Raw genomic sequence first — 72,089 nt, 5'->3', positions numbered from 1 at the left:
ATCCACTTACACGCCTTTTCCACTCCACCACCCACTTACACGCCCTTTCAACTCCACCATCCACTTACACGCCCTTTCCACTCCACCACCCACTTACACGCCCTTTCCACATCACCACCCACTACCACGCCCTTCCCAAGTACCAGGGTTTCCGCACCAGTCAATACGAAATTTCAGAACTTTTCCAGGAGAAATTATAAAATTCCAGGACATAAAATTAACTCCACAAAATTACAACAGTAGTCAAAGTTGGTGTAATTTAGGTTTAATAATTAAATTAAATTATCACACTCATTGTATAGAAAATTCCTGTCATCACTGTCCAGAGTTTAGAAAATAGTGCCTGGTCGTGCGGTTTGCGCGCTGGACTGTCGTTCAGATTTATCGATGGTCCCGGGGTTCAAACCCTGCCGGCTCCCATCCCCCGTCGTCCTGCGGGAGGTTTGGACTAGGGTGTAAATTATCTTCAACTCTGAAGGAACATCCGAAACATTTTAAAACATTTTTGCAAACATACTGGCTAAAGAAAGTATCCAGTCTATCACTGAAGGACTGGAATGAACTTGAGGTCCTTACTACTAACTCTCCCTTCAAGCCTCCACTTCAAGCACTCATTCTTCTGTCACTCTCAGAGCGTTCTCGTTGTGCTTTCCTTTTCAACGCTCGCCACAGAATGATCTCACACCTTCAAATGTGATAGCCCAAAAGATATGTGCATGATTTGTGGCTCGACCCCAAAAACAACAACAAAAAAAAAAAGCACTCAACTGTAACGTTCGTTCCTGGTGAATGTCTGTTTCATTCCCGCTCCTTCCTTAAGGGACTTGAACATTTGGCGTCTCTGATCAAGGCGGAAAAAAAAAATTACCCCCTGCAATAAATCTGTTGGAAGTCTCAACTTTCCCATGGACACGACGTAACAACGCTCCTGAAGACGCTCCCTGTCTCTGATCACGGATCCAGATTCTCTCCCTCCGACACCGTCTCTTGGTGACGCGATCGTCATCAATCTATGACGTCTGCTGGCTCAGACCGTCGGCGTCGCCACATCACGCGCTAGACACCACGTGACAGCGAGATCAGCGGCCGCGTCACTCATCCGCGCGTTCTTCCGCCTGCGCGCGCAAGGAGATAGGGATCGGAAACGGGAGCAGAAATGTATCATAGCAGAAGTTTGAGGAGTCAAGTTCGGTCTTTGACAGGGCCGGGGGGGGGGGGGGTGGGAAAGCGGGAAGCGTGTAACGAGGGAGTGACGAGTTGCGAAAATATGAAACCAGCAGATGAGATTGTATGCCCGCTGTACAGAAATTGGTAGAGAGTTTTGTTATTTGAACATTTTGAAATGTTTGCTTAGTTAGTTGGGCAGCAAAATGTTTCCCCTTTTATTTAGACAGATCTTGTCTAAATAAACATTAGTTGTCTGTTTACACACCGATAGTTTCAATTAGAAATTCTTGTCATTACATAACATCTAAATTAAACGGCCGTATATAACTATTACACTTAGAAAAAAGATACTATGTTTCCATATCATATGAAATTACAGAGGTACATTAATAAAAAAGAAGATAACTTAATCCTACGCCTATCCTTGTATCTTGTATCCTTGTATCCTTGTATCTTGTATCCTTGTATCTGTATCCTTGCGTTAACAAAGTTGTGCATGCTAATTAAAGACTTCAACTCTACTAAGTCGTTGGTTTTCTTAACTGATCTACGCAACCATGCTCTCAGGGCCGGCCTTAGATAATTGGAGGCCCTAGGCGAAGTGAATTTGGTGGCCCTCGAATAAAATAGAAAAATAACAAATAAACAACGAAAAAATTAAAAATTACGCGATTAATTAAAACCCTTGTGTAGTCCAACCATAACACTGGGCGCATGTTTCGCTATTTCTTCTCTAAAAAATATTGTTTCAAATTGTTTCGACTCCCGTGGAAAGCCCTCACTAATCGGAGGCCTTAGGCGGCTGCCTAGTTTGCCTGTGTCTAAGGCAGGCCCTGTTACTCTAATGGCAAAGGAACAACAATAATTGTAGTTATAAGAATCTGTCCTATCATAAGGAATAAGAAAATTGACCCCAAGCTAGCAAGGGCAATGACTCTAAGCTAGCAAGGGAAATAAATACATAAATAAATAAATTATGGCTTTTATATAGCGCTACTTGACTGTAAGCGAGCAAGGGGTATGACTCTAAGCCAGCAAGGGAAATGACTCAAAGCGAGCAAGGGAGATGACTCTAAGCGAGCTAGGGAATTATGAATGTCTCAACTGAAAAGTAATGAACAGTTTTCCTGCGTTTTGTCGAGTGTCACGTGTGCAATGTCTTCTCGTAGCTTTAATGGGAAATAACTACACAAATTTGTATGATTCTCCAAGCATTAAGTTTCGGACGATGAATAGATGACAACGAGGCTAATGCTGAAAACGGAACCTCAAAACGTCTGCTTCCCAACAGTGGCGTAGCTAGGGTGGGGGGAGGAGGGGGAGAATTTGAAAATGAGTGTTTTTTACATTAAAAATTAAATATTACGCAAAATGCAGGGGCACCCAAAGAGGTCAATTCCTCCGGGCCCCCAAACGATGGAAAATTCCTAGCTACGCCCCTGATTCCCAATCCCTCCCTCCACACTCGCATAGTGATTGGTCAACGAGCTCTGACGTCCGGTAATGGCAGACAGGAGACAGAGAGAGACGTCTAGAGAAAGAGATAACACAGAAGACTTGTTAAAACCTGGAAATCTCCCTTGAAGGCCATTTCTCTAGACTCGTTAGATTGGCAAGGTGAGGACTGGCCCACCGCGAAACCCAGTAACCTCACTGAAACCCCCCGCCCGCTGACCTCATCAGTTTGAAGTGTGTACACTACACGGATTGAAAGAACAGGGCAATTATAGTTGTTTTCAGTAATTTAAGCAACGATTTGAACAATAATAAACTTATAATAATAATGCTTGTCTTCGAGTCCGAAGTTTGATGAGGAGTGCAGTATTTTCCGTGGCCACAGAATACACACCTATAAGGAATAAAAAAAATGTTCTTACTAATTAACAAACGCTATTTCCATAACTCCAAAATTTAAACATTTCTGACTTTTTCATCATCTGTCCTATAGATCGTAGAGTCTGAAGGGGGAACTTTACTGCACTTAGGAGAGGCACAGAGGTCTCTTAAAACGGGCATATCTCCGTTTTCAGACTTTGAGAGCTTGATTCTCTTCCTGTGCCGCTACTTTTAGTAAAATTTTGAAAAACGTTAAGAAACCGTCTGCATTAGTTTGTTTTAAGTTGCATATCCAAAAAGGTGCATATAGAATACAAACGTTATAACAAAGTTAAAAAAAAGCTCAACAATGAAACCAGATTGGGGAACAGAATGGAACAAAAAAGATTTCTTTTTATTATTAATAGTAGATAGTTATAAAAATGGTGTATTTTTTAAATTAAAAAAACTGCTTGCATAGTTGATTTAAAAAAAAAAAAATTTTCGCGTTCAGAAAAGAAAAAAAAACAACAAAACCGTTGCATCATAACTTTGAAAGATCTAAAATATCACGTTGTATGATTTTCAATATCTTTTCTAGTTTACGAGATCTAAACGAGACGGACGGACGGACGGACACACAAAATACGGCTATTCCCATTTCGGGACCGCTAAAAAAAAACCCATCGGAGTTTCCCTTTAGAAATAAAATGGGGGATGAAGCAAAAAAAAAAGCAGTTAAGTGGGAGAGGTCCCTGTCAACGGTGGTGGTCACTCACTGTGTATGAGATAGATAATACGCTGTGAACGTAGTCGTTAACTGGACCTCTCCACTCTAGGAGGTGTTAATGGTTTAGATATGATAGGCTTCGTTCTCACGCTTTAAATGCCGCTCAATTCCCTTCAGCTCCCATGTCAGCTGTCTTATCACAAGTGGTCATTTAAAAACAGTCCGTTTTTTTTTTTTTGTTGTAACTCTAGTGCTATCAGAACGTCGTATCAGAATGACTTGACGTAGGGAATAAGATGTAGACATGGCGTCAAATGTCATTGAAGTTCAGCCTTTTTTTTTTTTAATCATGGCTCTCTCTTTCTTTCTCTTATTTCTGTCTCTCATTCTCTACTGTCTCATTGTCTCTCTATTTCACTCCAACTTTCTCCCTCTCTCTTTCTCTCTCTCTCTGTATATATATATATCTGTTTCATTCTTTTGTTCTTTCTTACTCTTTTCTTTCTTTTTCTTTTTCTTTCTTTGTTCCTTTTCTTTTTTCTATTCACATCTTCTTTTTCTTCCTCTCTTTCTTTCTTACTTTCTCTTTCTCTTTGTTTCTCTTTCGTTTTCTCTCTTTCTTTCTTTCTTTCTCTCTCTTTCTTTCTTTCTCTTTCTTTTTGTTTCTCTTTCTTTCTTTCTCTTTCTCTTTGTTTCTCTGTCTTTCTCTCTTTCTTTCTCTCTCTTTCTTTTTTCTCTGTATTTCACTTTCTGTTTCTTTAAATCTCTTTTTCTCTCTGTCTCTCTTACTTTCTTTTTCTTAATATTTCTGACGCTCTCTTATTTTCTCTCTTTCACTCTCTCACATTCTCTCTCCTTTGCCATTTTTCTCTCTCTCTCTCTCTCTCACTTATGCTTTATTGTTAACCCCCCCCCCCCTATCTCATCGTAATGTCCCTCCGACTTGAATTCCTCCCAGACTTTACGCTTCCACGACAAGAACCAAAAACTGTCCCAAACGATGTTTCTGGTTTCCCTTCTTTTTATTTTTAGATGATGTAGCTTTCTAGAACAGTCAAACCATAATACAGTTACATCATTGCTATCTACATATCTTCATTGGGCTTGCCATCTATATCTCTTACGTAGTATGAATATCTCTCAAACTGTACACAGCGGAACCCTAGTTTTCCGCTAACGACTTTAATAATTCTCTAGTAGGCCGCCATGTGAATTAATCTCTCTAAAAAAAAAAATACCCATAATGTGCGCTGTCTTCCGTTAAGGAAAAAAGTTTGGGAAACACTGCAGTCTAATTCATTCTAATAATAAAGCTTGTCTTCGAGTCCTAAGGAAGACCGCAGTATCTCACGGGCATCACAGACCCATCTGTCACCTAAATATTTTGTCACTACCGACGCAGCCAAAGTTATTTTCTTTGCTCAAATTAGGTCCACCTTTCGCAGTCTTCGCAGCGTATCTTAAGGTCTCTTACGTGTGACCTTTGTAAGAGTTTTTTAGTTGTCTCTTATTTCGTTCGATTATAAGCTGAAAAGCCAAAGAATAGTCAGAGATTCCATGTATGACTATTCTCTAAGGTGTATGGTTGGGGATAATTATTTATTCATAATCTTTTTACCTTATCTTATAAAATACAGACGTTACTTCAAAAAATAAGACAACTACGTCCTACGCGTGTCCCTATGACAATCAAATCATGCATGTTAATCAGTGAGTTTAAATTCTGCCAAGTCATTGACTTTCCTGGCTGACTCAGGCAACCCAAAGCCATGCTCTAGTAACACTATGGAAGAAGGATCATTTGTCTGGTATACATAACCCGAGCTTGTAGTTTTATAACTGTTTAGAGTGCTGCGATTAACTTCCTTTTCGCTTTAAATTTGTTAAGATTACAAGAACTCGCTCTTTAATTTTTGAATATAAATTAATGAATATGTAATCATTTTTACAAAAGTTCTCTTTAGACATATATTAAATTAATTTAAAATTGATTCAATACAATTTCTATTTATTGGATTGGATTTTCTCAAATGTTTGAGAATACTTGACAAGAGAACTACCCTTGCACCCATCTTTTGTTAAGGAGAGAATGCTAACGTGCACCAAAGAGGCGCCCCCGTTGCCGCACTCCCAAACCTCCCCACCCCCTTAGTCCTGAGCTCCAGGAGTCAGTGTGTCAGCAGTCAATGTTGTTCATCCAGAAAGAGTTATCTTCCCTAACCCAACTTGAGTATGAATTGAATGCATCTTAAGAGTTATGTGACATGCTCTTACACACACCCAACTCACTCAAACACACACACACACACACAAAGAGAAAACAAACGAAGTTACTGCATGTGCATACTTAACATGCATACAAAACACATTCGAGCACACACTCTTAACACGCTTAACGTAACACAGAATCACTCCCCCCACGTGACGCTCTCTTTCACACACACACCGAGCACAAAACACACACACACAAGCAAGTCCTGAGTAATAAACACGCACCCGTCTAGAATACACACACACACACACACACACATGTAAGATAACAACACATTGTTTTAGTCACTAAAAAGTAGTACTCTATCAAGATTCCCGAACAAGACTCTGGCCCCAAAACACTTCTATAGAAGAAAAACTATACGGACAAACTGCCTGATCTGGCAACCACTGCGCGGTTCATCTCAGATATAAGATTACAGATCTGAACCCTCCGACATGTAAAATGAGAACGAAGAAGAAGAAAAAATGACTCCTTCAGGTCCGAGAGACAAGGGATCCTCCCCATATTGATAAAATTATTTTAAAAAATCAAATAAAGCTCTAGGGTTTATTAAAAGAAATTTCTACAAATCAAATAAGAACATAAAAACTAAAATGTTTTTTAAACCTTGGTTAGGCCAATAATAGAATATGCATCTTCTGTTTGGGACCCCTTCAACTCATTAGAGCGGAATGGAGAAAGACGGTTGACAGTTCTTGTCTGGTGCCCCAACGGCCAAACCAAACTAACGGAAAGGTGAAAGTCAGGTACCTCATAGTTACCGCTCCTGTCGACTCACCGGATTTCGAAATATTTCGAGATTTCGGCACCACGGAAAGAACAACGTTTCTAGAAGCCCTGATACGCCCCAGACTATACCATGCCTGTTTATCATGCGCCTCACTTTCTTTCTGTCCGGTAATTAGTCAACACCCGTACTCTCTCATATTTGTAAAAAAACAATTACGAAATGGGGTGGCACCCCACCTCTCTTACATCGCCACAGCAATGGTGAGGGGGGGAGGCGGAGGGGGGAGCATACATATTAAAGAAGAATTCGGCTATGAAAGATAGAGAGGGGGGCAGAGGGGAGCAACCATTTCCCCACAAAAAAAAAAAAAAAAAGACACTCATCAAGAGGAGCTCTATGGTTGGGAAGGCACAGAGGGCAGTCGTCTGTTTGGTGGAGGAATGCAGCTGACACTTCCGCCCCTGCCGGGTGCCCTGACATAGTGCACGTAACTCTGTGGGCTGATGCTGTCAGCACCACTCTGCGCTGACTAGTCGGTCTGCGTCTGCGCTGGCGCGTGAGTTGCATGGAGGAGCGGGTAAGGACGAAGGTGTCAGCGCGCTAAATGACAGGTCGACCTGGAAGAAGTCGGTTTGTCAACAGGACAAAGGCTGACGTCTGTATACGAAATGAACGAAAATACCCGAAATATTGATTATTGATTATATGCACACACATATATACCACATATACTCACGATTTCTTTGGAACTTATGCAACCTAGAAATTTATACTTCAGAAGACGCGCAACGGCACAGTCATCATTGCATCCAATTTAATGCCTTTCTATCTTAAGGAACTGATCAGTCTACCATGATCACCATGCAAGCAACGCTTCCAATCGTGCCACGTTTTCCACTCAAAAGTTACGGTTTTGCGGGAATTTTCAGTTCATGGACGAAAAGGTTCGGAACTCCCCAATGATCTCAGACAGAAAACATGCTTCACTACATACAAGAAGAGCATTGAGACCTATCTGTTTAAAACTTTTGTTCGATTAGTTTGTCCTTTCAACAGTTGTGTTTATGTTTGTGATGTTCTTATAGTCCACATTATGTTTGTTAACATCGCTTTTTACATTCATTTATAATTATTAATCTATTTAAACTAGAGAACACACACACACACACACATCTTCACGAATTAAATTCATAGTATAGTAAAGTAAAGTTCCCATTCAGACCTTGTGGTCTATAGGGCAGATGATGTAGTATAGGTCATCTTTTCTGTGGCCTACGGTTAACGAGGGTATCGTGTGGCTAGCACAACGACCTACCGCCTTTACTTTTGGCTTCCGAACCGGGGTCCCGGGTTCGAATCCTGGCGAAGACTGGGATTTTTAATTTCGGGATCTCGAGGCGCCTCCTCTGAGTCCACCCAGCTTCAACGGGTACCTGACATTAGCTGGGGAAAAGTAAATGCGGTTGGTCGTCGTATGTCTGTCTGGTAAAAACATGTTTTTTTCACCAATTTCCCATTCTTGGATCAAGTTTAAAATTTGCACAATTACTCATTTAACCTGACAGGATGTGGATCAATCAAACAAACATTAACCGATTAGTTAATTAATTGTCGGTGATTAATCATTTGTTTGATATCGACGAAACAAGGGGAATGAATAAATGCTATTCAATGAAAAAATGTGGATGTATATATGGCTTTAATCCCCTTATTTTGACACGTTTTTTCTCCCACTTCCCATACTTGGATCAAGTTGACATTTTGTATAATTATTCATAGTCGATAACAATACACAAATCAATTAAAAAAAAATATCAACCAATTAGTTAATCATTTAATACTAGTTTTTTTTTTTTGTATAGAGCAGCAAGGGAGCTAAACGCTGTAATTTTCAGACAAATGGCAGTAACTAGCGGTTCTTTCCCTTAAATAAGCTTTTTTTTTTTTTTTTTTTTCTTCTATTTTTCTCTATTGCTTGTTCCTTTCCTCTTTCTTGAAAATGATTGAAACCATCACTGGAAGCTAAAGCAAAAGTTGCCTAACGATTAATGATTGATTCATCTCTGCTTGTGGTTCAGTGTTTTATGTACACCCCTACTGTTTAGTCTTCTGTTAGGAAGTGTCTCTGTAATTTGTGAATTACGGACATATATCTCTTATATAATTAAAAAAAATGAGGTAACCAATAAATAGATTTTTATTACATTTACTATTTTTTTTGTTTCTGCCAGGGGAAGTAATAGATATCCTGAAAGAAAAAAAAATAACGAAGGGGGAATAATAAACAGCGATGATATTTACGAGGCTATAAGCCAAATAAACTGGGGAAAAAATATCAAGTGAATTCTCCCGAACCTTATCCCCGACTCTCCAACGTTACAAAAATATTTATGGAACATTTCCCAAACGGTGTCCCGTAGTTTGTTTAGTTGGGCCTGTCGTCATTGGTTACATTCTTCGCCTGTCTATCTGCACCGGCGCCGTGCTCATCTTTTCTCTCTTTTTTTTTTTAATGGATTCGTGTCTTGTTCTTGGTGACACGAAGATATTCGACGCTACTTCTGACCTCATGGGGAGTTTTTACTAGATCTAGGTTTCTGCTGGTAGAACTTATGCCTTTACGTACAGAAGAGTACATATATTAATAGCCGCATTCAGGAGATGTTTATTAGATAATTGTACTATTACTTTAATGCAGTATGAAAGATAGAGCGAATTCGGGATAAATACAAGACACGATCTGCCCTACCGTACCCATATATGTTATAGCTTTTATATAGCGCTACTTTCATGCTTATAGCATGCTCAGAGCGCTTTGGTCCAATCTCATCTGTGGACCAGTTGGGGGGGGGGGGGGGTAGGGGGTATCTAGGAGTTGGTTTTCCGTGCTGCCTTTAGGCGCTCAGTAAACACAACTCTGCCCGAGTCGGGTGTCGAACCTCGAGCCAAACCAAGTTCAAGCGCACTTAGCCGCTCGACCAGGGTTCCCACTCCTCAAGGGACCCATGGAATATGGGGCTAACGAGCCGTATTAGGGACTTAATGGTTGTCCTAATCGTTCTTGATATTACCACTTCAATAAGTCTACATCTTTTGGATCTATGACTGATATTGATGGTCGTTGACTTGTAGCACCATAGTGCTGGTTGACAACTAAACTGATTTAGGCGCATTATAGTTTAACTTATAAAACTTAAAAAAAATAACTCGAAGAACTTCTTTGTAAACAATGCTAAATATAACTTCAATCACAATTTAAAATCATTCAACTTGAGATGAAATGAAATAAATAAAGTAGACTTAAGTGATAATATAAAATTGGTATTGTGAACAAAATCTAACTCGCTACAAAAAAACACGTCTTTTCACTCTGGCAATCTGGAGTCGTCTCCCCTACACAAGAAAGATTACGACTATGACGCTTATCTTGCATCATGCACACGGCATAGACACCAACCAATCGCTAACTTCTTCTCATCGTGACCATAGAAACACACACACACACACAATGACTACTGACACGTTTAGGTTGCGATCTAAGACATAGTCTCACCTTACGTACTAGTCGAATGTACTTTACGATTGTTAGACACCTTATTTATAGGTTAGTTATTTAGCGACGCACCATACAAGACGCATATTGAACGGGACTAGTGACGTTTGGGATATTTTGGGTTAGAGACCGGAAAATCAGTGAGCGATATAATCCTCTAGGGTAACGACGTGTTTAGTTGACAGAGACTTTTACTGTGGCCTTTTCTTAGAATAAATATAGGATAAATTGTTCATCAGTGTTGACCACATCTCTTTACTTGTTAAATAGATGGTTTGTTTATTCTGTATTGTTGATCAACTACACTGAATACACCCGAACAATAAAACTCAAACGCTTGCAGAGTAATTGGTTGGAATCAACAGTCATCTATAGTTGACCTCAAGACAGCCTGAACAAGCAACATCACACGACCTAAGATATAGAGGTTCTCATCTTTTCTATTCTATTTGCATATCTTCCTTCACTGTCATGACCAGAGATATTCATGAACATAAACTCGTTACATTTACATCCCTTTGAGGCCTGAGTTGGACTGTGTTGCGAGCCATAACTCTAGAATAATTCAAAGGCTATTCATTATTTTGTTTGATATCAACAAGGGAAATTAATCCTTCAATATTCACAGATATGGCAAAATATGTTTTGTCCCCTTAGGTAATTGCACACGTTATTTCTCCCTCACGTGACACCCATTGTTGGATCAAACTGAAACTCTAAACAAAAATTTATTGTACCTAACAAAACAGGAAGCAATAAAAAAAAAAGTTAAGCGATTAGTCAATTAATTATTGGTAATTAAGTAATTATTTAATGTATTATAATTAGGGAAATATCTTCTACATTGTTGAGAGTTGTAAGTGTGGAGTTCTTCCCCCCGCCCTTTTTTTTTAAAGACTTTTTAAAAATACTTTGCTTGTTTTGAAATGCATTTCTTTGTTTTCACAAACTTTTTCTTAAAGAACCTGTGTACAAAATAAAGAGTCTATACCACTGGGTCAAATTACCACACTCAAAAAATCGTGTACAAAACTTCAGTTATCACTTAGCGATTTCCGAGCTCACTAATAGACCATTATCGCTTCTTACTCTTAACGATCATTCTTAAACATTGTTAAAAAAAAAGCGACTTCCAATAATCCATCTTCCCCAGAAAGCGACGAAGACAGAAAGAGCGATAATGAAAGTCGGCGCAAGAGGAAACAGAGACGCAATAGGACGACCTTCAACAGCACCCAACTGGCGGCCCTGGAACGAGTATTCGAAAGGACGCACTATCCTGACGCCTTCGTGAGGGAAGAGCTGGCCAGGAGGGTCAACCTGAGTGAGGCCAGAGTTCAGGTCAGTCAAGCTGCCTACTCACCTCAATCATTATTTACCTATTAGCGTGTAATTAAACACTTCCAGGTAGTCCCGCCCACAGCTGCCACGCGCTTTTTTTTTTTTTAAATTTAGACCACGCCCACACTATGACGTATGTTGTCACGTGCGCTCTTTTCAAACGATGGTCTGTTATGTTTTTTTTTAAGAAAGAAAAAAAAAGTCTACAAGCGCTGCCATTGTAATAGAGGGGAGTATGTTTCCCTTCTGTTCATTGGCCCCTTTATGTCACGGTGGTCCGGAGATGATAGAAACAACATGGCCCCTTCATTTCTCCATGTCATGTCTTCTTCTTTATGTTGTCCAGACTTTTCTTTAAGTGATCCTGAACTATCACGCACGCCATACTTCCCCCGTAGCTCTAGTTTAATATGCGTCCATATGTGGAGGGATTCTCATAAATGGAGTCATTGGTGTATCCGGTGTGAGGGATTCTCATAAATGGAGTCATTGGTGTATCCGGTGTGAGGGATTCTCATAAATGGAGTCATTGGTGTATCCTGTGTACATAATACAGAAAAAAAAGGTTGATACCATCTCTTGAAGGACTTTTTCATGAAAAATGCCTTTCCTAAACACACACAATTCTTAAAGACTATTTGCACCCATTACACCACAGTTACGTCAGATCTGGACAGACCTGTGATGTGGCAACGAGCTATTGGTTTTAACTGCCTGTAGGTTATGACGTTGCAGGGTAGTGTTCAGGACTTCTGTAACGATTGGTATCGCTCTCAGTCACACACCCCAGTTAAGTAAAACCCCCCCAATTAGTTCAACTTTCAGACCTTGGGATCTATAGGGCAGATGATGTAAATGTCATCCGTTTCTGTGGCCCACGGTTAGCGAGGGTGTCGTGGCCAGCATAAAGACTAACAGCCTTAACTTCCCCCCCCCCCCCAACTAATGTCAGGTACCCATCAGAGCTGGGTGGACTCAGAGGAGCCCTCTGTGGCATTTTACGTCTTGAGAGACAATCTTTTCCCTTTGCAACTTCTTGTGTGACTGAAGAGGCCAATCCTTGATACACAGCTGCTGTCACAGGTTTGGCATATGTAGCTATTGGTACTCTGAAAGACACAAAGATAAAGGCACATTCCTCGTCCCATATGCTAGGACAAATTTGTACAAATACTCCTTCTTCCCTAGTGCTATTAGAGCATGGAATGGGTTGCCTGAGCTAGCCAGGAATACCAGTGACTTGGCAGAATTTAAGTCATTGGTTAATATGCATGACTAAAAGCATGACGCGTGGGACGTAATCATCTTCTTTTTTGAAGTAACGTCTGTATTATATAAGATAAGATATGGAGACTTTTTCATTAGATATGGTGAATTTTTCATTAGATATGGAGACTTTTTCATTTGATATTGTAAATCCTTCTGCTCTTGAAGTAACGTCTGTATTATATAAGATAAGATATGTAATCACCAGGCGCCGTTGCCTTTTCACCTTTCTTTCTACTACTGTTAAGTATGGCATCAGCCATCCGGGACCCTTCCTTTATGCTCGCTCTCCATGTGGATCTATCCAGTGTCACTTTTTTCCCAGCTGCTAGTGTCGATTTTGAAGAGCTTCATGTCACGTTCGCATACATCCGTGTGCAGTAAAAAGTATACCCAGAGGCGCCCTAAAGATCAAGAATCTGGTACTCCCTGGTTTGGAACTCAAACGCTTTACTACTCACCCAACGCAGAAACCTCAATAAGATTAAATAATAGCATATACAGCCCATATATAGTCCATTCGTATATTTGTTTGGTCATTAATAACAAAGCACTTTCCATTTGTTCTCATCAGGTCTGGTTCCAAAACAGAAGAGCCAAGTTCCGCCGAAATGAGAGGAATTTGATGGCCCAACGGCAGACCATCTACGGAAGAGGCAGCGTGGAGGGAACCCCAATCGAACAGCCCATTACTCCTCGCGCTACGCCCATGTCGACGGATTATCTCCCGTGGGCAGGGTCAGGATACGGCGCCCAGCCTTCCTCGGGATCGCCAGGGTCGAGCTGCGCCATGGGGTCGCCACACTCCTTCGGAAGCTCGGCCTCCGTTGGATCCAGCTTGGCCTGCCTCAGATTGAAGGCTCACGAGTACAACTCCAGCCTCCAGACGTCTCCGTATTTGCATCATCAGATGCCTCAATGATGAAGTTAAAAACCTACACTGGGAAATATTTGTGTAATATGATCAAACAGTATTCCATACATTTTAAGTATTACAATTGGTGTGCCTTATAGGTTTATTCAATGTATTCGTTGGAGAATTCTACGGAAAACGAAATTGTCACGTACTATATTTATTCTTTGTTCAACATTTTATTTGTGATGTAATAATAAATGAAGCTTTATTAACCAACTGACTGCAAGAAATAAATGACATTTATGTAGCTTAGAGCTAAAAGAAATCAATAATGACATTGTCATCCTGGACATCAAGAACTTTTAAATAAATTTGAGAATTCGGGACATGAAATCACATGATCAAGTTCAGTCAAACACTTTTTATTCTGTAATATAAAAACAGGACTGCACAATCTCAAGTAAAACAAAAAACACGAATGGAAAGAAATGAAACTAAACAAAAAGAAGAAACAAATAATTGGAAGTTTTAGGACTGTGATGCTCGAACTACGACCCTGGGGCCATATTGAGCATGTAATGCGGTGATTTCCGGCCCTTCGAAAGTTCTGCCCACAAATTGAAGCAGCAGACGACAAGTTTCATTGAACTCTTTAACATTCTTTTGCATTGAGGGGGCACGTGGCATGTTTCTGAAATTGATATGAAATTGATAAGAAATTGATATGGCCACTAAATTGAAAAAGCAAACCGCTGTTTAAGGAGACTTCAGTGCTGCTTCCAGAGAGTTTTTGTGAATACATAGACAGTGTTGGATTTATCTGTAGGTAACATACGCTGCATCATGCCCCCCGCCCCCCCCCCCCCAAATTGCTTAGGAGACCCAAAAAGATGGTCCAGGGATATTTTCAGTCATTTTGAAGTAAGAACAAAGGAGAAATAGCCTTATGTTAATTATATCTCAAATAGCGTAGGGCCTTATAAAGACAAAATCCGTCCCTGAAAACAGGACTACATCTATTTCTTTAACCCGACGAATGACCCATTGTGATTTATTTGACCATTTCATGCCATTCAATTCATTCAACTGAGACGCCATTTTGCTCTCACAGGAATAGAGGAAAGTAGCTGGTAGCAGATGGACTCTGAAATAGACAGAGAGCTCTCACGAAGGCCTCGGGGCACACATTTGAGGCCAAAAGAAAGCCCTTGCAGAAGACAGGCGCAGAAGAAAATATGAAGAAGACCCCCACGATGCGGAAAAATACGCAGGTCGCAACTGGTAGCCATGTGGTAGCCATAGTCTTTGGAATCTAAGACATTGCCATTATTATTACTAAGCTCAACAAACTATCAATATTTGGAATTTGTAAATGTTTTGCCTGGCACTGCTAAATGAATTACTTTTTTAAACAAAAAAATTCTAAGATTAAAACACTTCTTCCAAATTTCACAATCTACCTTGAAGACATGCAATTTTAAGATTGACTGGCCAAGTGGTATGTGATTCGGATGGTCGGCGGAGTGGTTTTAGGTTCAGGTCTTGCTGGTCGTCATCCTCTACCACACTGCCTGTTATAACCACTGAAAAGTATAACATTAACAGCTAAAAGTGTCATAGCTGTTGCCCGTTCTAGTAGAATCGAACCAACGACGGAAACCAGAGGAAAGGGAGAATACCGCCGATTTATTTATTGTTCCTGAATTGGTAGTCCTAGATCATTATGCGTTGTGTCCCTTGTATTGTCAATGATATGAGCTTTTATTTTATATGTATTTATGGAGTTAACTTTTGTCTTATTTTTATATTTTATACACTTTGCTTTGTTCTACCCAATGTTCAAATGTTATTTTTTAAAACTATATGTATACGGTTAAACATTTTTATATATTGAAAGGACAAACTCTTATAGGACTCTTACAGTACTGTCCTCTACCATTGCACCATAAAGGAGGACTGTTCGCGTAACGCTTTCTCAAAAAATAGCCAGAATCTAGCTAGTAACCTCAACAATCTTTCCGTAAATGTTCCAAATACAATATGGCGTAGCTGGGAACTTCGGCTTAGATCACGTGATTTCATAATCAGACGACAGAATGCTATACTGCAGCTTGTAGACGCAAGGTCCTTCTCCTCGCTAGGACCGGCCCTGAAGAGGCAGTTTCCTCATTGACCTATTATGTGTTAGGTAGTTTAAGGAAATTGCGTACAACTCAACTTCAACAAATGTTGTCGTATTGAGGCGTGTGCCTCTGACATTAAAATATAATCCATCATATCCAGCGATGGAGGAAGTAATGTCAATCTTACACAGAGTGTATCGTGAAATTTTCATTTGGTTTTCTACAATGTGTCTTGTATATTGTGTCTTCCACTTAGTGTCTTTTATAGTGTGTCTTCCACTTAGTGTCTTTTATAGTGTGTCTTCCACTTAGTGTCTTTTATAGTGTGTCTTCCTCTTAGTGTCTTTTATAGTGTGTCTTCCTCTTATTGTCTTTTATAGTGTGTCTTCCACTTAGTGTCTTTTATAGTGTGTCTTCCACTTAGTGTCTTTTATAGTGTGTCTTCCACTTAGTGTCTTTTATAGTGTGTCTTCCACTTAGTGTCTTTTATAGTGTGTCTTCCACTTAGTGTCTTTTATAGTGTGTCTTCCACTTAGTGTCTTTTATAGTGTGTCTTCCACTTAGTTTCTTTTATAGTGTGTCTTCCATTTAGTGTCTTTTATAGTGTGTCTTCCACTTAGTGTCTTTTATAGTGTGTCTTCCACTTAGTGTCTTTTATAGTGTGTCTTCCACTTAGTGTCTTTTATAGTGTGTCTTCCACTTAGTGTCTTTTATAGTGTGTCTTCCACTTAGTTTCTTTTATAGTGTGTCTTCCACTTAGTGTTATTTATAGTGTGTCTTCCACTTAGTGTCTTTTATAGTGTGTCTTCCATTTAGTGTCTTTTATAGTGTGTCTTCCACTTAGTGTCTTTTATAGTGTGTCTTCCACTTAGTGTCTTTTATAGTGTGTCTTCCACTTAGTGTCTTTTATAGTGTGTCTTCCACTTAGTGTCTTTTATAGTGTGTCTTCCACTTAGTGTCTTTTATAGTGTGTCTTCCACTTAGTGTCTTTTATAGTGTGTCTTCCACTTTGTGCCTTTCATAGTGTGTCTTACACTTGGTGTCTTTTATAGTGTGTCTTCCACATTATGTATTTTATATTGTGTCTTCAACATTGTGTCTTTCACATTGTGTCCTTTATATCGTGTATTTTAAGGTGTGACTTTTCTAGTGTGTCTTTTCTAGTGTCTCTTTTATATTGTGTCTTATGCTGTGTCTTTTATAATGTGCCTATTATATTGTCTTTTACATTATAATTTATACATTGTGTCTTCAGCATTGTTTTTTCCTATTGTGTCTTTTACATTGAGTCTTCCCAATTGTGTCTTCCACATTTTACAATGCGTTGTCCACATTGTGTCTTAATGTCTTCTAAGACCTCTATCAAGATACAAAGTATCAACCAAAGGAAGTGATACTTTTTCTAACACTTTAACAAATTGAAACAAATTTGTGTCTGAATAATCAAAAGTAAGATGCTGTTCATTCATGATAGAAGTGGATTTTTTTTAAAAACCCACGTTAAAGCAAAAATCTATTCTCACTCTACGTTGATATAGTAGCCTATGGAACTATTTTATTCGTCATTAAAAAAAAAAAAAAAGAAAAATTTTAGTAGTATTGGGGATCGAACCCACGACAATCGTGTTAGTAGCGCGACGTTCTATTAACTTGGCCTTCCAGGAATACGTCTGCGTACGAAATATTCTATTGAAGGTTTATATTTATGTCTACGCCTGTCTTCGGTAACGGCTTTACTTTAAGCTTCAAAACCATGTCCAGTGGTCTTCGCGAGAGGTCACCAGCTTCTCTTTCAGAGGCCAAATACTGCCAGTTGCTCACCTCTAAGCCACTGATAGCCATTGTGGCGCTTGTAACGGCTTTACTTTAAGCTTCAAACCCATGTCCAGTGGCCTTCGCGAAGGGTCACCGGCTTCTCTTTCAGAGGCCAAATGCTGCCAGTTACTTACCTCTAAGCCATTGATAGCCATTGTGGCGTTTCAGTTGATTTTTAGTCTTAATAATGGTAATAATCATAATAATAATAATAAAAATAAAAAAATATCAATAATAATATACCAGAGAATGAAAATTAATTCATTTTCAAAGTAAAAATAATAGTGCAAAACAGTATGTAAGAAAAACACAAGTGTACATATATCATATAACCAGAGGCGTCACTTAGGGTGGTGTCGCCCGCCCGCCTACCACTAACCCTAGTGTGACGTCACCAAATTATGACTCAAATTATTTATCTCTAATATCTTTATGTTATTTGTGTTGAGGTTGCTGCCCTTACTTCACCGTCCTAAACGTCCGTCCTCGCAATAAATATCTTTTAAAAAATGTTTTATTTATTTTACAGTTACCAAAAATAAAATTATAATAAAATAAAATATAATACTTTGATGTCATTGTGTTTAGGGCCTCCGTTAATAGAGGCCTAAACATAATTGATTCGAATGAGCATGTCCTGTTGGTGCCCTTGTGTAAAGGGTTTTGAAAATGTCGTATCACGTGATAAAAAGTTGGACTAAATTATATATATCACGTGATAAACAGTGTCACGTGTGGTACTTCGTCTTTCTCTGACCCCCTTACAGTAAATGTGATTGAGTAGAAAGCTAGAATCTTTATACATACGAACTGTAGAGGTTTAGATTGAGACCTCAGCCCTATACAAAGTACATTAACAAGCATCAAAAGATGTAGTGAAAGTACATCTATCTATCTATCTATCTATCTATCTATCTATCTATCTATCTATCTATCTATCTATCTATCTATCTATCTATCTATCTATCTATCTATCTATCTATCTATCTATCTATCTATCTATCCATCCATCTATCTATCTATCTATCTATCTATCTATCTATCTATCTATCTATCTATCTATCTATCTATCTATCTATCTATCTATCCATCTATCTATCTATCTATCTATCTATCTATCTGCTTTTCTGTCTATCTGTCAAGCTAGTTTAGTCTCTTTCGATTCTTTACACGGAGAGTTCATTCCTCGACCAAAAAGCCCATTGCATATTTTAAATATTCGTTAGTGCCTAGAAGGAGCCATATAGTGCCTAGAGGAGCCATATAGTGCCTAGAGGAGCCATATAGTGCCTAGAGGAGCCATATAGTGCCTAGAGTTAACAATTATTTAAAATAGCGATAGTCTATTATCTTAACATGTCAAAACACACGTCTAAACAAATGTTTAATTCACATGTCTTAATATACTTGTCCAAATACATGTCTAAATACACTTGTCCAAATACATGTCTAAATACACATGTCTAAATACACTTGTCCAAATACATGTCTAAATACACATGTCTAAATACACTTGTCCAAATACATGTCTAAATACACATGCCTAAATACACTTGTCCAAATACATGTCTAAATTCACATGTCTAAATACACTTGTCTAAATACAAGTCAAATCTTACATGTCTAAATACACTTGTCCAAATACATGTCTAAATTCACAGGTCGAAATACTCTTGTCCAAATACATGTCTAAATACTCTTGTCCAAATACATGTCTAAATACACTTGTCCAAATACATGTCTAAATTCACAGGTCGAAATACTCTTGCCCAAATACATGTCTAAATACACTTGTCCAAATACATGTCTAAATACACTTGTCCAAATACATGTCTAAATTCACAGGTCTAAATACACTTGTCCAAATACATGTCTAAATACACTTGTCTAAATACATGTCTAAATACACTTGTCCAAATATATGTCTAAATACACATGTCTAAATTCACGTGTCTAAATACACATGTCTAAATACGCATGTCTAAATACACATGTCCAAATACATGTCTAAATACACATGTCCAATTACATGTCTAAATACACATGTCCAAATACATCTTATCATGTAATATGTTTATACTACTTTTGATCACGTGTCAATAAAAAAATGTCTAGTCATTAATATCATGTCGTTTTCGCTGGATGAGCTTTTTTGTTAAAATGAGAAAATGTGTCTCGTTGGAAATGTCATCGATAATGTCATTCATTTTTTTTTTTACAAATATTTACTGTGGAGAAAATAAAACCAAGCCGAGTAAAAGAAACATTACATACACAAATAAAAGTCTATCTTCAAAGCAAAGAGTGTTTATGTGTTGTTGAGTTCAAGTATTAACATTGTGTTATGATACGATTAGGAATAAATTATTTGTTTCGGAATTAGGTGAAGTTTTGACTTAGTGACAATGACGTAACTAGTCTAAACAAGGAATAGGTTTTAGAGACGGAACGAAATATCAGCAGACGTAAAACAGAGTATTTCCAGGACGATTAACCCTTAAATTGCTGAACTGTTTTACGAGTGCATACAAAATGGAATTACAATTCTGATGTTTAGAGGCTGAACTACCACAAGCGTTTTAAGGGTTAAGAGATAACATTTTATGGACGGAGAGAGTTAGCTGACATTCGATGGTTCCCTTCATTGTTATTAAACTTGTTCGACATTCAGTATCAGCGTCGGCTAACTTGTATTAATTGTTCGGCCTTTCGCCGGTGTTATTGGATTACGTTGAGTGTTACCTCCATACGGTTTATTTGCATTAGAGGTGCCTAACAATTGATCCAATTGATTCACGCCTCTCTAGAAACAACAGTAACCTATTACTAAAGCCCCCTTCAGTGGTGGAAAGATTTTGGATTCACGCCTCTCTAGAAACAATAGTAACCTATTACTAAATCCCCCTTCGGTGGTGGAAAGATTTTGGATTCACGCCTCTCTAGAAACAATAGTAACCTATTACTAAATCCCCCTTCGGTGGTGGAAAGATTTTGGATTCACGCCTCTCTAGAAACAATAGTAACCTATTACTAAAGCCCCCTTCAGTGGTGGAAAGACTTTAGATTCACGCCTCTCTAGAAACAATAGTAACCTATTACTAAAGCCCCCTTCGGTGGTGGAAAGATTTTGGATTCACGCCTCTCTAGAAACAATAGTAACCTATTACTAAATCCCCCTTCGGTGGTGGAAAGATTTTGGATTCACGCCTCTCTAGAAACAATAGTAACCTATTACTAAAGCCCCCTTCGGTGGTGGAAAGATTTTGGATTCACGCCTCTCTAGAAACAATAGTAACCTATTACTAAAGCCCCCTTTCAGTGGTGGAAAGACTTTAGATTCACGCCTCTCTAGAAACAACAGTAACCTATTACTAAAGCCCCCTTCGGTGGTGGAAAGACTTTAGATTCATGCCTCTCTAGAAACAATAGTAACCTATTACTAAAGCCCCCTCCGGTGGTGGAAAGACTTTAGATTCACGCCTCCCTAGAAACAACAGTAACCTATTACTAAAGCCCCCTTCGGTGGTGGAAAGACTTTAGATTCACGCCTCTCTAGAAACAATAGTAACCTATTACTAAAGCCCCCTTCGGTGGTGGAAAGATTTTGGATTCACACCTCTCTAGAAACAACAGTAACCTATTATTAAAGACCCCTTCGGTGGTGGAAGGACTTTGGATCATCTCATGAGACAAAAGCTTGGACATTAGATGTAATCGAAACAAGTCCCCCGCACAGCAGTTCCCCCCATCGCCACGCCGCTGGTAAGTCTAAGGGAAGGGTAAGTGTCGATACAGTTTGCTATAAGCTTTTTTGGAATTTGAATCATAGACACATAGACACATTACACGTATAAACACCTCCCTAGTTCCCCTACAGAATGGAACGGGTTGCCTGAATCAGACAGGAAAACCAACGACTTAGCAGAGTTTTATGTCATTGATTAACAAGCATACCTAGATTGACACATGAAATGCGTAGTACGTAATTATCTTCTTTTTTGAAGTAACGTCTGTTAATATATAAGATAAGATACACTCTAACCACAACCTTACACAAGAGTAAAAAACAAGGTTACAAAGACAGTTTGGAAACACAAACTCAGAATCAGCCCCCCGAAGTGACCCCAGCCCAGCCCCAGGCAAGTGAAAGAAAGTTTTCCCTGTTTTTAGCATGAATGTCAGACGCTATGATCTACAAGTCATCAGCAACTAGCCAACCACAACCGTTTCTCCGCCAATCAAGAATGAAGATTATACGTATCAAAGTGTTGCCAATATTATTCTATAGTTCGTCCATCATGGTTCGATGATGACCATTTTGGGGGGGGGGGGGGGGATGACAAGTGATTTGCGCTGGAATTTGGATTTAAGTGAGGAGGATTCGCGCAACACGTCGACCTCACTCTCTCGCCCTAAAGCTCATCCTTTTCCGGTAGCAAGATTTGGTCAAGACGACCGGGGACAAGTTTGGGTGCAGTGGATGACCAGAGACTTTCTGTGTGTCTTGTCCTGCTCTTGAGTGCTACACAGCACTGTGCTGGTAGTTGCCTTTCTGTCCGATTGGTCTAGTTTTGTGACGTTACGCACAGGCCGCCAAGTCCAGACTTCACATGCTAGGTTTGACAGAACCTCAGTGTACTGAGTGCCATGAACACGTCAGATACCCTCTACCTGGTTTAGCCGGCCAGTCAAAGCCGTTTCCGGGGTGTGGCCGCTGCGCATGCTACAGCGTCTGGGTGCCACAGGTGAGAGTTGGGTACCGAGTGGGGACCAAGAGTGAGCCAAGCTACCCTCAAAAAGAGGGTACGACTGCCTGTCCACTAGAGGGGCTACCCCTCCTAGATACCCCATACACTCCATAGTCTATAGTTAGACCGACTGACGACATGATACTACAAGGTACAGAGATATATGAGTCTTGTTGTTACTATTATTATTATTACATTACTAATATTTTTATGTATTCAAAAAGAATCAAAGAGCTGGTTATGAACCTGGCCTAACTGAAGTAAAACGGAGGATTTCGTAAATGACAAACTCTCATTCAATATCTTTCGTTTGATTTAATGTATAGGGGTAATAGTGTACATGAAAAGTTACTCTCCACATGTAATACGAAACAATGATTATGAAATGTTGTTTATAATATATTTAAATTATATATATATATTCTAACCCTATTAATTATCATTTAAATTAAAAGTAAACAGTTTACTTAAAATGTAGTAGGATAAAAAATACAACATATTTTAGTAATACAAATACCTTTATAGCATTATTTTATAAAAGAAAAACATATTTTGCACAAATATCTTAATATATAAAGCAAAAAGTGGAATTCCCTTTCAGACCTTGTGGTCTGTAGGGCATATGATGTAAAGGCCATCTGTTTCTGTGGCCTACGGTTAACAAGGGTGTCATGTACCCAGCACAACGAGCCAACCGCCATTACTTTCCCCCAACTAATGTCAGGTACCCATTAGAGCTGGCGCCCATAGATCCCGAAATTAAACTTTACAAATATATTGATATGTTTCATATATATTTGGCGCAGCTTCCCACTTTCTGTTTATTGATATTACAAGTAAGTAGTTATAAGTTGTAAATATGGTGTATTGTTATGAAAATAAATACTTACAAACAGTTCGCTTTCAGAAAACAAAAAAATGTAGCAATGGCACTAGAATTGCACCTAAAATATCATGCTATCAGATTTTCCATATCTTTTCAACTTTTAAACTGGACCGACGAACAAACGGACGGACGGACCACACAAAACTAATATATTTTATGCCCCTATCAGAGACCACAAAAAAATACATAATTAGAATAATAAATAAATAATAAAAAACGAACTTCTTTGATCTACACATATCTCACAATCTGTTGGACCGCTGGGGCACAACACAAGATCTGTCAACCGTCTTTCTCCATTCCGCTCTGTCTTTTGTCTCGGTTAAAGCCTCTTGCAATGACAGGCCCGTCCATTCATTTATTTTGTCTTCCCATCGCTTTCTCTGTCTGTCTCTTTTCTTCTTTTTCCTGGTACTGTTCCCTGAAGAACTTGTAATATGGCGATAGCGTTTTATAACGAAATTACACCTCTAATCAGTTGGGGAAAATAAAAGCGGTTGGCCGTTGTGCTGGTCACCTGACATCCTGCTCGTGGACCGTTGGCCAAAGAAACAGAGGACCAGAACATCATTTGTCCCATAGGTCTGAAAGGGACAACTATTTAGTATCAAGATAATAAAACTCTTCAAGAGGGGGTGGGGCTTGAATCTGGAGAGACAGGAAGAAAAAGGTGGGGTGTGTGGGGGGGGGGGTAAAGGAGAGAAAAATATAATTTGTAGGTTGGAATTCCAAGGATACCTTGGTTTGATGTATAACTTTAGATAGAAATCCTAATGTAATGTACCGTATTTTCGCATATATATAACCCGCGTGTTAAACAAGTTTTTATTGAACGAATTGCAGCAGTGCGGGGTATACGAAGGTGCGGGTTAGCCAAATGTACTTTACTCATAAAAATAGCGTAACGGATACTATGGACATACAGGTGGGTTTTTAAACCTCCTATAGTTCGCTGTGTGGTTGTGAAGTGTACATTTAAAAGTTTTAGGAACATCTTATTATAAACTACAAGAAAACAAATTGTGCCGATGTGGCGGAGAATCTTTAATATACCATTAACAAGTGACAAGTCAGTATACAACTAATTAGCTGTTACCGGTAATGTTAAGACGCATAGCTTACAATGCACCCAATCCATCCGCTATCCATCGCCAGTTTCACGAATCTCACTGTCCTCGCCATAGTTAGTGAAGCCATCGAAACTTGCATCATATTCACTTTCCTCTTCCGATAAGCGAAGCATCTTGGCAGCATGCGGGGAATATAAGGGTGCGGGTTGTACGACTTTGTGTTTTGCAATTTGTACGGGGCATACGCATGTGCGGGTTATACGTACATGCGGGGGTATATGCTCAAAAATACGGTTCGCTATTTTGGGATCAGTATCTAGAAAAGGGGAAGCAATCAATAAATTTTTTTAGCCTAGAATGCTTAGTGGGTTATGCGCGATATTCAGAATACAGCCGTTGTCAGTTAATGAACCTGATATTTCTTTCCTATTCAAATTTATTTGTCGATATAGATCAGCTATGTAATAATTTAATACCGTATAATATATTACAAATCTAAGTTATTTATTTTTTATTGTAATTATCTTTACCTTTACCCATCCCTTAGTCTGTTGGACCGTTGGGGCACCATGCAAGACTCGTCGACAGTCATTCTCCATTCCTCTCTGTCTTTTGCCTTAGTTAGAACCTCTCTCAATGGCAGACCCGTCCATTCTTTTATGTTGTCCTCCCATCGCTTTCTCTGTCTGCCTCTTCTTCTTTTATCTGGTTCTGTTCCCTGAAGGAAGTTCTATGCGAGCCCAGAAGATCTTGTAATATGACCAAGGCAATACATTTTAAGCTTGCGTTTTTTTTACCATCATAACTCCCTCGAATACTTGACTAACGATTTTGCATATGCTTATATATCACACGACCTGCAGAGGTATTATTATATATTCTCCCGTTATTATAGTCTCTGTTTTATATTTTCCAAACACAGACAAGGCATATATTGTAATAAAGAAATAAGATAATATTATTATGTTCCAACAACAGCAACAACAAATGTAAAAAGGACCATAGTCTAGATATAAATACTTGTTTACTTTCAAATACGTCATGGTATAGATCAGCGGTTCTCAACCTTTTAAGCTCGGCGACCCCTTTTTACATTCTCTCACTCCGCCTCGACACCCCCCCCCCCCAAACACACACATACAGCAATAGAAGAGTAGACAATAACAATTTATATTTTCGATGGTCTTAGGCGACCCCTGGCAAATCGTCAATCGACCCCCAAAGGGGTCGCGACCCACTGGTATAGATGGTAAGAGATATATTTTTATTATCAAACGATAACGCTATTATAAAATCACAAATAGTAAAAATCATAACAAATTAGTTTTTAAGTAAAATCATAAGTACAATATATTTCGCAGTTTTTGTGTCTCTGTCTCTCTCTCTTTATATATACATATATATATTATGTCATATATATATACATAAATCAGAATTTTCAATATATAAATGGTTTAATATGCAAATGTTGAACACCAACGTACAACTGTCAAAAGTGAATCATTCCTAACAACTGTCTCAAAGAACAGGATCTTGTGGTGGAAGCTAATTGCATCGTCTGGATTTCCAATAACCTGATTAGTCTCCATTTGTTTAGTAAGCAGGGTAGAATTTATGTATTATAGAGCTCTTTGAATTGACAATGTGCAAACACGATTCATGAGTCAGGATCAGATTTGTTACACTCGGCAATCTCGAAACACAAATCCATTTTTTATTCTGTAAAGCAGGGGTGGGCAAATTACGACCCGTGGGCCACATGCGGCCCGCCAGACTGCTTTATGCGGCCCCCGGACAACTACATAAATCAGGTGTGCCCACAGCTTATACATGTAAAAATGCAAATACATTAAAAATAACTTATTTTAAATATATATATATATATAAATTAATTAAATTTCTGATTCTTATCACTTATGATGAAGAGGCGAGAGAAACATTGTCTCTAGATCTACGTGTCATTCTAAAATGCTTAAAGTTAATTTAGGTTATTCCTATATTTCGTAAACATTCAGTTAAATATTCAAACGCAGGCCACTTTGCTTGGAAGGACTGTGTTGAAAGTCCTGGGTTAGCTTGGAACCAAATGGAAGGGTTAACAACTGAGAAGCCCGTGTTTTGGCTGAGAAAAACATTAAAAAAAAAAAAAAATTAAAGAACAATAAGAGTAAGCTGCAGTGAATATCAGACATATGAACTTAGTGATCAAACTTAACAGTGCTTGGGGTCTTAAACCACAGGCCGAGAAGTATTGAAGATTTGGAAACAAAACATTCCGATGTTTGGTACCACAGTAGTATCCTCTGGCTTAGCATGGGTAAGGTAAGGTATTGAGAAGAATATAGGATCTCAAGGAAGAAATTGTTATGTTCCTTGATGGACATTGACCGTGACAGTTGTTACTAATATTTCTTATGAAGAGTTGAAGACAGACTTCATGTTTTTCATGAAGAGTATTACACATGAAACGTATGTGCATGTTAAATCTTTGCAAACAAAGCTTTCCCATTTCTACAGGTAAGTAAGTAAAAACAGGTTTTGTCATTTTCCTTTGCTGAAAGGTGAAACTATTTCTAGATCAATGATTGAAAAGTACAAGACTTATTTGAATTCTTTGGTTTTGGAATTTGAAAACAGAAATTGAAGACGTCAAGAGCTGAGAATTAGTTGTCAATACCCTCAGCTCACCATTTAGTGCAGAAGCTGATTCAGCTCTAGAGGACATACCTCCAAGCAAATTATGACCTGAAAGAGAAGTTCCTGTCAGTTATTCCGATGGAGTTTTATGGGTGCCAGAATCTGTATTTCCACACTTTAAAAACCTTTGCTGCTAAACTTACACAATATTTGGGTCCACATGCATCTGTGAACAAGCGTTTTCTTGTTTGGAAATAAACAAGTGTAAGAACTGGATGGTGCTGACTGATTGTAATTTGACAGCAGTCACAAGGAATAACAACTAGTAAGCCGGTTTCACAGTTCCGGAACATTATGCACGAGTGCAAACAGTTAAATCACTTTAAATTAAGTACAACTGAACTTTTGTGGTCAATTGGTGTGATGTACACAGACGATAACAAAATTTTAAACAAATTCGTAAAATTAGTTTCAGAAATTGCTAACTTTTGTTGTAGTTACTCAACTGGGAGTGTTCCACAAATGAAGACTAAATGTATAGTACAGTATAAATGTGAATTAAAAGACAGTAGGCACACTTAGCTAGTTAGCTAGCGCATTTTTCTACGTTTTAAGTATATATATATGCGGCCCTCGATAGGAAAAGGTTGCCCACCCCTGCTGTAAAGCAAACAGCTCACTGGTAAGATGGTAGTTTACGCACCCATACACTTGGTCTCTCAAAACTACTAGTTTATAAACATTCAGTTTTATCCGACGCAATAGAAAAGCTCTTGTCTGACGTTAGCGAGAAGGCGACACCCACGTGATGTCATGGACTACTTTCTCGATGCACGGCAGATGTTGGCCAAAACCCCTTTTACTACATTGCTGTTGGATTAAAACGCTAAAGTATCGACGTGACATTGCATACAAAATTTGACTACGGAACTCCATTCTTTAAATTTGACAAGCATGGAACAATTGTTCAATGTATCATCATGCGTATTTTTTTCCAAGTGCATTTTCGGAACATATCTTTAAGTCATTATTGAAAAACAAATGGGATAAAAAATAATGGCGCTATTTTTTTTAAGGCGCTATATTGTCATCGCTATTTTGTTGCGCTATTTGGTCGGGTCACTATAAAGAAGTTGAAACACTGTAGTGCAATAAGTCCGCCGATCGGTCTGTTTGCTCTTTCTGATGGGGATGATGGCCTGCGACTCCTAGGGGTAAAGTCTTAGAGCCACAACGTGGTAAATATTTTGTTGGTATTATATAGGCACATAGACAGGCACAAGCAAAACGCAAAGCTTAATGATTTTGTGGGAGAACAAATATTTAATAAAGATTAATTAAGGAGAAATACAATCAGCGAGTAAGGGGGGAATGTACAGACTGATTTAGGATTTTATGATAACTTTTAAGATAGTATCATCACTGGGATTTCGCTCATAAAACTCGTGTATGGTTTGCTTATTCGGCTGTCTCTCACTTATCTGTATTCAAGGTTCTCCTTCGGGATGGGGTAAGTTGAAGCTCCGTTGCGCTGGCAGCCAGTTGCTGATGCCCTGCAGGTAGGCAGGCGCTAGTGTGAGGAATATGAGGATGCCACGCGGTGGGCTTACTCCTGCGGTAGGTGCAGACCGGTCCTGGGACTTCAGCCTGGAATGCCTTCAGTTCTGGTCGAGGGTGATGAGTGACTCACCCTCAACGGGAATGTGTGGAGAGCTGCTGAGGTCTACCTTCAGGCAACCAAAACACGCCAGCCCTGATGTAGGAGGCTATGAAATGACACATGAGAGGAGCCTGAATTATTTAACCATACAAGCTGGTTGGCGAGGGGTGCGTCCTTGATAGGAGCGTCTCCCTCAGGCTAACTAAGATACATGTTTACGATATTTTACTAGGTCTAATAATAATCGCTGTATAAATAATATAATAATAATATTGCGAATGCACATATAAATGTACAAGGCAGGGGCATAAATGAGGAGGGAAACAGGGGGACCGTATAACAGGGTTGTAGCCCCTGTGACCTCATTTACCCACAAGTAAACAAGTCCAGGGTCGCTCGTGACCAGAGGACCTTGACGAGAAGAAGGGAAAAAAAAGGGGGGGGGTAGAAAAGGGCACATAATTAGTGACAAGCCGAAAATAGTGGGGGTAGACACGCAAGACTGATTCTCGGGCCTAAGGATGCATGGTAACAGCACAGTATGTGCATAACAAAAACAAGCATAATTATAATGTATATATATGTGACTATGTGTGCACATGAACAGGTAGGCCTACCTATGCACAGGTAAGGAAATAATCTAGACGTGAGCAGGTCCAGATGAATATGGATATGAATGAATAACAAATGCATAAATAGACATTAGGATTAACTAAATTGTAGGGTGGATGTCCACCGTTGGGAGTACAGTCAACATTGACGAGTAAATGATGAACACATATTTATAGAGATTTACAAATATAATATTTGGAAGCAAACAAGTGTTAACGTGGCAATGATACATGAACGTAAATGTTACAGGCGAAGATACACTAAATAATAATGATAACGTTTGTCCAACTCACACAAGTTCCCAAACGAATCGCTGACTTGAGAGTCTTCTGACTTCTCAGTGATTCTGATCTAGAATGGCATTAACCTGAAACTTTCGCTTTTATAGGTTCCCGAGCGGTATGTTAAGAGTAGTGACGCTCCAATGGCCAGCGAGTCTTTCGAATTTAGAATTGTTAAATTGGACCAATCTTTTCATTTGCGGCTCACTCACCTGACTTCTTCAACCCGCACCCCCGGGGGGGGGGGGACGAAGGAGGATGAAAGCGGAACCATGCAACAATTATCAGGCTGAACCAGCGCTCGATGGCACAGCGGACGGGAACGCTTTGAATAGCTCTGGGCGTTAGGAGTGTCGACTCAAAGAAATGTACGTGGACACTAAATTTTAATGTCCCTGGACTTTACAGTTGCGTGCTTTTGTTTCGGCGTTTGGGGTGTAACTTGGGATGTATGTTTATGGCCTATAATTTAGTGGTTGGATCTAACCTTGGTGTAATAGGATGTTTGTGTTCTACACTGGTCAGTTTAGTGTTGAGAGTGGGCTATACAATGCTAACTAGTGGTAAAAAGGGGGGGGGTAGTTCCGCACTGGTCAGTTCTGTATTGAGAGGGACGTATTTCGTCACAAACACATTGCGTATGTGTGTGTGTAAGTGTGTGTATGTGTGTGTGTAAGTGTGTGTATGTGTGTGTATGTGTGTGTATGTGTGTGTAAGTGTGTGTATGTGTGTGTGTATGTGTGTGTATGTGTGTGTGTACGTGTGTGTGTGTATGTGTATGTGTGTGAGTGTGTGCATGACTGCGAATGGGACATGACAGTTGGGATACTGGTATAAACTAATCATATTTAATGAGTACTTAGAGATTCTAACTTATTATTAATTAACTCAATTAGAATACTAATGACGAAAGGTAAGAGTGAAACTATTGAGATTGATACCAGCGAAAGTTTGACTGACTGTTAATAGTAAGACTAGTGATAGCGAGACTAGCGATTGGCTAGGCTAGCGATATTAACACTAATGATAGTGAGACTAGTGATATCACACTAATGATAGTGAGACTAGCGATTGGCTAGGCTAGCGATATTAACACTAATGATAGTGAGACTAGTGATATCACACTAATGATAGTGAGACTAGTGGAATCAACACTAATGATAGTGAGACTAGTGGAATCAACACTAATGATAGTGAGACTAGAGGAATCAACACTAATGATAGTGAGACTAGTGGAATCAACACTAATGATAGTGAGACTAGTGGAATCAACACTAATGATAGTGAGACTAGTGGAATCAACACTAATGATAGTGAGACTAGTGGAATCAACACTAATAATAGTGAGAATAGTGAAACTAACACTCATTGTGACTAATGATAGTGAGACATGTGATATTAAAACAAGTGATGTTAAGACAAGAAACGCCGAGACAAGTGATAGTAAGGGATGAAGGAATTCGATTGACAGACCGACTTTGTCACATGTAAGGTATGAGTGAGTCTGGTGTGAAGGTACATTTTGGTTTCTTATAGTTATAATGTTGTTGTTTTTTTTTGGTGTAGTGCAGAAATTGTAAGAAATTGCTACCTTGTGTAACCTTTACACCCTGTGTCAAGCGTTTACGGCCTTATGTAACATTTACACCCTGTGTCAAGCGTCTACGGCCTTATGTAACATTTACACCCTGTTTCAAGCGTTTACGGTCTTATGTAACATTTACACCCTGTGTCAAGCGTCTACGGTCTTATGTAACATTTACACCCTGTGTCAAGCGTCTACGGCCTTATGTAACATTTACACCCTGTGTCAAGCGTCTACGGCCTTATGTAACATTTACGCCCTGTGTCAAGCGTCTACGGTCTTATGTAACATTTACACCCTGTGTCAAGCGTCTACGGCCTTATGTAACATTTACACCCTGTGTCAAGCGTCTACGGTCTTATGTAACATTTACACCCTGTGTCAAGCGTCTACGGCCTTATGTAACATTTACGCCCTGTGTCAAGCGTTTACGGCCTTATGTAACATTTACGCCCTGTGTCAAGCGTCTACGGCCTTATGTAACATTTACTTTCCCGGTGTAACATTTATTTCCCTGGTGCAGACTTGGCGTAAGGCGTAGTTGATGTAGGTGACCGCCGACGGCCTCGCGGTCCGAGGGGGCCCCGCGCGTGATAGCTTTATACCTTACCTAAAAGCTGGGAACAAAAAAATGAATGTATTCCTAAAACATCAAAAGTCAGATTATTTGCTGATGACGGCAAAAGATAATGGTGGCCTCCTTCGGTCACAAAGCGACTATGGATCATCTCATGGAAATTAGATGAAGGTCTTAGCTGTGGTCGGAACGATGTCGCCCACACATCATTTCCCCCCCCCCCCTCCACGCATCTGATGTATCTAAAGCAGGTTTTCTCAACCTGTGGGTCGCGACCCCCTTGGGGGTCGATTGACTATTTGCCAGGGGTCGCCAAAGACCATCGAAAAAAATGGATTGTTTTTGTCTATTCTTCTATTGCTGTGTATATTTGCGGGGGGGGGGGGGGGGGGGGCGCGGCAGAGTGGAGGATTGTAAAAAGGGGTCGCCGAGCATAAAAGGTTGAGAACCGCTGAATCTAAAGGATCGGGAAGTTTGGGACCAGTTGGGTCGCTGCAAACTGCCTAAGGGTCACCGAGTCCTTGTTTTTTCCCCTCGGGGTTAACTCCCGAAACATTTTCCATGATTGGGTATAGCTGCGAGACGGCAGAGTTTTGAATTCGGAGTTTTCCTTTTTCTAGGTGGATAGCCAGCAATGACTAACGAGCCCCTCATGCCCGAAGCTTAATGGTTTAGGCGCCAGTTACTCGCCTTTGCCCCTTCTCCTGTTAGTGAAAACAGCTACGCCTGACTCAATATCTGACCCACACCTGAAGGCCAGGAGTTGGACTGGTTGTCAGAAGCTTTTTGAGAACATGTCATTAATGGCATACTATATAGAACAATAAAAACAACACAAGATACTGACATTTTACAAAAAGAATAAAAAGAATTAAAGAAATGAGAATAAAATGGGTGCAAGTCTTGCTACCCCAGGAGGCGCAGTGGATGAGTGGTAAAGCGCTTGGCTTCCGAACCAAAGGGTCCCGGGTTCAAAACCTGGTGAAGACTGGGTTTTTTAATTTTGGGATTTTTAGGGCGCCTCTGAGTCCACCCAGCTCTGGTGGGTACCTGACATTAGTTGGTGAAAAGAAAGCCGGTTTGTCGTTGTGCTGTCCACATGGCATCCTCGTTGACCGTCGGCCAAAAATAATAGATGAGCCAAACATCATCTTCCCTTATAGATCGTAAGGTCTGACAGGCATAAATCATTGGTAAGAAACAATTTTTAAGCCAAGGGGCCAAATAATTTCCATGCGCATGTGTCACCAGGCACAAGGAATCTATGTCTAAACTCTAAAGGAACCGAGTCTCTGGATCTTTTGTGTGGATTGTGGGCAGATGTTTAGAAGTGCCGGATGTAACCCGCGGGTCGTAGTTAGGATATCAGTGGCGTAAATAATTTTTAAAAATCATGACAAAAACTTGAAGCTTAGATTTGGTTAGCTTTTTATTACGAAACACAATTGATGGCGATGTGGACTTTGCATAGAGTGTACATGTATTTCTTCTAAACTTGATTACTAACTTTCACGATGTTTGACTCTTAAAAAAAATGTGTACAACACTGATGTAAGATTTTCATGAACTAGTATGAATAATGTTTTTAAACGCAAATCTATAAAAATATTGTCAGATGAAAATGATGTCTGTTTTTTTATATTCAAAACTCAAAACATTGTTTATTGCGTCATATTATGAGAAAAAACATGAGAAAATTATATTCTTGATGATATTCAATTAATGAATATTTATACATTCCAATGGTTATTTATAAATGTTTGACCGCTGCGACCTACTGCAGCCTGGTAGGTGACAGTATGAAAGAATTTATTTAGTTTATAATACAAATAAAACTGGTACATTCTAAATGAATAATGGTCAATGTAACAGGGCGATGACGTTCTGTGTAAGATCTGAGTATTAGACTTTGTTCACCTTCTACATCATATAATATAATAGAATTCAATGATTGAAGACAATGTTCCCATTTTCCTATCAAACTTTCTTTCAACGGCAAGTACTTTTTGTCTGGGTGCATAGCCTCTTGGGAAGGGGCGAAAGCTTTAGTGCGAATGTAAAGCGTCAGCCTAGCAAATATTCAGACTATGGGGGAAATCCCGTTCCTAAGCCTCGATTCCACCACACATAATATGACCTTGTAGTACTGGGTCAATGAGAACACAATGATACAATGGAATGATAAGAGGAAGATAGCATTATAAGATAATGATAACATTATAAGAAAATTATAACGTTATGATAACATTGTGACAACTACCTTATTATTTGCTAGTGTTCGAAAATCAAACTGATGCGCTCCCTGGTCATGGCCACATTGTTATATGCTTGCAAGTCTTGGACGCTGACTGCAGAGCTAGAGAGGAGGATCCTAGCAATGGAGTTGAGATGATTGAGAAAGATCCTAGGTATCACATTTGAAGACCGCATCAGAAACCAAGAGATTAGAGACAAGGTTACAGCATGCGATTGAACCCCATGATGACCTGCTAACTATTGAAAAAAAAAACCCTCCTCAACTCTATGACCATAGTACAAGTTTCTTCGGCACTTGCAAAGACCTTCTTTCATGGAACGTACCAGGAAAAAAAGAAGAGGCAAACAGAGAAAGCGATGGGAAGACAACATAAAAGAATGGACGAACCTGCCATTGAAAGAGGTTCTATCCAAGACAAAAGAAAGAGAGGAATGGAGAAAGACGGTCGACAAATCTTGTGTGGTGCCCCAACGGATAGGTGAAGCTGAGCAAAGATTATCTTTAAAGATAAAGGTCGAACGTTGCGACTACGAGCATGGATACCTCCTATTGTCACATCTTCAAGTCTTGAGCGGACCAAGACTAATCAATAATTTCAAAAAAGATGACTTTTTACAAAAGTGCACGGAACGAAATTTGAGATGAAATCTTGAAACTCGGCCGTCAGAAGCTTTAACGAGGGGAAAACATTTTTCTGATAGTCATTGTCGTCTGGAAACATGCCACACAGAAACAGTACGCCTTTAAACAGCACAGCTCCCTTCAGCTCGGACCTTAAGCTCCAGAGTCGGTTAAGGAACGTGAACTGAATTGTTTCTAGCTGATTCATTGCGTAGAGACGTCCGCTGTCGTCTAGAATATAAGTACATTTCTCATCACGGAAACTGACCATGCCCTCAGCAGAGAAGTCCAGCTCAATGACATTTGATAAGGCATTACTGTCTGTGTCCCAGGCCGAGACTAGTGTCGCAGTCGACTCTTTCCTAGGAACTTTCTCAAATAAGAGAATTTTTGGGTAAAAGCTGATGGCGTAGTCTGGATTCCCAATGGCTTGTTTAATTTCAGAGTGTGATGATGGCAGAAGTGGGTTAAACTGAATGACAGTAGAGTCTTGTTCTGTAGAGCTTATAATAGAGTGTTGTAAATTGATGATGTAGATGAAGATGTCGTGAGAAATAATTAATTTTGTAACAGTTTCAATAGCCAACACGCTCACCCATTTACTGTTCTGAAAGGCAAACAGCTCACTGTCCGTATTGTAATTTAAGCAAGCGTACAGGACACTGTTGTGTACAAGAAGTGTACAGTTGGTAAGACTTTTATTGCTGGAGCAGCACAGCCATTTGTCTTTTTGAAAAGAAAAGGCGGCCAACGTGTTCTTGGCGATGCAGACGACGCCCAGGTGCTCAAAGCTGCTGCAGTCTCGGTGAAGAGCGGCAGGAGACCAAAACCCGCTCAAGGGACAAGAGCTCTCAAAGTATGTCTCAAAGAAGAACTCCTTGACATGCGCACTGCTTTGAGTCAATTTATTCCTGTAGAGATTTAGGACACAATGTCTGGAGAGCAGGAAATATCTGGTGGCTTTCAAGAGCGGAAGTAGATAAACACTTCTCGGGTTGCCTTGACATTGACTTGGTGCTGATGGGGCTCCGTCTTCTTGGCTTAAAGAAGAGATGGACTTAGTTTGAGTCAACGAATTGTTTGAGACATCATTTGATTGACTTTCTTCTGTAGCTTCCTTAAGTTCACTGACGATTTCTGATGAAACATCAATAGCTTCTATGTTTTTACCAGAATCATCGTATTTAGAAGAATGGACAATAATCTCTGTCAAAGATGTGTCTTTAGAAGATGTCTTTAATGTAGAATCCGCTTCGTTCTTGACTGTTACGAAGAATGATTCTCCAAAGTTGATCCATTCATAAACAGATTGTAAAACTAAATCTTCAGATGTAACAACCAGACTGTCACTTTCTATAAGTCTTAGAAGGTCCTCAAACTGTAATCGTAAAAATGCCTCAGTGCTTCTGAGAATCATAAAGTTTTCAAGCATGTATTTGAAAATTCCTTCCGAAACTCTCTCGGACTGAAGAAATTCTGCATGTTTCTTATAAGTTTCCAAAGTTTCCAAAGAAATATTTTCCAAGATGAAGTCCTCACAATGTTGAACCAAGAAATGAATTTGAAGCTGATGAACTGCAGACCAAACTTCCAAGACATTGTCTTTAGTCAACAGCTCACATCCGGTGTATAGAGTTTTGAGAATCAGCTGAAAAATCTTCATGGGAATGTTCTGTAAGTCAACTTTCATTTCCTGTTTCTCTTTCATATTTGACCTAATTAAACTTGAGAAGAACTCCGAACAAGAGGCTAGTATAAATAGGTGGCAACGGATTGTCTCCCCTTCAATATTGACTTGAAAGTCTTCATAGATGCTGCTGTTCCTAAACTTACCAATGCACTGAATAATAGCTAGGGAAATATTCTTATGAGGGATGTCTTCACAACTGTTCATTTATGGGCAGATCTGAAACAAGAAGCATATACAGTTTAACTCAACTTTTTTCTTATTATTCATTGTTATATACACCATTTGTATACAGGGAAATATTTTGACTGCCTGAAAGATCAGGAAAAGGTTTAATCAAATACATAGACGACTCTAACCTACGGAGGGGCCTTATCGGTGGATTAACTGATTAGGGTCTTGTTAGTTTTATGAAACCTTTAAAAAATGTTTTATATGTTTCGTATGTTTCTAGTCCAAACCTCCCGCATGACGACGGGGTTGGCAGCGGGCAAGGCATGAACCCGAAAACATCGAGATGACCAAACAACAGTCCAGCGCGCGCACCGCACGCTTTAAAAAAACGCTACCCCCCCCCCATTTCCCCGTTTCGCATTCGTCACTGGTCAAGCCATTAGAACTGGTGCTTTTGTAAAGCCTTGATAGTCGGAAGATTATCACCAACACGGAGTGGACCTATTTAACTCACGCAATAGATGCCATTACCAAAGTACACATTCCGTTGCGAAAAAAAAATTGACTGTTCTGATGTAAAGAAAGACGGGAGACTTTAGAATTGCATTGTCGTAGACGCATTGAAGTGTCATCTTTGAAAGAGCTTTCTGAAACGATGTTCCAGACGCCATTCTCGAAAACAGTATGAAAAGTCCTTTTAGAAAATGAAGCAACATCACTTTGACATCAAACAAACCTCACTTTGACATCAAACAAACCTCACTTTAAAACCTGGTCGAGAAAATATTATGAAGAAAGCCAAAAAATATTTCAACATAATAAAACACCCTATAGGTGAGGACTTAAACCTGATATCGCTCAGAGAGAAAATTCAAGATGTTGATCACACACACAAATACACGACATCTCTTTTGTTTCTTTAGAAATTACATCACAGAATCCAATCCGACTTTCTGATTCTCCCGTTCCAAGCCTGTTCGTTGGTTAAAAAGCATATCCAACGATCAAAGGGATAATGGCGCAATCGGCGCCGATTTCCCACCGGACTTTAGTGAAGATGGGGCCCTCACATGAAATGCTGCAGTGAAACTAATGTATAAACGTACATCTTGCGTAGTGCCGGGTATAAGACAGTGCAAGACTGTGTGGCTGCCTAGGGGCCACACCCTTAGAACGGGCCTCAATACTTTAAAAAAAAAATTCTACAACATATGCTTACTAAATAATGGCTTGTCTTGGATTCCCAAGATTAAGGGTGAGTGCAATGTGTCACATGACTACGCAAACTTAATAACAAAGGGCCTTAACTCTGTTGTGGGAAGCAGTTTTGGGGATTGAATAGCTGGCCCGTGAGGTGTTTCGAAGCAAAGAAAATATATTTTAAAAAGCAAAACAGAAAAATAAATTAACCAAACATATATACAAATAGTTTATTTACACCAAGAATAAGATTAATGTGTAAACAACTGGCCATGAACTCACAGGCCTTTTCAACACAAAATAAACAAAAGTTACACATTCAAAGTAGTATGGCAAACCGCACTAATCATATCTTATAACCAAACGCACAATCTATCGTCTCATTCGGGAACATCAGTTTATAAAAACACAATAACTAAAGTCACAGGCCTCAGGTCACCACACGACCACTTTTGGCCACTCTGGGGTCACAGGCTTCAGGCCTATACAGCCACTATTAGCCAAATAATGTCATAATGAACTATAAGCTCGAGGGAAACCTATAAGCTTAATGGAAACCCACTTATAGTCATCCGTTCGGTAAAGCCTATCTGATGATTCAAAACATATTTGAATCCATCAGAGACACGGCTAGATCTAGAAAAAAAAATGTCACGCTTTGGGAGTACCCCAGGATACATAACATCAGGGTAAAAATATACTGCCTGGAAATCACTTGAGGGCTATATCTATCTACTACAGACGTTACTTCAAAAAAAAAGAAGATAATTACGTCCTACGCATTTCATGTGTCAATCTAGTCACGCATGTAAATCAATGGCTTTAAATCTGCTTAGTCGTTGGTTTTCCTGGCTGATTCAAATTCAGGCAACCCACACATTTTGTGTAACATGTCTCCATTCAACGGAAATATTTTGTTTTTAAACCTACCTTGATTCTAATCCAGTCTAGTAATTAAAGATGAAACTTAAGTTGTTTCTTTCGACTAGAGTAACAAAGTGTTCTTCCAATCATGTATCCTCGTGTAAACTATCAAATGTTCTAATGTACACTGTCGTTCGAACCAAGACATTTCGTGATGAGACCAAAACCTCGGTGGAATTTTGTCACGCGTTTCTTATTTACAAAACAAACTTCCGTTCAAGTTTCAGATCTAGAAGCGACGTTCGGAATGGTGCACAGTTTTGTTTTCTTCTGAATGTATCATAAATCAGAGCGATGTCATATAGCTCCTCCTTCGTGGTTGAAGATGAGCACATTTCTCATTTCCAATGGACTCGAAGATGACTGTAAAGTCCAATCCTCGCTTTAAAAAATCCGGCCGCATACGTGGCATGGGTGGGTTAGGTCGGTTTCAGATAGGCCTGCTTCTTCTCTCAGCTTTTTGTTGGTTCGGCGCTCTTTCGCACTGGTCACTCTTCTTGCTTCAAATCTCGAGACTCCGAGGCTTACAGCTTCACGACATGAGGAGCGAGCGAGAGCTAGTGCTTCCCAGCCGTGAATGTCGATATCGCATTCCTTGAAGGAGCTCTTGAGAGTGTCTTCGTAGCACTTGTACTGGCCTCATAGACATGTCATAAACCATAGAAATATATAATTATAATATAGGTCTGTGGTAAAGATGCAAATCTACTTTCCCTTTGCGATTTTCCGATTACTGATCACGTGACATTGAAGTTCACCTTAAGGTGATTCAACAAATGTGTTTGTATATCGCCAAAACACAATCCAGGTATATTTGTTGAAAGGCTACACTTATCAATGCTTAGTAAAGCCTGTGCAAGTAAATTATTTAGATTTAGAATGTGGTCTAGATTTTATTAGAACTAGAAAGGACTTATCGACTCGTCTGAATGATATAGAGTTCATATACTACTTTAAAGGGAACCTTTAGATCTAGATCGTGTTAGATCCAAGTCTAGAGTTCCGTCTAATACTTTGATAAAATAATAATAATAATAAAAATAATCTTTATTGTCCGTATGGAAATTTGTAAACGCTTGACACAGGGTGTACATGTTAGGACACAGGGCGTAAGTGTTACACACAGGGCGTAAATGTTACACACAAGGCGTAAGTATTACACACAGGGTGTAAGTGTTACACACAAGGCGTAAGTATTACACACAGGGTGTAAGTGTTATACACAGGGCGTAAGTGTTACACACAGGGTGTAAGTGTTATACACAGGGTGTAAGTGTTATTCACAGGGTGTAAGTGTTATACACAGGGTGTAAGTGTTACACACAAGGCGTAAGTATTACACACAGGGTGTAAGTGTTATACACAGGGCGTAAGTGTTACACACAGGGTGTAAGTGTTATACACAGGGTGTAAGTGTTATACACAGGGTGTAAGTGTTACACACAAGGCGTAAGTATTACACACAGGGTGTAAATGTTACACACAAGGCGTAAGTATTACACACAGGGTGTAAGTGTTACACACAAGGCGTAAGTATTACACACAGGGTGTAAGTGTTATACACAGGGCGTAAGTGTTACACACAGGGTGTGTTATACACAGGGTGTAAGTGTTATACACAGGGTGTAAGTGTTATACACAGGGTGTAAGTGTTACACACAAGGCGTAAGTATTACACACAGGGTGTAAGTGTTATACACAGGGTGTAAGTGTTATACACAGGGTGTAAGTGTTACACACAAGGCGTAAGTATTACACACAGGGTGTAAGTGTTATACACAGGGTGTAAGTGTTACACACAGGGTGTAAGTGTTATACACAGGGTGTAAGTGTTACACACAAGGCGTAAGTATTACACACAGGGTGTAAGTGTTATACACAGGGTGTAAGTGTTATACACAGGGTGTAAGTGTTATACACAGGGTGTAAGTGTTACAGACAGGGCGTAAATGCTACACTCAGGGTGCAAATGTTACGCCAGAGACTTATGGGTTAATGCAGCACTAAATCCTTGACAAGCTGAAACACTTTTAGTATAGCATCTAAACACATTGGAAATATTTCAAGAACTCACTAGTTGTAGATTATATCGCCTGGACCTTCTCACCCTCGTATTAATGAAGTAATTGGTTAGTTAATATAGCTATACATACATTGTAACGTTGTAACGTAAGGAAATACAAACAACACATTATTTTTTTTTATTGGTCTCTTTATTTAGCTATCGGTTAAATGTGTATATTTTATTAGCGAAATATATTAATTCATATACGCGTAAGCGAATAAAATACACACAAAGTAAATGTATGTAAAAAATATATGTACAGATATTATTATGTCATGACATGTATAAAAACACAACCATGCGTCATAATATCATATAAACCAAAGCGCTAAAACCGAATATTTTAAAATTTAAATGAAAATAATGTATGATATCACAGTATGCCTAGATCCAATAAAATGGATTACTTTGATTGACTGTGTCCTAATGTAATATGGAAGTACCGGTATTAGAAAACAAAAAGTGATCCAAAGTTTAATAGCATGGCAAGAAAAGAAATGGAATAAACATATTGAATACACTGAATCTCTGATAAACTAGGACAAAGCTTGCAAATAGAATAAAAACTAAAAAAAATAAATACGCTTCTATCTCACGTCTGCGCCAAAAGGTGACGTCATTACCTTGACACTTATTCCGATATTGACACTTTTCTGGGTGGAAAGACGTTACTGCAATCTTAGTCCCATTGATGACATTCATCACTTAGTCAAAGTTCAGTATCCTGATGAAATTCATCCCTTAGTCAAAGTTCAGTATCCTGATGAAATTCATCACTTAGTCAAAGTTCAGTATCCTGATGACATTCATCACTTAGTCAAAGTTCAGTATCCTGATGACATTCATAGTCAAAGTTCAGTATCCTGATGAAATTCATCACTTAGTCAAAGTTCAGCATCCTGATGAAATTCATCACTTAGTCAAAGTTCAGCATCCTGTGTTCTTTTTGTTGTTCAAGTTATTAGGCTAGGGTAAGATAAGATCACTCTTCAAGATATCACAAGAGATAAAGTTTGAGGTGAATTCTACCTTTCCAGAACGGAGAAGAACAAACGATGAGTAGATGTCCTTGACCTTGACTTTATAATTAAACTTTTCGGGAAGCTTACCACAGAGGTAAAGAGTTTTTCGAAAAAGAACTGAGCCGTCCAACCTTTCAGGTCTTGAACTCCAGACGCTATCTATGAAGATGAAATGCACAGTGTCCAACTGTTTCACTTCGAACAGATGTCCGAGTGTGTCCAGAATGTAGGTAGATCTGTTATCTCTCAAACTTGTCATGCTGGCAGCAGAGAAGTCCTCAAGCTCAGCTAAATGTGACAACCTGTTCCTGTCTGTATCCCAGCAACGAACCTTTGTTTTGAGGTCCGAGGTCGTAAAGACAAGAATATTCTGGTTAAAACGTATTGCGTAATCGATTGCTCCGATATCAACGTCGATCTCATGACTTGATGAAATAGGCTTAAACCTATACACCTTAGAGTTCTCGGAAGTGATAATGTATATATGGGATTCGTGAGGCAAAAAAAGACACACAATTTCTTGTAGTTTCAAAACACTAACCCATTGCTGGTTTTGTGACGCAAACACCTCACTAGCACTCTCGTAATTAACGCATGCGTACAGTTGATTATTGAGCACGAGCAATTTAAATATATTCAGTTCCGTGCTTCTTGACAGACGTAGCCATTTGTTTTGAATGAAGGAATAGGCGCACATTCTGTTCTTACTGTGGCTGAGTAAACCCACATTTTCAAACTGACTACATCTTCGGTGATAAGCTGCGGGTGGCATATATCCGTTGACGTGAATGCAAGTCTTATAGGCTAAAGATTCGAAGAGAAATTCTATGCTTTGCGTGTTATTTTGGATCAACTTATTTCGGTAGAGATTCGCAACGCATGTTTCAGAGAGCAGGAAATATCTGGTAGATTTTAAAATCGGAAGTAGATAAACTCTTCTCGGGTTGTCTTGACATTGACTTGGTGCTGATGGGGCTCCGTCTTTTTGGCTTACAGAAGAGATTGCACTCGCCTGGGTCAAAGAACTGTTTGAGACACCATTTGATTGACTTTCTTCTGTAGACTCATTTTTATTAAAGTCTCCTGCTGAATCATTAACATTTTCCATTTCCTTATTAGATTCTTCCGTTTTAGAAGAATGGGAGATGACTTCTGTTGAAGATGTGTCTCTAGAGGACAATGGTAAAGTAGCATCATTCTCATTGACGGTAGGAATAGAGGAATTTCCAAAATTGATCCATTCAAAAACAGATTGAAGAACTAAATCTTCAGACGTAACAACCAGACTGTCACTTTCAATAAGTTTTAGAAGCTCTTCAAAATTTAATCGTAAGAACGCTTGAGTAGCTCTGATAGTCATAAAGTGCTCAAGCATGTATTTGAAAACTCCTTTAGATACTTTTTTGGACTGAAGAAAATCTGCCTGCGTTTTGTAAGTCTCCAAAGTTTCCAGAGAAAGATTCTCCAAGATCAAATCTTCACATTGCTGAATTAAGAAATCGATTTGAAGCTGATGAACTGCAGCCCAAACTTCCAAGACATTGTCTTTAGTTAACAAGTCGTTTCCGGTATAGAGCATTCTGAGAATCAGTTGAAAAATTTCCAAGCCAATATTCTGTAAATCAACTTTCATTTCTAGTTTCTCTTTCATATTAGATCTGAGCAAACTTGCAAAAAACTCCGAACAAGAAGCGAGAATAAAACTATGGCATCTGATCGTCTGACCGTCAATGTTGACCTGAAAGTCTTCATTCTCATGCCGATTCCAAAATTTCTCTATGGACTGAACAATACGTTGGGAAATATTTTTATGGCGACTAGCTTCACTATTGGTCATTGTGAGCCAATCTGAAACAAACATTTGATTAATAATTAATTGCTGTTAAATAGTATACTTTCGTGGTTATAACACGCCCAGTGCTCTATGGTCAAATCTCTTTTGTGGACCTATTTTTTTTTTGGGGTGGGGTATCTGGAAGAAGGTTCCCAAACTGCGTTTAGGTGCTCAGCGAACACAACTCGACTTGGGATTTGAACTCAAGCCGCCTTGTTAGTTGATGATTTTTGTGTCTTTCAGCAGCACATCTTGAATGTCATCCAAATACATTAAATGAAACTTTCGGTAAATGAACTATTCAATGTGTCGGTAAATGAACTATTCAATGTGTCGGTAAATGAACTATTCAATGTGTCGGTAAATGAACTATTCAATGTGTCGGTAAATGAACTATTAAATGTATTGGTAAATGAACTATTCAATGTGTCGGTATTACATCTCAGGTGCCTTCTCTGTTTCTTCAAGACTTTTACGACGTACAAATTTGGTTCAGGTGGGAAAAAAAATGAACAATCACATTTACGTTACAATTTGTTGGGAAATGGGGGAGGAGGTAAACTCCATGAGATTACTTTTTTTTTGTTTGTCTTATAAACTATAATTTATTGTGTGTAAAAAGGGCATGCAATCTGTCTCCGCCTCCTACAGAGGATACCCTATTTTGATGTGAGTGTAATTCCTAACTCTTGATTTTCTAATTGTTAACACTTTTAACCTTGAGTCAAGATACTTTGATAGCAGTCAGTAAGAAGAGACAATAAGAGCAGTCAGTAAGGAGCAGTCAATAAGAGCAGTCAGTAAGGAGCAGTCAATAAGAGCAGTCAGTAAGAAGAGACAATAAGAGCAGTCAGTAAGAGCAGTCAGTAAGAGCAGTCAGTAAGAACAGTCAATAAGAGCAGTCAATAAGAGCAGTCAATAAGAGCAGTCAGTAAGATCAGTCAATAAGAGCAGTCAATAAGAGCAGTCAGTAAGATCAGTCAATAAGAGCAGTCAATAAGAGCAGTCAGTAAGAGCAGTCAGTAAGATCAGTCAATAAGAGAAGTCAGTAAGATCAGTCAATAAGATCAGTCAATAAGAGAAGTCAGTAAGATCAGTCAATAAGAGAAGTCAGTAAGATCAGTCAATAAGAGCAGTCAGTAAGAGCAGTCAGTAAGATCAGTCAGTAAGAGCAGTCAGTAAGGAGCAGTCAATAAGAGCAGTCAGTAAGAAGAGACAATAAGAGCAGTCAGTAAGAGCAGTCAGTAAGAAGAGACAATAAGAGCAGTCAGTAAGAGCAGTCAGTAAGAGCAGTCAGTAAGAACAGTCAATAAGAGCAGTCAGTAAGATCAGTCAATAAGAGCAGTCAATAAGAGCAGTCAATAAGAGCAGTCAGTAAGATCAGTCAATAAGAGCAGTCAATAAGATCAGTCAATAAGAGCAGTCAGTAAGAGCAGTCAGTAAGATCAGTCAATAAGAGAAGTCAGTAAGATCAGTCAATAAGATCAGTCAATAAGAGAAGTCAGTAAGATCAGTCAATAAGAGCAGTCAGTAAGATCAGTCAATAAGAGCAGTCAATAAGAGCAGTCAGTAAGAGCAGTCAGTAAGATCAGTCAGTAAGAACAGTCAATAAGAGCAGTCAATAAGAGCAGTCAGTAAGAGCAGTCAATAAGAGCAGTCAGTAAGAACAGTCAATAAGAACAGTCAGTAAGATCAGTCAATAAGAGCAGTCAATAAGAGCAGTCAGTAAGAACAGTCAATAAGAGCAGTCAGTAAGATCAGTCAATAAGAGAAGTCAGTAAGATCAGTCAATAAGAGCAGTCAGTAAGAGCAGTCAGTAAGATCAGTCAATAAGAGCAGTCAGTAAGAGCAGTCAGTAAGATCAGTCAATAAGAGAAGTCAGTAAGATCAGTCAATAAGAGAAGTCAGTAAGATCAGTCAATAAGAGCAGTCAGTAAGAGCAGTCAGTAAGATCAGTCAATAAGAGCAGTCAGTAAGAGCAGTCAGTAAGATCAGTCAATAAGAGAAGTCAGTAAGATCAGTCAATAAGAGCAGTCAGTAAGAGCAGTCAGTAAGATCAGTCAGTAAGAGCAGTCAGTAAGATCAGTCAATAAGAGCAGTCAGTAAGAGCAGTCAGTAAGATCAGTCAATAAGAGCAGTCAGTAAGAGCAGTCAGTAAGATCAGTCAATAAGAGCAGTCAGTAAGAACAGTCAATAAGAGCAGTCAGTAAGAGCAGTCAGTAAGAACAGTCAATAAGAGCAGTCAGTAAGAACAGTCAATAAGAGCAGTTTGTAAGATCAGTCAATAAGAGCAGTCAGTAAGAGCAGTCAGTAAGATCAGTCAATAAGAGCAGTCAGTAAGATCAGTCAATAAGAGCAGTCAGTAAGAGCAGTCAATAAGAGCAGTCAATAAGAGCAGTCAGTAAGAGCAGTCAGTAAGATCAGTCAGTAAGAACAGTCAATAAGAGCAGTCAGTAAGATCAGTCAGTAAGATCAGTCAATAAGAGCAGTCAGTAAGAGCAGTCAATAAGAGCAGTCAATAAGAGCAGTCAGTAAGGGCAGTCAGTAAGAACAGTCAATAAGAGCAGTCAATAAGAGCAGTCAGTAAGATCAGTCAATAAGATCAGTCAGTAAGAACAGTCAATAAGAGCAGTCAATAAGAGCAGTCAGTAAGAGCAGTCAATAAGAGCAGTCAATAAGAGCAGTCAATAAGAGCAGTCAATAAGAACAGTCAGTAAGGAGCAGTCAATAAGAGCAGTCAGTAAGAAGCAGTCAATAAGAACAGTCAATAAGAGCAGTAAGTAAGAGCACTCAATAAGAACAGTAAGTAAGAACAGTCAATACGAGCAGTCAGTAAGAAACAGTCAATAAGAGCAGTCAGTAAAAACAGTCAATAAGTGCAGTCAGTAAGGAGCAGTCATTGTATGTAGTCACTTAAGAAAGTCATAGTAAGCAGCCACTATAGAATTATTATAAAGCAGTTGAGATTTGTACCAGTCAAAAAGTAGCATTGTCAAGTATTTCTATAAAGGATTATTACAGATTATTCTTGGATTGTCTATCCTATTTCCTAGGTGTTGTTATTATTATATATATATATATATATATTAAACCGTATTATTTGTGTCTGCTACATCAAGAGTTATTTCCTCATTTATGAGAGAGCTATGAACTGGAAAGAATGCATCCTGATAATGCCTACATGTAATATTATAATATGAACCCAATGTTACCCAACGACCATACAAAATAACATGGTGACACAATCCTATTTAATTTTATACCAGATCTAACATTTCTCTAATGACAAACAAAAAAAGTGATTAAAGTTTAACCCCTACAGGATAGTGAACTACAAAATGAGCAAATAGAATAATTCCATTGGATTGTGGAAAACGATTGCGGACTAAAAGAGTTAAACGGCCTTGGAAGTGAGTCAAATAAGCAATACGCTTAATCGTGATATTAACCGGATGAGCACAAACGGCTGAGCCGGCAGTCATTTTCGAAGCTCTAAACATACCTAAGCCAAGAAGGCCCGAACACTGACTTGCAACGTCACAACCTGTGGTCAGTTTAGACCAATAGCTCTTGGCCACGTTACAGGCTTACAGACGTGTAGCATGAGATACTTTCTAAGTGAAACTGTTTTCGTTTCCCTTAAATGAGCTTCGATCCTGGCAGTGCCAGAGAACTACAAATAGTTCATTTCATCATAACCAAAAACGATAATAATAATAATAATAATAATAATAATAATAATAATATTAATAGTTAAAATAATGACATAGGCTTGGAGATAATGGAAGTTATCCAAAATAACAATATACCCCAGAGTTATATCAACCGAGGGGATAATAACAACTGACCTCACAGATACCTTCAAAGCCCTTAACATTCCTAGGAACATTCTCGTTGCCTGTCAAAGGGCGGTACTGTTGCAGACCTGCCACATCACCAGAAAATTCCTCAGTGGAAACTGATAAGGGACTACGATGAATTTAGTTTCCCTTTAACGAAACTCGACCCTGGCAGCGCCAGAGAATGACTACTCGTTCGTTTCTAACATAATAATAATCATAAATCTTATATAAGAAAATGTATATATGTGTATGTATATCATGTATATGCGTCCCCTCATTCCCCAACATTTTTTAAATGCGGCCCTCGATGGAAAAAGTAGCCCTCCGCTGCCTTAGATGTACCTGTATCCGAATCCAGTAAAAACTCGATCTAGCAAGTAAGGTGGAATGTTAGTAAAAAGTAATGTTGGAATGGTTCTGAAGACTACAAGAAGCTATAGGCTACAGCTATACTATAGCTATAGTTATAGTATAGCTACAAATTTACTTTTTATGAATGACTTCTATGTGGGACCAACGATTACAGTCCAGTTTGCATTGGTACATTCCGAAATGAAACTAAATGTCTATCTGACTTTGTAACAAAACTGGACACACAGAAAACTGACAGAATCTTTATACACTGTGACCATTATATAGAAATAGAAATGAGTTTAGTTGTGTTGACAAAACTAACTTCCGTTCAAGTTGCAGATTTATGTGCCCATTAAAATGTAATCACAGTAATCTACCTTTGCTTACACTTAGATCTTACTAGTTGAGACCCTGCTTCACTCAGGTTGAAATAGTTGGTTTACGTTTTTTATGGATGAAACAATATCTATATTTATATATTTATTGTTTTTTTTTAAACGGTCTGATTTACAATCATTTGCTTTTGTAACTTTTAAATTCTCCCCCTCCCCTCTTTTTTTTTTCTCTTTTAATCTCTTTCACCCTCAATCTATTTTACCAGACAGACAGACAGACAGCGTTATTGGATAAAAGCTTTGTAAAAAAAGAAGGGAAAAAAAACATTCTCGAGTTTTCGACAATGTATTAAATCTATAAATCTTTAGCCAAATTGCCAAATATATTTAAGCATATATATTTATAGAAAATAGTCAAAAAAATCCTTTAGTTAAACTTAATTTATCAATAAAGCCATTCTATTTAAAGCACCGCTCAGCGATAAACTATTTATAAATTAATTATGATCTTTACATATATAAATTCTTGTTAACTATAATGCGTGAAAGAGATTCGTCAATTGAAGAGCCTGGCAGGCTAACCACTGGACCATTAGGCTAGATCTCGGACCATTTCTGTTCGACTTCATTAAAAACTTGCCTTGAACAGCTTATCTTTCGACCTGTCAGATCTGTCTTCGAAATGGCAGAATAAATGAAATTCGAGGTAAAATTCAAAGATCCTAACTTCATAAACCAAACGAAGGAGAAGACATCGTTCAATGTTTTGGTAAGGTTTGTTTTTTCAGGAAACTTGCCACACAGAAAGAGAAAGTTTCGAAACATGATTGCTCCTCTCAGCTCTTCAGCTCTGAAACTCCAGATTCTATCTATGAAAGTGAATTGAATGGTCTCTAACTGCTTCACGTGATAGAGGCATCCGTCTTCATCGAGAATGTAGGTCGACCTGTCGTCTGTGAAACTTGTCATATTGTTAGCTGAGAAGTCAAGCTCAGCTAAATCTGACAAAGTGTTATTGTCTGTATCCCAGCAACGAACTTTGGTTTTCAGATCTGATGTGGTAAAGAGAAGAATGTTCTGGTAAAAACTGATTGCAAAGTCAATGGCTCCAATGTCAACGTCAATCTTATTAAGCGGTGAAATAGGTTTATATCTATAGATATTTTGCACAGTGATGATAATTATAGAAGAGTCATGAGTCAAACAGAAACGAACTTGTTCTTCTAGTTTCAGAACACTGACCCATTTTACACTTTGTAAAACAAACATTTCACTGAAACCCTTTTTTTTAACGCAGGCATACAATTGATTATTGAGTGCCAGTAGTCTGTAGATATTCAGTTTTGTACTCTTTGGAAAATAATGCGTCGTTTTCTTAGCGAAACTATAGGCAAGAATTCTACTGTTACTGATGCAGACGACACCGACATTGTCAAGCTGACTACATTCACGGTGAATAGCAGCAGTTGGTAGATAGTTATTGACATTGATGCAAGTCTTGTATGCCAAAGCTTTAAAGAAAATGTCTATGTCCTCTATGTTATTTTGAATCTCTTTTGCTAGGTGGAGATTTGCAATGCAAGCTTCAGAGAGCAGGAAATATCTGGTAGCTTTCAAAAGCGGAAGAAGATATACACTTCTCCGATTGTCTTTACAATTATTTGATACTGAAGGGCTTCCGTCGTTTTGGTTTACAGAAGGGATTGCGATGATTTGACTAGAAGAACGGGCTGACTCGTACATCGATTTAGTTACCTGAGTAACTTTAAGTTCATTGACATGTGAAGCCGAGACTTTTGTAGTTTCTATGTCTTTTCCAGTAATAAACATTTTAGAGAATTTAGTGGTAACCCCTCTTGAAAATGTTTCTTTATAGGACATGGTTAATGTAGCCTTGTTGTAGTTATTCACTACTTCGCCAAAGTTGATCCATTCATAAACGGAGTGTAATACTAGATCTTCAGATGTAACCACCAGACTGTCACTTTCAATAAGTTTTAGAAGGTCCTCAAACTGTAATCGCAAAAATACCTCAGTGCTTCTGAGAGTCATAAAGTTTTCAAGCATGAATTTGAAAATTCCTTTAGAGACTCTCTCGGACTGAAGAAATTCTCCTTGCCTCTTGTAAGTCTCCAAAGTTTCCAGAGAAATATTTTTCAAAACATAATCTTCACAATGCAGAATTAAGAAATGAATTTGAAGTAGATGAACTGCTGACCAAACTTCCAAAACATTGTCTTTAGTCAACAGCTCACATCCGGTGTATAGAGTTTGGAGAATCAAGTTAAAAATATTCAAGGGAATGTTCTGTAAGTCAACTTTCATGTCTAGTTTCTCTTTCATATTAGATCGTAGTAAACTTCTGAAAAACTCCGAACAAGAGGCAAGAATAAAACTGTGGCACTTGACGCATTCACCTTCGATGTTGACCTGAAAGTCTTCATTCTCGTGCAGCTTCCAAAATGTCTCTATGGCCTGAAAAATACCTTGAGAAATATGCCCGTGACGAATTGTTTCACAGCTGGTCATTGTAAGTCAACCTGAAACAAATAGTGTACTAGTTTTTAAAATGAAAACAAAGTAAAGTTTCCCCTTTCAGACCTTGCGATCTATGGGGCAGATGATGTTAAGGTCATCTGAGTCTTAGGCCAATGGTTAACGAGCAGGGTGTTATGTGGCCAGCACAACGACCAACCGCCTTTTCTTTCCCCAACTAAAGTCAGAGTTTGGTGGACTCAGGGGCGTCTTAAAAATCCCGAAACTCAAAACCCAAGTCTTCATCGGGATTCGAACCCAGGACCTCAGGTTCGGAAGCCAAGCGCTTAACCACATGACCACCGCGCCCTTTTTTTTAAAATGAAGCTGAGGACAAATTAACTTTTCAATATATCAGTACTACATACAGATTTTCTTCTCTGGTTCATCAATGTTAAAATATCATTTATTACGTCCAAACAGGGCCGCCTTTATAAATTGTGGGGCCCAATTTAAGGCTCTCTTTTATCTTTTTTTTTTACAATAACAACTGTTACTATTAATTAGATTATTATATCAACATTAGTTATACATCATACATGGGACCTGAGCAGAGCTGTTTTTCCTGAGTGGCTAAAGGCAGAAATGAAAACCTTCTTCTAGATACCTCTCCCACCCCCACCCCCATGATCTATGTAAGACATTGGACCATAGCGCTCTGAGCATGCTATATGCTTGCAAGTTGCGCTATATAAAAAAAAAATAATAACTATAAGAACACTAGCCTGATATGACCCGCGGCCTGCGGGCCTTAGTTTGGGTAGATCTAAGTCAAACATAGCGAATGTTTCCTATCATTTTTTTCTAAATATTTTGCTGCGAAAGGGAAAGTAGAGTCTGAAAATTGGTTCAGCTGACGTATTCATATTCTAGTATAAAATACTGTGAAAACGGATTTACCCGATTTGTTAAAAAAAGATTTCTTCCTTTAATATAATAATAAGGCTTGTCTTCGAGTCCGAAGATCAGGGAGGAGTACAGTACCTCCCGTGGCTGCGCAGCCCCAGCTGTGACCTACATATTTTGCCACATCCAGGGCAAGCATAACGATTGTCCGCAGGTGGTCGATTTAGATTTTCTTTTCGTCGTCTGCGTTTGTCCTCGGCAGCAGATTTTCTTTTTGGTCTCAAATGTGTCTCCCGCGGCCTTCGTGAGTGACCTCCAGCTGTCTTTTTCCGACGCCGCATGCGGCCAGGTGCTCCCTTCTATGTCAGCCAAGGAAAGTTGACGCCTAAGCTGGTCTTTGAAGCGTTTCAGTGGGGCGCCTCTGTTACGTCGACCACCTTTTAACTCACGAAACGGGATACGTGCCCCCTGCCCAGCGTAGCTGTCGGACCATAAGAAGTCCAAGATATATTTGAGTATTTTAATTTTTTTTTACTTTTGGGGCCGTTCGGCTGTGGGTGGCAAAATTAAACATACACTATGTTATGGTTTTGATTTCTATGCTGGACATACATACATACATACTCCTTACTTTCTGCTTTATATATTAGATTAACAAACTGTGCTCAAATCCCGGTAAAGACTTTGTGTCTGTGGAGGAGGGGGGGGCGAGGCAGTTAAAGCTATAGACGTACCTTAAAATTAGAACAACTGCAAAAATTAAGTCTTACGCTAAGGCGACTCCAAGGACTACAGGAAGTTTTACCAACACATGTACTTCAGAGTAATCCCCCCTATATGATAAAATTATAACATTTCCGGATGAAGCAAACATTTTTTTTTGTCACAGACAGAAAACTGATTAAAAACAAATTTCCGTACGGACAATAAAGATTATTATTATTATTATTATTATTATTATTATTATTATTATTATTATATGTGTGATGTCCTTGATGTCCTTATGTATATATATATATATATAGTTCGTCTATTGTAGTTCAATGAGGACCACCTTTGTCATCCATGGGGATGAGGGCTTTGCACTAAGGTTTTGTGCCTCCTCATGTGGCTGGTGAAACCTATGTGAGCCCGGAGTGTTCGGCTGTACACTGCGCAGGTTAATCCAACTGGAGCTAGTGTCATTGGCCTTACTTTTCTTATCTGTCCTTATGTAAATAAATATATTGCCTCGTTGAGTTGCCTCCCTTCAGATATAACAATATATATATCTATAATATATAACATTTAATATATATATTATGGGTCTGTGGTTATGCATACATTGAGTACTAGCTGATACCCGTACCTCGCTGACGTTGAAATACTGGAAAATGTTTAGTATAATTAATTAATAGTATACTTGGTCCTCTCTTCTCTCCCAGTTTGTGTTATTGCATTAGCTTTCTATGTAATTTGGTTTAACTTGTTTAACTCTTTCTCTCCTAACAGACGATACCAACGTTGATTCCATCAGAATGTGGTAAATAATTACGGAGAGAAAGAGTTAAGACTCTGAATGTCTTTTTTTTTTCTCTTTCAATGTTTTGAATTATCTCATTTGTCGTAATTAAATTTGATAAATAGTGCTACCTTTTTATATGTGTAGCACGCTTCATCGATCATATATTAGTTCCCATTTCAGACCTTGCGATCTATAGTGCAGATGATGCTCATTTATTTATTTGGTCAACGGTTAACGAGCAGGGCTTCATGTGGCCAGCACAACGACCAACCGCATTTACTTTCCCAAAACTTAAGACGGGCACCCATTAGAGCTAGGTGGACTCAGGGGCGCCTTAAATATCCCGGAATTCAAAACTCTTCACCGAGATTCAAACTCAGGAGCCCAAGTTCGGAAACCAAGCGTTTAAGCCACCGCGCTTCCTGATCATATAATACACCAGTGATTTGAAGAACTTAATCTTAGACAATCTAACCCCCCCACCCCAAAAAAAAAAAAAACATAAAAAATACTTACAAAAAAAAACAAAAACAACAAAGCTTTTATGAAGTGGAACTGTTGAGATTACCTTGGATCAGTCATGTAATTAAATTTGTAATATTTCTAGACCAACAACAATAAATCTGTGCGATTAAAATATTTTCATCAATAGGTTTTGTTTAGCACCATCTCTAAGCCCTTCTGTGTGGCTCTGAGGCAAAGGTACTATACAGAAAGTAACTAAGACTACTTAAACGCTTTCACCAAAGATGCTTGAGCTCCATCATGGACATACGGTCGCAAGACCGCACTACAAACAGCGATGTCCTTGCGAGCGCCGGTATGGAAAGTTTAGTGAAACTTCTTATGGTCTGACAGTTACGCTGGGCAGGGCAAGTATCCCGTAGGGGAGACGACCATATGTCAAAAGCAGTCTTTTTTTTTTTTTTTTGATGAGCTGAAAGGTGGTCGACGTAACAGAGGCGTTAGGGTTAGAACTTAGTTTTAGCCACTTTATCAAATGCATGGCTAAATATACATTTTCAGAATAACAATAACATGAGAATAATGTAGTATTTATTCGCTTGGAGCATATGTGACCAATTGATATGTACAAAATATATTTATAACAAAATTAAGAATATACATAAATAGTTTATGAACTATAAATAAATATATATGTGGGTGTATGCGTTTAAAAAAAATCTGATCAAAAAATCTATCTATCTATCTATCTTTCTATCAATCTACCTATCTGTCTGTCAGTCTGTCAGTCTGTCTCAAAGTCGTCCTAAATCGGTTACATCTGTCTTAGAAATGGCAAAAGAAATAAAATTTGAGGTACAATCTAAAGGTCCAGATATTAAATTACAACGTGTTGAGAAGATATCCTTAACTGTTTTTGGCAAGTTTCTTTTCTCTATTACATCTGGAAACGTGCCATTTAGGAACAGAACTTTTCCCAAGAGTACAGCTCCTCTCAAGACTTCAACTTTGGAACTCCAGATTCTATCTATGAAAGTGAACTGAATGGTTTCTGTCTGATTCACTTGATAGAGGTTCCCAAGTGAATCTAGGATGTAAGTCGATCTGTCATCAGTGAAACTTGTCATGCTGTTAGCTGAGAAGTCAAGCTCAGTTAAATCTGACAAAGTGTTTTTGTCTGTATCCCAGCAACGAACTTTTGTTTTCAGATCTGAGGTCGTGAAGAGAAGAATGTTCTGGTAAAAACCGATTGCATAGTCAATGGCTCCAACGTCAACGTCAATCTTAGTAATTGGTGAAATTGGTTTATATCGATAGACCAAAGCGTTTGGCATGGTGATGCTAATAATAGAATCATCATGTGACAAACAGAAGCGTACTTGCTCTTCTAGTTTGCAAACACTGACCCAATTTACACTTTGTAAAACAAAGATCTCACTTGAACTCTCGTAGTTCACGGAAGCAAACAGTTGATTGTTGAGTACCGTAAGCTGACAAATATTCAGCATTGCACTCACCGGAAAATAATACATTTTTTGTTTCGCAAAAGAAAAAGCGAAAAGTAGTTTGGTGCTGTGGCAGAATATGCCCATATTTTCAAACGGACTACATTCACGGTGAACTGCAGCAATAGGCAGATAGCCGTTGATATTGATCCGAGTTTTATATGCCAAAGACTCAAAGAGAAACCCAATGGTGTGTACGTGGCTTTGTACCAGCTTTGTTTGGTAGAGATTAGTGATAGACTTTTCAGAAAGCAAGAAATATCTAGTAGCTTTTAAAAGTGGAAGTAGATAAATATCTCTCGGGTTGCCTTGACATTGAGTTGCTAGTGATAAAAATCCGTCTTTTTGGCTCACGTAAGACATGGCGGTAGTGTGAGTTAAGATATTGTCAGAGAAATCCTTTAATTTACTTTCTTCGGTAGCCTCTGTAAGCTCAGCCACATTTCCAGCTGGAACTTTTATAGTTTCGATATTTTTGCCAGAAGTATCTATTTTAGAAGAATTGTCTATAGCATCTGTTGTTGATATAGCATTATCACACGTAATCTTCGGGGCAGAAATTTCTCCAAAGTTGATCCATTCATAAACAGACTGTAGAACTAAATCTTCAGAAGTAACAACCAGATTGTCACTTTCAATCAGTTTTAGAAGGTCCTCAAACTGTAATCTCAAAAATGTGTTTGTATTTCTGAGAGTCATAAAGTTTTCAAGCATGTGGCTGAAAATTTCTTGTGAAACTTTTTTAGACATAAGGAACTCTGCTTGCTTCTTGTACTCTTCCAAAGTTTCCAGAGAAATATTTTTCAAAACAAAATCTTCACAATGTTGAATTAAAAAATCAATTTGAAGCTGATGAACTGCAGACCAAACTTCCAGGACATTGTCTTTAGTTAACAACTCACATCCGGTGTACAGAGTTTTGAGAATCAGCTGAAAAATATTCAGGGGAATGTTCTGTAAGTCAACTTTCATGTCTAGTTTCTCTTTCATATTGGATCTGAGTAAACCTCCGAAAAACTCAGAAGAAGAGGCGAGAATAAAACTGTGGCATCTGATGGTTTCACCTTCGATGTTGACTTGAAAGTCTTCATTCTCATGACGTTTCCAGAATTTTTCTATGGACTGAACAAGACCAAGGCAAATACTTTCAAGACGAAGAGTCTCACAACTGTTCATTGTAATTCAATCTGAAACAAAAAGATATATTCATTATTATAACTAGCAAAATATTTTTAAAAATCCATTTTTTTTTAAAACAAAGCTGATCAAAAGAAAAAAAAACTCGCTATTACAACTATAACTCTAAATAATATAGAAGTTATCTTCCGTATTCAATTTCAAACAAAATAATTAATAACCATTAATTAGTTGACTAATTTGTTAATTTTTTTATATTGATTCATGTTTTGTTAGGTACAATAAATAAGTGTTTAATGTCTCAACTTGAACCGAGAGTAGGTAATTTAAGAAATAGCGTTGTGTTTTTTAAAAATTATCTAAGGGGACTAAACCCTACATATTTAGCCGTATATGTGAATACTGCAAGATTAATTTTCTTTATTGGTATCAAACAAAGTAGTCACATCCCAGTTATTAATTGACTAATTGGTTAATTTTTCTTCTTGATTCATGTTTTGTGTATGCCTATGAATAATTGTGGCAAAGTTTCAGCTTACCAGAGAAAGGATGTGGGAGAAATAACGTGTACAAGTTTTTGACCAGACAGGCAGAGTGAGCTGGCATAAGCTCTGTAGTAATGAAACCGCGGCATATAAATGAAACTTATGATAAATCAGTCACCATCATCATCATCAAACGCCATTTGAGCGAGGGCTTGAGAGGTTCAAACCGTTTCTTGCAAAAGCCATGGACAGAAGCCCTGCTGTATTGCGCAGTGCATATGCATGTTACCATTCATTTCTCTGCTTAAAATGTGAGCAAAATTATATGTAGCTAGCCAACGACTCATTTTCTTGTCTCTTTTTGGTAAATATTCCCATCGATCCTCCAATTTCTAGGCGTAGTTTAAAAATCTTTTTAGTCGCGGCTCAAACCAAGGCCATTGTGCCAATCCATCAGAGGGCCCTAACGTAGCTAAGACATTTCTCAAAATTTTCCTTTTGGAAAAGGTGTGTTTGTGTGTGTGGGGGATTTACTACTCTTCGTGCCGACGTTTCGGTTGGCCGGTTGGAACTACGCCGCGGGCCGGATCTGGCCCGCGGTCCGTATTTTGGGCATCACTGCACTAGGAAAAATGAAAATATTTCAGGAGGTTCTTGAATCGACAAACTACATATTGTACAGCAACTAACCAAATCTTATCTTATCTCATGAAATACAGACGTTACTTCAAAAAAGAAGATGTGTTCGTAGGTCAATCAATGACTTATCGTCTTATATTCTACCAATGGGATACAGACAATAATTACACATTTACTTCATACTAGTTACCCCAATATTGTGAAACCTAAAATCGCCTTCGAATCAAAACATAGTCACATAAGCTTATGCACCAATCTTATTAGTCACAGATAGCAAATTGATAGAGAATTACGTTACACTATTAGATAATAGAAACTCGATTCGTAGCATTTACAAAACTAACTTCCGTTCAAGTCTTGAATCGAATCACAGTCATCCACACCTTGTTTACACTTTTTTTAACGCAACTTGTACTAGCTGATACCCCTGCTTCGTTACGGTTGTTACGGTTGAAAAAAATGGGTATGCGTTTAGTATGACCGTAGGCTGTTATGACAAAGCTTATGTCAACTCACTCTGTCGGTTTGTCTGTCTGGTAAAAATTTTGAACATTCTGACCGTTATTTCTCCCGTTATTTCTCCCACACACATTCTCGAAAAAAGTTGAAAAAGTTTTATTTTAAATAAAAAAAAACACGAACCAATAAATTTTTTTTAACCAATTAGTCAATTAATTACTGATAATATTTTTTTTAGATATCATAAAAACAAAATAACGTCTACGCTATTGAGAGATATAGTTGTAAATGTAGAGCTCTGCCCATTCGTGAAACTTTGTTTTTTCTTAAAAGAATTTTTATATTTCGCTTGTATAATTACTTAATTTTGAAGTCTGCAATACTACCCCCCCCCCCCCCCACGCCAAAAAAAATAATTATAAAAATTGTTAAATAATCTGAATTTTATTAGGCTTTTCAATTATTTGATTTTCGGCCTCCCTCCCATGAATAAAACACACTCTTCAAAGCACACACACAAACTTTAATATGCTCATGTTTGGTGTTCGCGAGAAAAAATATAAAAATTTCCAATAAGATTTTGCTACTTAACTTTAAAAAAAATAATAACGCCCTTGATTCTTTCAAATCACTCCATCTATTTTTTTTACCAGAAAGTCCATAAGTCTTATTAGCCTTGGGCATATCCCTCGGAGGCCGCCTCTGAGTTTGTAAGATGACACCAACTCCCATTGTAATCTTGTTTATGAGTCAGAATGTTTGGTTTTCCTCTGTATTTAATTCACCATTTATCACGTGACCATTTGACCTATAGCGCTGCCCTTTATAAACGTAGCAGGTATCGTAGTTCAAACGTGACACCAGTGCTTCAAAGTTATGGGCGAAAAGCATAACCCAAACGTCAGGATAATTTCCTAATCTAGTTATTTTTTTATTCTCTGGGTATCTGCTTATCGCAATCTGATCGGTAACAACCTAACCGACATTTTAGCAGAATCCGCCCTGCATTTTGGCATCATGACCCCCCCCCCCCCCCTCCTATGGAAGTGAAAGTGTCAGACTCTATGCCTAGAGAGTTGGGACACGATAGAACTGCGGTTCTCAACCTTTTAAGCTCGGCGACCCCTTTTTTTTACAATCCCCCACTCTACCGCGAGCCCCCCCCCCCCCCCCCGCTCACACATACAGCAATAGAAGAATAGACAAAACAATCCATTTTTTTCGATGGTCTTTGGCGACCCCTGGCAAATCCTCAATCGACCTACTAGGGGGTCGCGACCCACAGGTTGAGAACCCCTGCGATAGAAGAAGGCAGAGAGTTTTGGAGGCATAGGAAGCGACCGTAAGGCAAAGATGAATGGCGGCAATATAAGTGAGAAGCACACAAGTCCTCCTAGCACAGTTCAGAGCGAGGCCGTTCGTTATAAAGGCCTCAACACTGACCTGCATCTTCACAGCCAATGGGCAGTTAAGACCAATAGCTCCTTGACACGTCACAGGTCTGTACCTCGGAAAACTCACGGAACATTGGGATACACGATGTCGCCTTTGCAGACAGAACAATAGACTACAATTCGGCAGAATGTCCTTCCTTGCACTACACGGGACAATCCTAGTGTTTCGAATTAAATTGGTTTTGCTTGGATACGGGTTATATTGGTATTGAGAAAAGTCTTGCAAACTTTTGGAGTTTTGCATATTTGCAAGTTTCACGCAACAGAGGCAGAGAGCTTTTTATTACATTGCTCATTTTCACGCAGTTGCTCTAAGGGAATATGTCTGAACACGATACTGCTCGCGAAAGGGGCTCCAGCAACTGTACTTTTCAAACAAGCTAAATAAAAAAAAAACTTAAAAAAAAGGTTTATCAAAAGGGAAGAACTATACATTCACATCCGTATATCTCAATTTTTTATAAAGATTTATTTTCCTTTTTCGATACAAAACTAAATTAACTAATTATCAATATTTTAATAACTAATTGGCTTTTTTTTTAAATTCATGTTTTGTGAGGAATAACTATTGATTGTGCAAAGTTACAGCCTGATCTGAGGATGGAAAGAGGGAGAAATAGCGAGTTTAAAATTTTGCAGTAGACTGACAGACAGACAGACAGACGGAATGAGTTTGAATACGCTTTGTAATAAGCAAAATAAAAAAAACAACATATTTTTGCCTCTTTGTTAACACTATTGCCAACTATTTTATACAGAATTTATACAAAATATTTATATGTATATATATACTATAAAATGGAGAAAAAATACATATACCAATAAATATATACAATTACGTTAAATAAATAATAAAAATATATGCGAAGAAATGTCAGTATAATATTCTCTAAAATAAAATATTTACGGAAGTATAGTGAAAAGATTGTTAACCCTACCATACCTCAATAAAACAATATATCTAAAAATAATCTTCACGTTTAAATATTTATTTTTACAAACCTATAATTAAAACGTAAATAAAAAAAATATAACTAGTACGCCTACAAAAGTAATATAGGATCCACTCTCTATAGCACCTGCATATTAAATTCATGTAGTACTAAAATAAAATATGAAATAGTGATACAATTCTATCTGCACGAAATCCTGGCATTCGAACTACTGAGCTACTAGGCTGAGTTAAACATTTGTTTTGTGACCATTTTTAAACGAAAGATTCCTGTTAGATCCTATCAGACCCTTCCGACAAAGGAGTCATACTGCTAATAGATCTGCCTTCGGCATTGCAATAGAAATAAAATTTGAGAGGGTCCCTGAATTTCTAGGCGCATGAAGAAAAAATAGTGTGAAGATGGCCTGACCATTGTTTGTCAGTGGCGTCTCCTCGGGGAACTCACCGCACAGATGAAGAACATTGCGAAAAAGTACTGCTCCCTTTAGCGCGTGAGCTTTGAAACTCCACAGTCTATCTATAAAGGTGAACTGAATAGTCTGTAAATGGTTCACTTGATAGAGGTTTCCATGCGAATCTAAAATGTAGGTAGATCTATCATCAGTGAAACTTGTCATATTGTTAGCCTCGACGTCAAGCTCCGTTAAATGCGATAAAGTGTTGTTGGTTGTGTCCCAGCAACGAACTTTGGTTTTAAGATCTGAGGTTGCAAAGACAAGAATGTTCTGGTAAAAACTGATTGCGAAATCCATGGCTCCAATTGGAATATCAATCTTAGTAATCGAAAAAATAGGTTTATATCTATAGATCAAAGAGTTTGACAATGTGATGATAATTATAGAAGAGTCATGAGTCAAACAGAAACGTACTTGTTCTTCTAATTTCAAAACACTGACCCAATTTGCACTTTGTAAAACAAACATTTCACTGGAACTCTTTTTTTTAACGCAGGCATACAATTGATTATTGAGTGCTAGTAGTCTACAAGTACTCCACTTTGTACGCTTCGGAATAAAATAAACTTTCTTCTTAACGTAGGAATATGCAAGAATTTCCTTGTTACAGCAGACGACACACATACTTTCAAGCGGACTACATTCACGGTGAACAGCAGCGGTCGGCAGAAAGTTATAAACATTGATGCAGGTCTTATATGCCAAGGTTTCAAAGAAAAATCTTATGTCCTGTATGCTATTTTGAATCAGTTCTGTTCGACAGACATTCGCAATACAAGCTTCAGAGAGCAGGAAATATCTGGTAGATTTTAAAAGCGGAAGTAGATACATATCTCTCTTGTTGTCGTTACATTGACTTGGAGCTGATGGGGCTCCCTCCTTTTGGTCTACAGGTGGGGTTTGGGTAGTCTTGGTTAATGAGTCCTGAGAGATATCGTTGGAATTACTTTTGTCTGCAACTTCTTTAACTTCATTAACATTTTCGGACGAAACATTATTAATTTCTATGCCTTGGCTAGAATAGGCCATTTTAGAAGAATGGGTGATAACTTCTGTCGAAGATGTTAATGTAGTTGCATTATCGTTCTTGACTGCTGAAATACAAGCTTTTCCAAAGTTGATCCATTCAAAGACAGATTGAAGAACTAAATCTTCAGACGCAACAATCAGACCGTCACTTTCTATAAGTTCTAGAAGTTCCTCATAATCTAATCGTAAAAATATTTCGGTCTTTCTCAAAGTCATAAAGTTCTCAAGCTTGTAGTTGAAAACTCCTTCAGAGATCTTTTCTGACTGAAGAAAACTTGCATATCTTTTGTAAGCCTCAAAAGTGTCCAGTGAAATATTGTTTAAAACAAAGTCCTCACAATGTTGAACTAAGAAATGAATTTGAAGTTGATGAACTGCAGACCAAACTTCCAAGACATTGTCTTTAGTCAACAACTCACATCCGGTGTATAGAGTTTGGAGAATCAGCTGAAAAGTCTTCATGGGAATATTCTGTAAGTCGACTTTCATTTCTAGTTTCTCTTTCATATTAGATCTAAACAAACCTCCGAAAAACTCCGAACAAGAGGCAAGCATAAAACTATGACATCTAATGGTTTCACCTTCAATGTTGACTTCAAAGTCTTCATCCTCATGCCGTGTCCAAAATGTATTTAAACACTTAACAATACCTTGGGAAATATTCGTAGGGTAGATTGGCTCATGAGACGCCATTATGAGTTAATCATAAATGAAATTTTAAAACAAACCCCTGCTATTTTTACACCCTAAGCAAAGCAGTAAAGCCAAATCTATAAGATACAATAAGAATCAAAATCGCCTTTGATTCAAAACATTTGAAGATGAAATAATATATACATCTTTAATTGTGACAGGCAGAAGACAGAGAATTAACTGCATAAAGTACACATGATTAGACAGACTCTCTCGAAAGAGAAATTAGCTTTACTTACAAAACTTACTTCCGTTCAAGTTTTAGATCTAGATATAGTGATAAAGTTTCAACGAGGCTTGTTTTCCCAGTAAATGTACATTTTCTTGACGTTTGATGTGAACTGAACATTTTATCTTATCTTATCTTATCTTGTCTTATCTTATCTTGTCTTGTCTTGTCTTGTCTTATCTTGTCTTATCTTATCTTATCTTATCTTATCTTATCTTATCTTATCTTGTCTTATCTTGTCTTGTCTTGTCTTATCTTGTCTTGTCTTATCTTGTCTTGTCTTGTCTTGTCTTATCTTGTCTTATCTTGTCTTATCTTGTCTTATCTTATCTTGTCTTATCTTGTCTTATCTTGTCTTATCTTGTCTTATCTTGTCTTATCTTATAAATGGCAGACGCTACTGCAAAAGAGATTATTACGTCCTACGTATGTCCCAGTGTATATGTAAACAAGTTAACCTGTGCTCGGTAACCATGGCTGGCTACGTATCTTAGACCTAGACTAAGATTTAGATCCTCCCGCACCGTCAGGCGCTTTGGGCGGCAAGCTGCCTCCAAAATAGGGTCGGTCTTAAGTAGTTGGAGGCCTTAGGTGAAGTGAATTGGGTGGCCCCCGAATGAAGTATTTAAAAATTAAGACCTATAAATACGAAATAAATATTAAACACTTTCCTGTATCTATATCTACATCAACAAAAAAAAAGTTGAATTCATTTAGCACTATTTCCGTATCGTTCAATGAAAATTCTGTAAGCTTCTTTTACTTATTGGTACAGATGTCCTAAATCATTTTTTGTAGCTCAATCAAAGCACCGATAGCACGAATGGGTTTCACAGATGATTCGTAATCTATGTTCCTCATTTTTTTTTTCTCAAAAAAATAATTCTTTGAGTTCTGAGCCCCCACCAATCGAAGGCCCTAAGTGGCAGGCTAGTTTGCCTATGCCTAAGGACGGCCCTGTCGAAAAGATCTGTTGTTGGAAATGCCCGAAGCCTCTTCCCACCTGGTGTCCACTGCTTTGAAGTCCTCAATAAACGTGTGGCGCCAATGTATACGAGGACGCCCCTGTTTGCGCCTTCATCGTATTGGCCTGCATGTCATTGTCAACTCTTCGTCTGCGTAATTCATTCTCTCGAAGGACATACCCCGCAAACCTTATATGATGCTCTCTCACAACCTCCACAACCTAAGGAAAAAAAACAACCTCTGAATCCTCTACAGCATTGCAGTCAGACCCAAGCACTGGAAAGGATTCGTCACCTCTGGGAAAAAAATTAGGAGCTCTTGACCCTGTGTAGCTCACAGCTGGGTTTTCGTAGCCACGGGAAATACTGCATTCCTCATTAATCTTCGGACTCGAAGACTAGCATTCCTATATTTAATGTGATGTTATTATTTTTTAAATATATTTATACCATCTCACCAACCTTGTCCAAGTCATTGATTTTTTAAATTTTTTATTTCAAACTAAAAGTGACTAAAAGTGTGTGTTTTTTAAATATTGGTAACTGTGATAGTAAGTGTACTTGTTTTTTTTTTTAATGGCTTTGTTGAGGTCTCTAGGGTCTAGACAAATCCTTAATCCGCCTCCTTTCTTTTCAACAATAACAAGTGAGTTGACCCATGCAAGTCGGATGATCTACTTTTTCAATGACACCCTCATCTTCCATTCTTCTCAATTCCTTTTTTAATTCCTCACGTAGTGCCGCTGGGACTTTCCTTCATGTTGAGATCGCTGGGAAAAAAACATGTCTTTCAATGGTAACATTTTTTCTTGGTAGTACTTCTCGAACTTATTAAGAATGCAGTGACGTGTATGGAAGGACTTCTAATCTCACAATCATTACATTCACTGTCCGTCCATTGGAAAGTGTTATAGATTTGCACTGCTTCTTGGCCGATCACATGCAATAATGTCATAGACTGTACTTCTCTGCTTTTTGTATCCAGTCCACTTGCTATCGAATATATCTGAAAGGATTGTTTGAACCTTTTCCAATTTTCTGCTACGTTGCCATTTAATTCCAGCGGTTGTGGCGGGTGGAGTCGGTCCATCTGACACCATGTAATAGACACTAAAACAACATGAGCATTAGCTTGTACTATGATTTTATTAGTCTCTATTTATGTTCTTTACTCCAGCCACTTGTTCTCTAAACTGGTAGTGTTCTCTTTGTATTCAGTTTATTAATTTATGTTTATAGTGAGACAGAGATATCATTTGTATAGTCAATTGATATCTTTCAAGAAGGGAGATGTGATAGTAAAGTGTATGTGTTTTGAGTGGCTGGTAGTGCAGTGTGTGTGCCTGTGTATGAAATGACCAGTGGACCTTGAGTGTACATGGTTGAGTGAACAGCAGTGTGTCAGGACTGTGTGTAAAAGGAAGTCAGTTTAGAGAACAAGTGGCTGGAGTAAAGAACATAGAGACTAATAAAATCATTGTGTTTATTGAAGCTCATGTTGTTTTAGTGGGTCTATTACAGTAACTGATATAGTATGCATTTATGTTGCGTTTTTGCCAAGGGGTCCTCGGGCAAGTGTTGATTATATAAACGAGTCATCGGGTCAAAACAAGTTTGAGAACCACCGAATTATATTGTACTTTTTGGGACATATTAGCTGAGTGTGAAGAAAGGAAACTGCTTGCTGGGCGACATTGTGACAACTATAAAATAAATCTCAAGATTTCATCTTTTTTAAGTTTGGAACCTTCGCTCTATGTGCATACGTTGACAAAAGTACCTCACAAATGAACATGTTGTGCTGGAGCCCGGTGTGATCTATATCAAATCATTTCACTGGTCCAGACACGTATCTCGAATGGAGGATGATTGCCTACCAAAAGAAAATCTGTTTTTGGCAAACCTTCAGCAGGATGGCGCAACAGAAATGTTACTTGGGTGTAGCATGAAGAAACAATCAGGATCTATTTTCGTCTTACGGGTATAGAGAAAAGCAGCGGAAGGCATCTAAAAGAAGGCTATGTGACAATCATTTGAGACCCTCAAAAGGATCATTTGACGAAAAGACAACTTAAGTTGACCCCCCCCCCTCCACGGATAACAGCTTTGACTGCAATAGCTGTGGAAAAATATGAAGGTCGCTACTGGGCTTTCCAGGTCATGTGAAATGCTGCACTCATCCTTAGTCTTCTGATTAAAGACATTGCCTATTATTACTATTATTATTATGTCAGAGACGAACGAGTATTCATTCTCTGGCGCTGCCAGGGTCGAATTTCGTTAAAGAGAAACAAAAGTCATCGTAGTCCCTTTAACAGTTTCCATTGAGGAATTTTCTGGTGATGTGGCAGGTCTGCAGCAGTACCGCCCTCTGGCAGGCAACTAGGATGTTCCTAGGAATGTTAAGGGCATTGAAGGTGTCTATGAGGTCAGTTGTCATTGTCCCATCAGTTGATATAACAATGAGGTATATTGTTATTTTTGATAATTTCAATAGACGCTTACTCTCCAAGCCTAAACAAGTAACTAGTGTTGCATACAAGTTTTAAAAAAGTGGTGAAACCATTGGGTTAATATATATCTACATTTTATTAAATCTATTACCAAATTGCCAAACAAATTTGAATGGATATAAGAAATTATAATATATCGGAAATATAACATAGTAGAGAATATACATGAAAATAAAACCATATATATATATCTGTAAAATTATTTTGCTAAAATAGTATATGATATGCAAATATTGCTATAAACCTTTTTAAAAACTTATTTTAAGTACATTTACTGTAAACGCCATCCTATCGTAAGTCCCCAGCGGGAGGATAGTGCATAAATCAATATCAAATAAATTCACTAAGTATTTTCTTTTTAACTACTACCCCTGAAAGAAATATTCAAAAGTTAAACACTTTAATTTGAACTTAATTTAACTTCATAAAGCACTCAAAGAAGCAATGAACAGCTCACCATATGATCAATCGGTAGCTCGGCAGGCTAACCGCCGGACTGTTTGAGTTGATGAGTGGTATTGACCAAGTTTACAACCATTTTCAATTAAGAGATGTCATTACAATCTCATTACAAAATTAACGCAAAGGTTTTAAATTTCGGTCAGGTCTGTCTTCAAAATAGCAAAAGTAATAAAATTTGAGGTGTACTCTAAATATCGAGATTTGAGGAAACAGCATGAAGTGAAGATGCCCTGAACCGAGTCCTTGTGGTCTCTCTTCGCCGGAAACTTGCCACAGACATAGAGCTCGCCTCGTATGAGAACCGCTCCTCTCAGTTCTAAAGCTTTGAAACTCCAGAGTTTGTCTATGAAGGTGAACTGAACAGTCTCCAACTGCGTCACTTGGTAGAGCTGTCCAAGTTCGTCCAAAATGTAAGTACATCTCTCATCACTGAAACTGGTCATGCTTTTCGCTGAGAAGTCAAGCTCAGCTAAATGTGACAAAGTGTTACTGTCTGTATCCCAGCAGCGAACTTTGGTTTTCAGATCGGATGTGGTAAAGAGAAGAATGTTCTGGTAAAAACTGATTGCAAAGTCGATGGCTCCAATGTCAATGTCAATCTTAGTAATTGGTGAAAAGGGTTTATATCGATAGACCAAAGAGTTTTGCACGGTGATGAAAATAATAAATGTGTCATGTGACAAACAGAAACGAATATGTTCCTCTAGTTTCAGCACACTGACCCACTGCACGCTATGCAAAAGAAACATTTCACTGGAACTGTCGTGGTTCACGCAAGCAAACAGTACATTATTGAATGCTAGTAGTTTACAAATATTCAGTTTTGTACTATCTGGAAAATAGTACCATTTGTTTAGAACGAATGAATGAGCGAGAATCATGTTGTTGGAACGGTTGACGATTCCCATATTTTCAGATTGACTACATTGACGGTGAATAGCAGCAGGAGGTAGATATCCGCTGGGATTAATGCAAATCTTACTTGTCAAAGACTCAAAGAGAAATTGTATGCTTTGCGTGCTGTTTCGAATGAGTTTATTCCGATTCAGATTTGCGATGCATGTGTCAGAGAGCAGGAAATATCTGGTGGCTTTTAGTAGTGGAAGTAGATAAGCATCTCTTTGTTTGGTTGGTATTGATAAGGCTCCGTCATTTTGGTTTACAGAAGAGCCGGCGGTACTCTGGGTTAGTGAATTGTTTGAGGCATCATTTGATTTACTTTCTTCTCTAGTTTCCTTCAGCTCATTACGAACTGAAACATTCAAAGTGTCTATTTGTTGACCAGAATAATCCATTTTTGAAGAATGAGTGATGACTTCTGTCGAAGATGTTAATTTACTTGCATTATCGTTCTCGACTGTTGAAATACAAACTTCTCCAAAGTTGATCCATTCAAAAACAGATTGTAAAACTAAATCTTCAGAAGTCACAACTAGACTGTCACTTTCAATAAGTTTTGAAATTTCTCCATAATCTAATCGTAAAAAAGTTTCGGTCTTCCTAAAAGTCATAAAGTGCTCAAGCATGTATTTGAAAACTCCTTCGGAAACTTTTTCAGACTGAAGGAACTCTGCTTGTTTCTTGTAAGTCTCCAAAGTTTCCAGAGAAATATTTCCCAAGACAAACTCTTCACAATGTTGAATTAAGAAATGAATTTGAAGTTGATGAACTGCAGACCAAACTTCCAAGACATTGTCTTTAGTTAACAGCTCACATCCGGTGTACAAAGTTTCGAGAATCAGTAGAAAAATGTCTGAGGGAATATTCTGTAAGTCAACTTTCATGTCTTGTTTCTCTTTCATATTAGATCTGAGCAAACTTCCGAAAAACTCCGAGCAAGAGGCAAGAATAAAACTGTGGCATCTGACACTTTCGTCTTCAAGGTTGACTTGAAAGTCTTCATTCTCATGACGTTTCCAGAATGTTCCAATAGAGGTAATAATACCTTTAGAGATTACTTCACAACAGGCCATTTTGAACTTGTCCAAAACAAACGTTTTATTTTTACATAATAAGGTTTTGTAATGAAATGCAGGTATTGTTTTCACGTCTAGATTGCCTTTGAATCAAACCGTTTGATACTGAAAGAAAAATATGGTCTTATTCTGTCACAGATGAACAAAGAATTCTTTCTATAAAAATGTGTAATATTTACAAAACTAACTTCCGTTCAAGTTTCAGTTCTAGTTCTAGTAGCAACATTTCCATGATAATCATTTTCCCTGAAATTTCCATTTTGAGTTGATGAATGTGAACCATGTGGTGTGATGTTGCTAGTTCAGGCTGTCTTGAAGTCAACCAATTACTCTGCAATCGTTTGGGTGTAATTGTTCGGGTGTATTACGTGTAGTTGACCAACAACACAAACAAGAACTGGCACATCGATTGTAACAGGTGAAGAGATGTAGTCAACGATGATGAACAAGTTAATATATATTTATTATGATAAAAGGCCACAGTAGAAGTCTCTGTCACTAAACACGTCGTTACCCTGGAATGTTCTATCGCTAACTGATTTTCCGGTCTCTAACCCAACATATCCCAAACGTCACTAGTCCCGTTCAATATGCGTCTACCATGGTGCGTCGCTAAATAACTAAAATAACTAACCTATATAAATAAGGTGTCTAACAGATTCCTCCCCCCCTTGAAAAAAAATATGTCAATATTTTTCCACTACTGTCAAGTCTTACAAGGGCATTTTCAATTTAAGGGGAAGACCACAAACATAAAATCTTGACATCTTCTTCTTGACATCTTCATCTTGACATCTTCATCTTGACAGTTCCTCATATTCATGTCAATGTTCATAACAGTTCATAACTTCCAAAATCATCTCCATTGGTACACAGTTCATCATGGAGGAAAATGTGGCATCCTATGGGCATGTCCTACACATCTCAAATGTTCTTCACTGGCAGTAATCTGATAAAATACAATATTTCAAAAAACAATTACAGACTTTATTTACACATTCAATAAAATTTTTTTTTTTTTTTTTCTTCTTACCACCCCTTTTATACGCTTTTGTCCATTTTTCTTTTATACTCACCCTTTTCCATAGAACTAACTTTCGTCAATGATATATGAAATGATTCACACAAAAAAAAAAAAAAAAAATATCCATACTTACTTTTAAATGCTTAACATCAAATTTACTTATCTCCCTTTTCCATAACATATAAATGATGTCAATATATTAATATATAGTACATAATCAATATAATCATAGTTTATTTACAAAATTATTTCACTTCAATGTCATTCTAGACAATAGATCAGCTACAATATTCACAGATCCACTAATAGCTTTCACTTCAAATTTATATTCCTGTAGTGCTAAGAACCATCTATAAACACGACTGTTTTTCATGCTCTTTTGCTGTATATATTGAATAGGTTTATGATCAGTTAATAATATGAATTTCCTTCCTATTAAATAACTCTCTAGCTTAGTAATTACCCATATTACAGCTAAGGCTTCTCTTTCAATGACACTATATTTTTTCTCTGCCTCTGACAATTTTCTACTTACATATAATATAGGATGTAAGTTATCATAGTTCTGCATTAAACAACCACCAATAGCATTACCAGATGCATCAGTTGTGACATAAAATATTTTGTCTTTATCAGGTAGTCTTAATATTAGTTCATGACTAAAAACATCTTTAATTCTGTCAATAGCTTTCACACATTCCTCATTACAAACTACTTTTTGAGGTTTTCCTTTTTTAAGTAAGTCATTTAGTGGATTCACTATTTCTGCTAAGTTCTTTATAAACTTTCTGTAATAATTTACTATTCCCAATATGCTTTTAATTTGTCTTTTTGTTGTAGGTATTTCAATATTAAGTACTTTCTTTATGTTATCTTCAATAGGGCTAATCATGTTGTTATTTATTTTATGTCCTAAGAAAATTATTTCCTCCAATCCTATTTCTACTTTTTCTGCTTGAATTGTAAGTCCACTTTCTTTTATTATTTTGAATACTTCTTTTACATCTACCAAATGTTCCTCCCAACTATTATTAAAAATACATATGTCATCTAAATAGCAAATAACATTTTCTTTGTTTCCAATTATCATGTTCATCATTCTATTAAATGTGGCAGGTGCATTTACTAATCCAAAACTCATATAATTCCATTGAAAAATACCATATGGTGTTACAAATGCTGTGTAAGGTTTTGCATTTTCTGTTAAAGGTATTTGCCAATAACCTTTAGTTAAATCTAATTTAGTAAAAAATTTTGCTCCATTTAATTTATGTAAAATATCCTCTATATTTGGCATTGGATATGGGTCAAATTCTGTGATGTTGTTAAGTTTCCTATAATCAATACATAACCTTATATCTCCATTCTTCTTTTTGGCTATCACAATTGGTGAAGCATAAGGAGATGTTGATGGTTCAATTATACCTGATTCTAGTAAATTGTCTATTTCTTTCTTTACTTTGTCTTGTAAATGTAGCGGTATTCTATATGGCTTAAGCTTGATAGGTTTTGTGTCTGTTACTTTAATGTCATGTTTAATAATATTAGTTTTTCCTGGTATGCTGGAAAAAATTTCTTTGTATTCCTGTATTATTTTAGTTATATCTTTTGACTTTTCCTTAGTTAAATTATTAAGATTAATCTTTTGCCAAGTTTGATTCTCTTTTGTTTCTATTACAGGTATTTCCTTAATATCATTTTCATTATGATTTTCATTTGTTATTATCATCAAGCATTCTTCTCTTTCTGAAAATTTATTTTCTATTTCCTCCTGAATGTTTTGTATTAACTCATCTTCTCTATCATGATACAGTTTCAAATTATTTATGTGGTATGTTTTAATTTTCCCATTTATTTCAATTTGATAATTCACATCATTAATTTGTTTTATCACCTTAAATGGACCTTTCCATTGTTTACCAATTTTATTTTTCAGGTCATTTATCAATATTAATACATTGTTTCCTACTTCTAGTGTTTTCAATTGTCTTTTCTTATTTAGATTCTCATGAGCACTTTGTTTATACTTCTTATTGTTGTTATATGCTTGAGTCCATATTTCTTTTAATTCTGTTGTGATTGTTGTTTCACTGTCATTATTTAATTTATTCTCATTATCTATTAGATTTTCTTTAAAAACATCTAATTCATCTCTGGGTTTTCTTCCATGTATTATTTCATATGGTGAAAATTGTGTTGCTTCATGGATGTTGTTTCTATGAGCAAATAGTACATAGTTAATGTAATGATCCCACTTGTTCTGATTATTCTGAATTATCTTTGTTAGTGATCTTTTTAATGATCCACCATATCGTTCACATAAACCGTTACTCTCCGGGTGGTAAACCGAAGAGTATATGTGTTGTATATTGTATTGTTTAGTCCATTTCTTAAATTGTTCTGACTTAAACTGAGATCCCTGATCACTCAATATAATTTTAGGTATACCATGTCTTGTAATTACTTTTTGAGTTATGGCATTAATGATATTTTCTGCACTTGTATTTGATAATGGGATTGCCTCTGGGTATCTACTAAACATGTCTATTACTGTTAGAATGTATTTGTTATTATTTTCAGTTTGAATTAAAGGACCTATTAAATCAATAGATACTTTCTGAAATGGTGCCGTAGGTTCATCCATTTCTTGAATAGGTGCTTTATTCACTAGGCTTTTGTTAGATCTCTTTTGACATATGTCACATGAGTTTATGTAT

General features: G+C 38.0%; 6 protein-coding genes and 1 long non-coding RNA gene across 13 annotated transcripts in view; 1 reads left to right on the top strand and 6 right to left on the bottom strand.

The window, feature by feature from the left end:
* Positions 1–15,502, top strand: part of LOC106058349 (pituitary homeobox 1-like) — a 91,905-nt gene extending 76,403 nt beyond the window's left edge. For both annotated transcript variants that reach the window (XM_056040525.1, XM_056040526.1), the window contains exons 3-4: positions 11,424–11,611; positions 13,452–15,502. In XM_056040525.1, coding sequence (XP_055896500.1) covers positions 11,424–11,611; positions 13,452–13,799 — 536 coding nt within the window. In that variant the 3' untranslated portion in view covers positions 13,800–15,502. The remainder of the gene's footprint in view (positions 1–11,423; positions 11,612–13,451) is intronic.
* Positions 15,503–33,138: 17,636 nt separating this feature from the next.
* On the bottom strand, positions 33,139–38,810 carry LOC106050455 (uncharacterized). Its single transcript, XM_013205428.2, has 2 exons — positions 38,597–38,810; positions 33,139–36,511 (listed from the first exon to the last, which is right to left on the bottom strand). The coding sequence occupies exon 2, from the start codon at positions 36,497–36,499 to the stop codon at positions 34,580–34,582; it is 1,920 nt and encodes a 639-aa protein (XP_013060882.2). The 5' UTR covers positions 36,500–36,511; positions 38,597–38,810; the 3' UTR covers positions 33,139–34,579.
* A 2,006-nt stretch (positions 38,811–40,816) lies between these two features.
* Positions 40,817–48,019, bottom strand: LOC106050447 (uncharacterized). 3 transcript variants are annotated; one of them, XM_056040518.1, is made up of 2 exons: positions 47,696–48,019; positions 40,817–43,525 (listed from the first exon to the last, which is right to left on the bottom strand). In XM_056040518.1, the coding sequence occupies exon 2, from the start codon at positions 43,512–43,514 to the stop codon at positions 41,622–41,624; it is 1,893 nt and encodes a 630-aa protein (XP_055896493.1). In that variant the 5' UTR covers positions 43,515–43,525; positions 47,696–48,019; the 3' UTR covers positions 40,817–41,621. The 3 variants fall into 3 exon arrangements, with proteins under 3 accessions (XP_055896493.1, XP_013060865.2, XP_055896494.1); XM_013205411.2 differs by having other exon boundaries at positions 47,841–48,019; XM_056040519.1 differs by lacking the exon at positions 47,696–48,019 and adding an exon at positions 47,360–47,484.
* Positions 48,020–48,369: 350 nt separating this feature from the next.
* LOC106050446 (uncharacterized) lies at positions 48,370–52,240 on the bottom strand. The gene is made up of 2 exons (XM_056040516.1): positions 52,158–52,240; positions 48,370–50,582 (listed from the first exon to the last, which is right to left on the bottom strand). The coding sequence occupies exon 2, from the start codon at positions 50,569–50,571 to the stop codon at positions 48,640–48,642; it is 1,932 nt and encodes a 643-aa protein (XP_055896491.1). The 5' UTR covers positions 50,572–50,582; positions 52,158–52,240; the 3' UTR covers positions 48,370–48,639.
* A 1,726-nt stretch (positions 52,241–53,966) lies between these two features.
* LOC106050460 (uncharacterized) lies at positions 53,967–57,502 on the bottom strand. Of its 4 annotated transcripts, none has more exons than XM_013205432.2 (2): positions 57,335–57,502; positions 53,967–56,084 (listed from the first exon to the last, which is right to left on the bottom strand). In XM_013205432.2, exon 2 carries the CDS (start codon positions 56,071–56,073, stop codon positions 54,187–54,189), a length of 1,887 nt encoding a protein of 628 aa, XP_013060886.2. In that variant the 5' UTR covers positions 56,074–56,084; positions 57,335–57,502; the 3' UTR covers positions 53,967–54,186. The 4 variants fall into 4 exon arrangements, with proteins under 4 accessions (XP_013060886.2, XP_055896495.1, XP_013060885.2 ...); XM_056040520.1 differs by having other exon boundaries at positions 57,342–57,502; XM_013205431.2 differs by having other exon boundaries at positions 57,349–57,502.
* Positions 57,503–59,553: 2,051 nt separating this feature from the next.
* Positions 59,554–62,445, bottom strand: LOC106050434 (kelch-like protein 41b). Its single transcript, XM_056040522.1, has one exon. The coding sequence runs from the start codon at positions 62,201–62,203 to the stop codon at positions 60,329–60,331; it is 1,875 nt and encodes a 624-aa protein (XP_055896497.1). The 5' UTR covers positions 62,204–62,445; the 3' UTR covers positions 59,554–60,328.
* A 6,347-nt stretch (positions 62,446–68,792) lies between these two features.
* The window catches only part of LOC129928087 (uncharacterized), an 8,092-nt gene continuing 4,795 nt past the window's right edge, over positions 68,793–72,089 (bottom strand). The window contains exon 2 of the long non-coding RNA XR_008779696.1: positions 68,793–69,297. This is a non-coding gene — a long non-coding RNA (uncharacterized LOC129928087). The remainder of the gene's footprint in view (positions 69,298–72,089) is intronic.

Source organism: Biomphalaria glabrata, chromosome 9 (assembly GCF_947242115.1).
Source record: "Biomphalaria glabrata chromosome 9, xgBioGlab47.1, whole genome shotgun sequence".
Lineage (NCBI taxonomy): Eukaryota > Metazoa > Mollusca > Gastropoda > Planorbidae > Biomphalaria > Biomphalaria glabrata.
The sequence above is the reverse complement of the archived record's forward strand: the minus strand, read 5'-3'. Positions and strand labels throughout refer to the sequence as shown.

Coding starts and splice junctions, on each gene's coding strand:
- LOC106050460 (XM_013205432.2), bottom strand. CDS start 56,073: ATGAACAGTTGTGAGACTCTTCGTCTTGAAAGTATTTGCCTTGGTCTT.
- LOC106050434 (XM_056040522.1), bottom strand. CDS start 62,203: ATGGCGTCTCATGAGCCAATCTACCCTACGAATATTTCCCAAGGTATT.
- LOC106050447 (XM_056040518.1), bottom strand. CDS start 43,514: ATGACCAATAGTGAAGCTAGTCGCCATAAAAATATTTCCCAACGTATT.
- LOC106050455 (XM_013205428.2), bottom strand. CDS start 36,499: ATGAACAGTTGTGAAGACATCCCTCATAAGAATATTTCCCTAGCTATT.
- LOC106050446 (XM_056040516.1), bottom strand. CDS start 50,571: ATGACCAGCTGTGAAACAATTCGTCACGGGCATATTTCTCAAGGTATT.